General features: G+C 45.9%; 5 protein-coding genes across 5 annotated transcripts; 2 read left to right on the top strand and 3 right to left on the bottom strand.

Annotated features, from left to right (window-relative positions):
* Positions 1-15,672: 15,672 nt before the first annotated feature.
* HRH3 (histamine receptor H3) lies at positions 15,673-18,080 on the top strand (the record flags this gene model as incomplete). The annotated part of the gene is made up of 3 exons (XM_079543616.1): positions 15,673-16,001; positions 16,250-16,416; positions 17,214-18,080. The coding sequence occupies exons 1-3, from the start codon at positions 15,788-15,790 to the stop codon at positions 18,078-18,080; spliced, it is 1,248 nt and encodes a 415-aa protein (XP_079399742.1). The 5' UTR covers positions 15,673-15,787.
* Positions 18,081-29,413: 11,333 nt separating this feature from the next.
* On the bottom strand, positions 29,414-33,722 carry MTG2 (mitochondrial ribosome associated GTPase 2; the record flags this gene model as incomplete). Its single annotated transcript, XM_079543572.1, is given in 8 exon segments — positions 29,414-29,808; positions 30,184-30,322; positions 30,943-31,161; positions 31,457-31,572; positions 32,174-32,321; positions 33,420-33,485; positions 33,488-33,563; positions 33,565-33,722. Coding segments are annotated over 8 exon segments (1,317 nt in total).
* A 2,319-nt stretch (positions 33,723-36,041) lies between these two features.
* Positions 36,042-48,581, bottom strand: SS18L1 (SS18L1 subunit of BAF chromatin remodeling complex; the record flags this gene model as incomplete). The annotated part of the gene is made up of 11 exons (XM_079543323.1): positions 48,416-48,581; positions 46,620-46,696; positions 45,486-45,570; positions 44,539-44,683; positions 40,676-40,873; positions 39,566-39,730; positions 38,576-38,677; positions 38,078-38,170; positions 37,179-37,298; positions 36,271-36,398; positions 36,042-36,068 (listed from the first exon to the last, which is right to left on the bottom strand). Exons 1-11 carry the CDS (start codon positions 48,482-48,484, stop codon positions 36,042-36,044), a joined length of 1,209 nt encoding a protein of 402 aa, XP_079399449.1. The 5' UTR covers positions 48,485-48,581.
* Positions 48,582-49,076: 495 nt separating this feature from the next.
* PSMA7 (proteasome 20S subunit alpha 7) lies at positions 49,077-54,320 on the top strand (the record flags this gene model as incomplete). The annotated part of the gene is made up of 7 exons (XM_079543405.1): positions 49,077-49,172; positions 50,142-50,268; positions 51,253-51,377; positions 52,552-52,674; positions 52,994-53,113; positions 53,687-53,749; positions 54,011-54,320. 7 exons carry the CDS (start codon positions 49,077-49,079, stop codon positions 54,101-54,103), a joined length of 747 nt encoding a protein of 248 aa, XP_079399531.1. The 3' UTR covers positions 54,104-54,320.
* Positions 54,321-57,515: 3,195 nt separating this feature from the next.
* On the bottom strand, positions 57,516-68,424 carry LSM14B (LSM family member 14B; the record flags this gene model as incomplete). The annotated part of the gene is made up of 8 exons (XM_079543270.1): positions 57,516-57,687; positions 59,245-59,398; positions 59,573-59,743; positions 60,769-60,849; positions 60,963-61,133; positions 63,509-63,644; positions 63,965-64,128; positions 68,304-68,424. The coding sequence occupies 8 exons, from the start codon at positions 68,422-68,424 to the stop codon at positions 57,516-57,518; spliced, it is 1,170 nt and encodes a 389-aa protein (XP_079399396.1).
* Positions 68,425-71,208: the final 2,784 nt, after the last annotated feature.

Raw genomic sequence — 71,208 nt, 5'->3', positions numbered from 1 at the left:
GCTGTACTCTCCGCACCAAATTTCTATTGATGGATGGCAGTGCTTGCATCAGAGATTAATTCAACAATATGATGCTTTCTTTCTGGAAATTTAAGTCAATGGAAGCTAATTATACCTATTGATGCAATACCAGAATTGACGTGTGAGTAATATCCAACCTGACTGAGTGCTGCTGTGGTAACTTCTCTCTGTCCCCAGGATCTCCTCCATCACAAGTGGCCGATGGAGAGGTTTGCACACAGCAGGGCAAAGGGATGCAGCCCACAGCTAAAGGGGTGCTTTCCTGGGGGCACCAGCAAACAGAAAAAAAAAAAGAAAATGTGGATATTGGAGAACTCAAGCTTTTCTATTGGCAAAGCCATAGGCCGTTCCAAATCAGTTCAGTGTGTAATTTTCTTTATTTTTGTAAGATTACCATTGCTGATCCAGCATATAACCTGGATATGTTCAGCCTGGGGAAGAGAAGACCGAGGGGGGATCTGATTCATGTTTATAAATATCTAAATGGAGGTGGGAGGCAAATGGATGAGGCCAGGCTCTTCTTGTTGGTGTGTAGCAGTAGGACAAGGAGTACTGGCCTGAACTTGAACATAGGAAGTCCCATACAAATGTGCAGAACTTCTTTACGGTAATGGTGATGGAGCACTGGAACAGGTTGTCCAGGGAGGGGGTGGAGTCTCCTTCTGTGGGGATATTCATGACCCACATGGACACCAACCTGTGCGACCTGTTGTAGGGCTCCTGCTTTAGCAGGGGGTTGGACTCGAGGACTTCTTAAGATCCTTCCAACGCCTGCAATTCTGACTGTGTGATTACTTGCTGGGACAGTTTTTGTACTGAATGGAATAAAGTCCTGCTCACTGGTCCCTAGGCAACTACTAGAACAAATCACTAACCACTAATTCACACACATCCATCAAAATAAGATCCACATTCATGTTATCCTTCAGTATCTTTTGTGCTTGAAGATCAGCACCTTCACTTTCCAGAAACAAATGATATGAATCTGCAGATTTGTTTAAAAAAGACAAGTGTTAAAAGGGTTTCGTTATAAAATTCCACAAAAGCAAGCAGTAAAATAGGTGGAATTTGAGCATGAGCAACAAAGAAAACAGCTGCTGTCCCCAGTGGAGTTGGAAAGCTGGGCTACAGATTAAGCTGTGCTGTAGCAGTGATCATGACAGGTCAGCACTGTGCCTCCCCCATCAGCTCCCATGTCAGCCACTGCTGGCTGCCTGCTTTTAGCCCAGAGCAGGAACTGGGAGCAGAAGGAAAAGAAAAACCTTCATTGATATTCACAATGATGTCTTACATGTTCAGCATTGTTTTTGTCTGAGGGAGCTCTTTTAGAAAATGTGAGAAAACAAGTTATTAGGTGGAAGAATGGTCATCAGAAGTGAAGAAAGGGTTCTGCTGGGAAGGAAGGGACTGTACTGCTCTGTGTATTGAAGTACCATGAATGCTTTTGATTATCATTTTGATTACTGTGTGCGTGTATTCGGTAAGACGGATTCAGATTGGGAACTGTAGAAAAAAACAAATTCATGACCTTAACTAAGCTAAACACCAGATTAGAAGCCTCTAATGATCAAGGCACATGAGTTGAATTTGCAGTTGACAAGTAATTGTTCCCTTGCACTGCTGGCATCAGAATGGTAGCATCCCTCCTTGTCCCCATTGCCTTGCAGCAGCATCCTGAATCCAGCGCCAGACCCAGCGCCGTCCCAGGGCTGTGCTGCCAGTGGGGACCTTCAGCTGGGGACCCGGCACCTGCTGGGCTCTGCAGGAGCACCACCAGAGTCCTGCCTGTTGGTTCCCAAGCACAGAGCACAAACCCCATTTTCCAGCCATCCGGCCCCAGTGCGGAGCAGGCAGGAAGGAGCCTTGCCAGCTGGCTGCTAGCTGAGGGCTCCAGCAGGGAGAAGCCTGGACAAGGAGTCCTGCACACTGCCAGCATCGCTGCCCAGGGCTCATTTCACTTTTGGAATGGTTCCTGGCCTCCAGCTCCACTCAGGGCAGGAGCCGGCTGCAGGCAGGAGGAGAAGCTGCCCACCTCTGCCAGCTCTCCTCAGCCCAGGCACTGTGTTTGCAGAGCACACTGACAGTTTTCAGTCCCTGCCATTTGGAATCAGATCTTGCAGGTACTGTCGCCTCACACGCACGAAGGAAAGGTTTTGGTTCAAAGCACAGCATTAATACTGGCATGAGTCAAACCCAAAAAGTTTCTCAGGAAACTTCTCATTGACCGAGATGTGATTTGCTACCAGGTTTGCACAGTGCATTAAAACAGCATTACAAAAAAAACCACCCAACCACTGAACCCGCAGGCAAGCAAATGCCCCAGTAACTCTGCCATGCTGGTGGGTGCTGAGTTGGGCTCTGCCCATGGTGCCTTCAAGCAGGTCTTCACACGGACCAGAAATAGCCCTGATCCAGGAGACCAGGAGCTGAAGTAATGCAGGGACAGAGGGAGAAGGAAGGAAATGGATCCAGTAGCCTCTCATTTCCTCAGTGTTTTGGTTGTCATGAACACAGACCATCCATTCCAGAAGTGCAGAGGAGAGATCAGGGAGGATTTCAAGCAACAAACAGATGGACCTTAAAGGAAACCCCAACTCCTGCTTGCAAACTAAAGGCTGAAGCAAGGCTTGCCATCACCGACTGCCATCTCTGCCTTCTCCAGCTGGTCAACTCAGCTGCAACATGCATTGCTTTCCCAAAGCAGGGGAGAGCACCAAGAGGACCAGAAGCATTAGAGAGCAAAGCTCTGTGCTCCCACCCCTGTCCTCCCCTGCACACATCTCCTGTGTAGAAGGAGCCTAGGTTGGCTCTGTGTGTCCTCTCTGCACAGCCCCATCCTTGTCCTGTATGTTGGAGCAGCATCCCAGCCCTTCCTGCTGGGCCCTGAGCTCAGCTCCAGCCTCATCCCACAGCCACTTTGGGTCTGGGGCTCTCCAGCAGCTGCAGCCCAACCCATGCCAGCACTGCTTCACTCATCAGCTCAGAGCAGCAGCCTTAGTGGAGAGAAGTCCCCATGGAGAAACCTTTGCTGCTTCACTCTAGATGGTTCCATAAGCAAGAAAACCATTCTGAAGAACAAGAGCAAGTGTTCAGCTGTGCCATACACGGGCCACCTGATGAAGCTGAACCCTCTGTCCAATCCCTTTGTAGAGGATCAGGGAAGGGACACTTCCAGGCAGAGGGATGCTGTGACATTGGGTTTCCTGGATTGGAAGACGCTGAGGTGACAAAATGCAATAGGTGGAAATGAGACAAATAGCAGCACCCTGTTTTCCAGTGAGAAATACAAATTGTGTGCTCACAACTGCAGCCTTGGACAGCACATGTTCTCACTGCTTCAGGTGAATAGGACTAGAAGAGCTTTTTCCTGCCTTTTGTATGCGCAGCTGCTATTTAATGTAAATGAACTTACCAGAAATTGAATAACTCCCACACAGGTAATTTTACACCCATCCAGCATTTAAATTCTGAATGCAATAATTTGCAGCAAGGCTAGAATTCCCAAAGCAAGTGGTCTATTTTTAAACCTTTCAAGCTCCCTTTTTTTTTTTTTTTTATGAGGTGTAGAAATTTACTTCCTTCTGTTGTTTCAGAGTTGATTTGCATTGAAAGTTTCAGGGATGTTTCAGTCTGTTGGGGGCCACCTGGTCAAACAGCAGCAGAACAAAGCTGCTCTCTGCTGCCCATCATGTACAAGGAGGAGCCTGCAGCCTGCCCACGATCCTGCTGCTGGTGCCTGGCTCACCTCTGCCTGATGGGGTTGCTCTGAGAGCATGAGGAAATGCAGAAACGCCTTGTTTCCCTGATGCCATCCTCCAGCTGGGATGCGATGCAGCTCCAAGCTGTGTGCCTGGCTCAATAAGGAGCTGTGCAAACTCTCGCTGAGTTGTTCCAGTGTCGGTCAGCATTACCAACAGCAGTTGTACAGTGCTGCAGAGAGATGCTCGTGGCTCTCCTTTGCAAACAGTGTTTAAATTCATGGCTTATTTTCTTCTCTGTGTTTTGATGGCTTGGACTCAATGTTTTACTTGCCAGTCTTTTTCTGTGTGTGATAAGAGACCCAAACACAGCACAAACCTCTGCTTGTGCGTTGCAGAAAATAAAGGAGAGAAAGAAAAGGGTCTGAGACACCACAAAACCCAGAAGACCTTTTTCTGGTCCCTGCAAGGTGTCTGTGTCATCCAGAGCATGGAACAGCTCTGGAACGGGCAGCTGGAGGGGGGATCACTTTGCTTTGCAGAAAGCCTGTTGTCTTGGAAGAGGCAGCAGCAGGGCTGGTGGTAATCGGCCACTGAGATGCAATGCCCTTCCCAAATGAGGACTGCCAAGAAATATCTCCTACACAAATCTTGGTTTGGAATTTCAGTGGAGTGAGAAATCTGAGCCTTGGCCCTATCACTGCATGAATCACTTTGTCACCACTTCTGAATCAAATGCTTCCAAAGCAGGAATGCTGGTATTGCAGTGCCCAGCGCTGTGCTGGCCAGCCCCAAACACAGCCGTGGCAAGAGCTGAGCATCATTCCTGAGCACCTGAATGTCACGCATGGAGCGTGCACAAAAACAGAAGTCAGGTCAGTGTGGGAGCCTGGGCTGCCCAGTACACCACAACAGGCTCTGGCAGAGGAGGCAGACCCAAACTTCTTTCCCTCTGCAGTGAGATGCACTGCTTCCCTCATGCTGTTGGGCTTTGCCTCCACTTGGGAAAGAAAGAAAGAAAAAAAAAACGTTTGTGGCAAATGGAGTTGCAATTATTTTAAAACGTTGCTTTTTCTGAGATGTAGCAGCAACAAAAATTACACACAGATCAAAGAGGAAGGAGGCTGTGTTCAGGGACAACTCAAAAATAATACGGGGCAGTTGCTGAGCAACTTTCCAGTGCAAAGTCTTGTTTTTTTCTGGGTTCCTCCCCCATCTGTACGAGAGGGATGGTGTCTCGTGTTAGTCAAAGGAAAGTCTGTGTGATTGCCTGAGTACAATTAGATCTAAGGTCTTTGCAAACAGCTCCCGTCAATCAACCCCGAGCCATTGATCTTACATCTCAAGCACTTGTTGAAAAATAAATTATGCTTTTTTGATCTAATCAACTAGTAAGGATCCTTTTCTTCCTTTTAGAGGCTGAGTAAATAAAATTCTTCCGTCAGAACTTGCTTAATAATTATTCTGGACACACGGTGGACAGAATCCTGAGTGCAAAGCGCAGCTATGACTCAGAAACCAAAGGCTGATTTCTTTTTCCTCCGGTCCTCTGTTTTGTTGGAGTATCTATTCTTCCAACAGGCGTTCACACAATTTGGTGCACAATGCTAAATGCAGTCCCATAATCAGGGCATTGTTTGTTATCTGCACGTGTGCTGTGGGGATCTGCGTGCTCCAAAATGGTGCCCAAGGATTTCACCTTCCTCTCCTGCTGCAGTTTGTCCCTCTCCTGCTTTTGTGCCACATCCGTCACAGATGCAAAAATGCTTTTGTGCTCTGAGGAGGGACAGTGAGCTTCCATCCATGGAGATCCTCCGGCATCAGGAGTGCAGTAACACTGGCTGCTGGCAGGGCTGTGGAGGCAGCTGCCATGATAAATACAGGGCTGGGATGAGCCAGTGTGAGCAGGACACTGGTCAGGTGGTTGCCATCCAGCTGGGGTCCCTGAGGAGGAGATGTTTAGATTCCTGATAGCCATAAAAATGGGATGCTTCCTTTCGTTTTGTCACGGAGGTGAATAAACTTGGCACTCCAAAAAGAGAATTTAGCAGGCCTGCCTTGGGGCTGGTGCAGGTGAGATGGGCAGGGAAGATGGTCTGTGTGTTCAGCTGTCTGCCAAAGCACATCTGAGCACAGCACAGTGACCCTGCAGCCCCTGTGTCATACCTGGAGGGACACGGGACACAGAGCCCACAGTTCCATTGCTCTGCCCCAGCCTGCAGACATGGGGAACCCTGTTTTGCAGTGGGATGGGATGGAGAAGCAGTGCTCGGGAAGGGTCCCTGTGAGCACACTCAGAGCAGTGTCACACACCGGATCAGAGACTGCTCAGCACCTCCAGTGGGCCAAACCTGAGGCAGAACTGATGCCTGACCCACACCGGCACTGACACAGCACGGCTTGCCCTGATATTTTCCAGCATTCCTCAAAAATGCCCCTTGAAAAGCAGCAGAGCTGGCACAGCTCTGCCTCTTGGATGCTGGCACGCTGCCATCCTTTAATTAAGTCTGCTGCTCTGTCTGATGTTGACGGCAGCGCTTCAGGTCGGCGGCAGGCAGGCTGTGGGAAGCACACAGTGATCAGGAGGCTGCAGGGCTCCTGTGGGATGGCTGAGGTGTTCAAGCTAACATGCCAGAGTAATCGCGTCAGTATTACCACACTCATTGATCAGATTAATGGAGAGCACAGACCCAGTCAGGGCACGGCTGCAGGGAAGAGGTTGGCTGGGAGCAGAGAGCAATCGTTTGAAACCCAAATCCTCACTTGATGGCACAAGCCATGGAGAAACTGCTGCCATGAGGCTCTCTGACATCCCCGGCTCCAAAGTGCAAGATGAACCATTTCTAGTACAGGTTTCCAGCAGCCACTGGCAGTACCTGTGGTCAGCTGCATCCTGCAGATAGCCTAAAACTTGAATTGGGTACTTTGGAAAATCAGTCTGTCATTGCAAAGTGCTTTGGGATCTTGACCAGGAAGTGAGACTGCCTCCATCAAGTGATGAGCAGAAAGAAGAGAATACCTGCTTGGGGCTGCCCTTCTGCCAGTGCAGACCATGGTGGGCAGCAGTGATTTGGATTCTGCCTCTCGATTTTCATCAGCTGTACCCTGCTGCCCCAGAGAAGCTAATCTCTGCCTCACCCCCACAGGGCAGCCTGATTTAGTCTTCTCTGCTTGCAGATAGTGCCATATACAGAACAGCATTGCAATTAAACATTTTCTCTGCTCTATGCTAATGAGAAACAGAAAGAGCTAACAGAACACACAATGGCAGATAATTACAGCCAAGCAATTACTGACACAATCCTCCCTCCTTGTCTTCATGTTGCTTTTTCCACTGCTCAGCGCTTGCCATGAGCCTGACATGGTGAGCAGAGCTGTGACCGTGGTGAGCAGGGCCATGGAGAGGCCATTGGAAGCACGACCCTAAAGGAGCACATAAACACATTTGTATACATGCAAGCTCAGACAGAATCACTTCAAAACAATGCCATCGTATTCTCATATGCAGAGTGTCACATGAAATGTTACCCACAGCGCCCTCCTCTCACTCCCAACCCACTCGCATACAAGCAGGGTCTGCAAAGCCCCTCTCTGGGCACTGCAAACAGCACTGGCTGTGTGTGATGCATTGTTAACTAGTGGAATTATGAACTCAATTTCAGAAAAATCTGCCTAGAACCGACCCCACGGCCTCTGCACACCATTATTAACAAAACAATGGCGATTGGAGTTGGACAGTTCATCTCTTACCTGAGCAAACACCATTTATTTATCGCTGTGCTCTGCATCACCTCCCTTTTTCCATCTCACACCACGCTGTTAGACCATGCAGAAATACAGCACACAACAAAGAATAGGAGAATACAGCATGTGATATTATGGGTGATACTTCCCTGCAAACTGCTGAACTCACAGAGCTGGTGCTCCTCCCCGAGCTGCAGGTCTGCAGCACTTAGAAAGTATGTTGTTCTTGTCTGTTTACCAAGCAAAGTGCCAAGGAATCCTTCACTTGCTGAGCAGTAAGACAGCCTGCATTAGCTAACAGTACCTGCTCAAATGGCACACCACAGACTTTGGTCTGTTTGACAGTAATTTTCAAGCTCTCCAGTGTCTCTTGTGTCCTGTGAAAGAAAGGACAGGAAAGCAAGAGAGCCAAGTAGGGAATTATCTCTCACTTCTCGCTTCCTGCTGGTAGGCAATATTCCACAGCCTCAGCTCACTGAGACGTGCGGAAGTGACAGAGCTAACAGGCTTTCTGTGGCTTGGGATAATCAAGTATGGGGTTCTCAGGCAGTCATAAAGGAGAGCTGACTTCAAGTATCCCTAAATTCTGTCTTGTATAGCATGCAGGAAAGTAACTGACTGATTGCCATCCGCTGGAGGCACAGGTATCAGCTCAGTGACCTGTGCTTTACTGGCCAGGCTGAGACAGAGAATGACAAGGACAGAAGTGCTCCTGATGGAAAACCTGGCTCCCACAGTGCAGCTTCTTACCTCTCGTGTGATTCACTTCCTTAGTTTACACTGGAGGTACCTAACTTTATTTCTCATCCTTGGCTTCTCCCAGTTCACGGCATCCTACTTGCAGAGCAGCTTCACCCTGCCTGGGGGGGTCAGCACTGCAGACCCGATTTCTTATTGAGGACAGGAAAATGTTCAGTCTTTCAGTTTTGCTTTTTTCCCCACGTTCCAGCATGTTCTGAACTCAGTGACATCTCAGTGACTATTGTGTTCAGCAGCAGCTTTGTCACACTGGAGTTCTCTGAGATGGCTGAGCTGAATGGTTTCACAAGAAGAGGAGCATCATAACTGCAAAGGAAAATGAGGATCCTGTTACGGACTGCAGCAGCAAACTCCCTGTTGTTGCAGAGGAACGGATGTAGCAAACAGGCCAGAAACCTTGGCATGCACCAGGCTGGCTGGTAGAGCAGCTCTTGTTGCTGAAATGCCATTCATTGCAAGCTAACCCCATAAATGGAACTGCTTCAGGTTACAGCTCCTCTCAGGACCCAGGGGAGCCCTAGTTTCTTTGTCCTCTACTATTTCTCTGTACCAGTCTGACTCCAGATTACCAGCTTGTCTGGAAGCCAAAGCAGCCCAGGAATGCGTATTTTTTCCTGTAAGAGGGAGGACAGGTAAAAACATCCTGGGCATTGTTGTTACTTCTCCTACAGAGAGCTGATGCTTCCTAAACGCTTTACTTTCCTCCCATCACTGAAACCCTTTTAATCCCCCCTCACCATGCGTTTATACTCCGATGCCTGACATATTCCCTATTAGTCTCTGCTGATTCGTAGCAGACATCAAAAGGAAGCCTGAAAAAATGAGGAATCAGAGACCAGTGAAGCATAGTTCAGAGTCTGGGAGGAAACAGGGAGGCAGATGAGGAGCTTCTGGCCATCTTCTGGCCTGTTCAAGACAGAAAGGGAGGGCAGAGGAGCCAAGGATGACCATGACTCACGAGGGTGGGCCAAGGAATCCAGCAGAGCTGATGAGGGCTAAAAGGACAGATGGCCGTATTCTCCTCTAGCCTGAAGGGCAATCTTCCTTTGAAAGAAAAGTGCTTTGATAACTGACTACAGTGCTGCTGGACTTTACAGTGCAATGCCTTTCACAGATTGCCCTTGAAAAGATGCTTAAAGTTCCTGCAGACCTGCTAGGAACAATATCAGCAGCATCTCCAGTGACTTCTGCCTGCTCCTCATCCTCAAGAGATGGGTGTGTGGGCTGAGCCCTTCTGATGAAGCTGTCAGTCACCACCCAGGACTGTATGTTGACATTTCAGACAGTGGGTGTGAAGGCAGCCTCAGTCCAGCCAAGCCAATTCTGTCTGCATCTTCACTTGCACCTTGCTGGCATCTCCTTCTGGTCCTCCTGGGCAGCAGAGTGGAAGTTTTGATGCGAAAGAATCACAGAATGGCTCAGACCTTAAAGCTCATACAATTCCAGACCCCCGCGATGGGCTGGCTGCACCCCCAGCTCACACTGCCCAGGGCCCCATCCCAAAAGGCCTTGAACACCTCATCCTGTCCTCTCCTCATAAGAGATCCACACACTTCAGATAAAGTCTTCATCCACCATGGAGGTCTCTGGTGACAAGCCAGCTTTGTGTTTCTGCTTGGAAAGCAGAAGAAAGGGAGCTACCCTTTCCTTGCTGTTGCACCCAATGAACCAATATGGTTATATCTTCATAAGAGAGAATTGGGCCTACATTGAGTGGCAGTAATGAATTAAACCGAATTAAACTTTGATACATATGAGAGATATGTTAGTTACTATATAAAGTATTATAATTAATTGGTCCAGGAAATCTCTTAAATATTACATAAGGTCACCAATGAGTTTCCTGCCTGTGGGCCCCCACAGACCAGCAGGGAGCTGACATTTGCAGATCTTCTCCCTCAAGAACCTCATGGCAGCTCTGAGGAAAACCATGGGCGCCATAAGTGGGCTTAAACTCCGCTCCTCTAATTGCTTAGAGCCATTAAGTTTTACAAAATTTGATTAAGCATTAAGCAGCTCACTGCTCTGCAGCTTGCACCAAAGCCCAGAGAAGCCCAGATAGTTTCTCTACAGCTGCTCCATTTTTATGCCCACCTGAGAAGAACATCAGCATCAACTAGGAACTGTTGGAACGTCCTGCTCAGCTCCACACCTGCACTACTTACTGCCATCAGAAGTGTTTGGAGTGAAGTCCAGCCCAGCTTTTTTAAAGCCATCTCCTAACAGAGCACCAAATTTAATTGATATTTTTTCCAACAGAACTGTAATGTTTGCTCTTCCACATGGCAAAACGCTTCCACCACTGATTACAGCTGCTTATGGATATCATGTCTCATTAATCAGACCCTGCTGTCTCTCTCTGAAAACATCTATGGGCTTTAACAGCTGCTGCCAATTGAGTCCAAGCTGACAGATGCAGGATGACTTTAGGTTTTATTCCCCTTGTGCTCTGAAATTTTCATTTCAAAACGCAATATTGAATTGGCCTTGACAAGAACCAGGTGCTAATTCTGATCAGTTACTGCATTACTCATTGTGCTGTACCTGTTTCCCTCCCCCACAGCAGCAAAACTCGGCATTTTGACGCTCACAGCAGTGCTGTTGGTTCCATAGAACTAGAAATGGGGCTCATATCCAACTCAAAGCTTGCTCTGTTCAGTCTCTTGCAGTGTGACACTGCCACCAGTAGAAATCATTTTGCCACCTGCCTTAGCAGCCCAGCTGCTCATTTCATGATGTTCCATCCAGGTTCAGCTTGCCATGCTGTTTTTCAGTCCTAACAGCTCCCCAGGTTTGACAGACAAGTTGTTGCTGGTCTCTACTGTGGGAAATGGCATTTTCTGTATCTCATCTTCTGACGCTACCTATACGAAACTCCTGTTAGAGTCTGGCTTCCCTGTTTGTGCATCAGCTGGGCTCTGGCAAAGCAGGAGCTCAAAGTCTCCTCTGGAAATTTCATCCTCAGCCACTCTGGGCTCTCTTCTCTGCACTGTGCCGTCCTTATCCTCACCAGGCACTGCTACCTCGTGAGGAGATCTCAGAAAAGGAAATTTTCCAAACTGAATAAACATTTCCTACGATGAAAGACAGAAGAAAAAGAAGTGAAACAAAGGGATGGGCTTCATAGCACAGATACTTGTGTGAATGCCAGAGCACTTTCAACCCTCATCAGTAAAGGCATGAATACAAAGCGGTTATTAAATCATCTCTTTAAAGTTTGTTCCACAGACAAGCTGGCTCCACGGGGCAGAAATAAGCAGAGGAAGAAAAGGCAATCATGCAGAGCAGTAACAGCATCTGGCAGAGGTTTGGGGCTTGCTGTGCCCCAGCCTGCACTTCTCCCTTCTCTGGGGAAGAGCAGAGCCCTCGCTGTGAAACTCTCACTTGTGAGAGCACAAAGCCAGGCATGCATCAAAGTGAAGGTGTCATGACAGCTCTCATTTCCCCTTCAAGCATTCCTGGTATTGTCTCTTCTGACGTCCTTATCTCTCCCGTTTCAGGACACAGCTGTCCTTTTACTTTGTAATTGCAATGATACCTATCTGAACCTGCACTGAAGTGCAATTCTTCTACGGGAGTCTGACCAGCATCCCGGGGACATCTATCCATGTGGATTAAGAATAACTCCTTCATCATTAGCACCTTATACACTGGCTTTTGTTGGGTCTGTTCCAGGAAAAATGGGAGCTTCCATCTCTCCCCTTCACGAAGCATCCAGCAGGAGCAGCACACAGACTGCACAGGCCTGTGCTCCTGCACAGCTGAGCTCATAAGATGGTGGGGTATTTTGCCCCACAACAGAGGCACTTGTACTGATGTAAAAGCACAGTGTGGCTCTGGAGCTGCAGCCAAGAAGGTCAGAGCAAGCACTGGAAGATAGCTGTGCCCGAAATAGAGAAGCAGTGAATTTGTGAACCTTTCCAGCACCAGCTGCTGCACGGAGGTGGTGGTTATTTGTATGTAGAATGGGGCTGTCACCACCTCTACTGGTTTTGACTGGGAAACGTGTGGAAGATTTCAGGTCATGTATACTCCATGGCAAATCGAGAGACAGCGCATTTTTGTTTTAGTGATTTGGTCCTGATTATCACTTTGTCATTTGTAAAAGGTCACAGTCCCTAAAGGTGGGAGATGTTATCAATTACATGATTAAGCAGCCAGCTGCAAAGGAATATCCTCCCAGCTCCAGGTTTATTACACTGGGAAGTTATCTATGGGCCAAGATGGTTAACAAACACTTCAGTATACACCTCAGAGCTACAAAGGCACTTCAGAGAATCAAACCTAAGTGATAAAAGGTAACAATGCCAAAGTAAGCCAACAGAGTTGGCTTCACAGACATATTGACAGGCATCCCAGAGAAGGGAACAATCCAATCCTCACATCTGGATTTCGTGGTTCATTAGATGCCAAGCATCCAAGAAGATCTAAGACAAGAACAAGCATCTAACAAAATAGCACCATCTCTACAACTCTTCTAAAGCAACTGAGAACAGATTTTGTAGCATGGATGATCTTGAAGGTCATTTCCAACCTTGGAAGTTCTCTGATTCTGAGTCTAACTGTGCATTCAACAAAACCACAATAGTTTTATATGAAAGGGATTACAGGAATTTAATAAAACTAGAGAAGTAGAAACAAGAATTATGCCTGGCCTGCAGAGGAAGGCGCTGCACTGAGAAGAACAGATCCCAGCTCTGCGTCTTTAGCACTCAGCACAGCCTCACATGGAAGCTCCAGTTGTTTGCACACAAGTTCTTGGGAAGGCAGAACTTCTCCGTATCTCTCTGTGTGGCTCATAAATCTCTGTGCAATTCTGCAAGTCACGAGAGACAAGGTAAATGAGATGCTGAACAGGGGAAATAGAACTGAACAAAAGCAACTCCAAATTGGTCCCTGTAGGACGGCCAAACTAAAATAATAAGCAAGGGAAAGAGAAGCCAATGTCACCAAGCCAGATGCATACAAAGCACATCCACAACAGTCCCCGAGTGCTTCCCATTGTAAGCAGCAGTGAGCAGAGCAAGCTGGGCCAGCCAGGCTCAGCCAAAGATCCTGGGGCACCACTCTGAGATGTGGCAGCGCTCAACTCTGCAGTGCCAAAGTTCAGATAGACCCCACTCTAGAATTACACCCGAAGATTTCTGAACACCAGAAAGCTGCAGAAGTTATTTGTCTCTTAGTCTGAAGGTTTCATGTTGCAGAGAAACTGCCTAGAACAGCCATCTTTACAAGATCATTCACTTCTTATTCACTCAGTGCTTGAATCTGAAAGAATGCTCAAGTGCAGGCATTGCTTTCAGTATAAAGTTGCTACAAGATAGACACATATTGCCCTTGTTTGTTTTAAAAGGCATAGAACACCTGTGGAACTCATGTCCAGGCTCAACGCTTTTTAAAAATGAAATGGGGAAGGAAGGAAGCAGAGGAGACTTGAGCTCCCAGGACTGGAACTGCTTACCAACAGCAGCAGCAGGGCTGCCCCCACGCTCCTCACTTCTGCCCTTACCTGAAAGCATCCAGCACAGCTGCACCACAAGCTCATAAAGCATTATTTGAGCACACTGGCTGCTCTCTGAGGCTCCTCAGTTGCCTCATCACACTCAGCTGAGACATCCCAGAAGCCTTTAGGAATTGGGTTGAATAGGGAGCTCTGGGCTGGGATCTCTGCACTGGCTATCCACTTTTGTATCTGCCTGAGGACTAAGTGGTGCAGAGCTCTGAGGCCAAGAAGAGAACCCTGGCAGGTGACAACAGACTAACTGATAACCCCAGTGAACACATATAAGCACTTATGAGCACATGACATCTACATATGTACTGCATAAGCCAGGTCAAAACATTAGCCATCGTACCGTCTGACCACATATCCACGTGTAATCTGCTAATCAGCCCTTCTAGGCTGGGTGATTTCCTTTGTTTCATTAACAACACGATTCCAGAAATACATTAGATAGATAGATGTCCTCCTGAAGCAAAAAAGAAACATTCAGGGCAGGAAAACTCTATTCTGATCAGCTCTGCTGTCCCTTATTGGCTCAAGGTGCCAGGCAAATCACTCTGGTTAAATACTGATTGAGAGCTGTGCACGTAACATGTTGAAATCCCTTTGTAAATTATCTTCAGTCCAAAGCGTGATTTCTGCTTTCTGTTCTGATGGAGCAAACTGAATAATGACTGACAGCTAACGAACAGCTCGCAGTGATAGTGCCGCCGTATGCACGCAGTCATTCGGAATTCATAGACGTCTTAATGAATACTAACGACTGGCTGAATAGCTTAAGATTACAAACCACACGAGATCGCAAACAGCCGCGGGATGAAAGTGTTGGCTGTTAGAAATCGCCCCACCAACAACTCGACGCAAAGCCCCGCTCTCTGTCCCCGGCAGCGCTGCCGTGTGCGGCTCCGCGGGCGCACAGTGACCTCCTCTGTTGGGACGCGGCGGCGGTGCGGACAGAGCCGCGGTTCCGTGCGGGCGCAGCGATTCCTGCCAGCCCGGACCGAAAGCGGAGAGATGGAACGAGGCGCCACCGAATGCCATCCCTGCACGGAAATGCTGCCTGCTGCTGCTGGCTGCCGCGATGCTGGAGCTTCTGCAGCCTCTGCTCGAGCCTCTGATAGCTCCTGGTGTGAAGATGGCTTCTGAAGTAATGAGGAAGAGGCACAGCTCCCCGGGCTTCGGCTTCATGGTGTTTCTGGGCTTGCAAAATTTCATTGCTTAGTTTTTTGTTCGCTGTTCTTCAAAGACGGACAAAACGCATCAGACTTCTCCAGATTAAAAAAAAAAAAGGCTCTGGGGCAGATTCTGCAGCCCTGGTTTCCGGTGCTGCCCTGCACACCCCACACCTTCCTCCCTCACTCCCAGGTGAGCTGATGGGACCCGGAAGGCATTTTCACTGCTGCATGCAGAGCATGCACTGCATACCGTGGTGGGTTTTACCGTGGCCTGAGCTTCGTCCTGGAGTACTGCCGGCAGAAAAGTACGTTCAGGCAAAAGTTATTCCCTTCACTATGAAAAGCCAAGTAAGAGGAGGGAGGAGAAGGCATGAATCGATTCCCTGCAGCTAGAAGTGGAGGGCAGTGAGTCGCCGGTTTGCAGGTCGTGGGTTGGACAGGGTGAGATCTGCAGCAGGGCAGCTCCCGGGCAGCTGTTCCTTTCCCCTGCTGCCCGTGAGGGGCGTGGGCATCGCTGCCTTCCTCCACCAGCCCGGGGGCTCTCGGGGCTGACTTCTAGTTGGGCGTTTACCTCCACGTCTTGACACTGGGGCAGAGACCGTCAGCGCTCCCCACGGCCTCTGTCTCTGGGGAGATGCTTTGGGGGAGATGCAGAGACGTTCCTAGCGGGACACGTGGGGATACTCCGGAGGAATCGAGGGACTGAGGGGAAAAGGGAACGAGTGGATGGCAGCATCCTGTGCGAGCGGTGCGGGACGCACCGAGGCTCGGAGCGGCGGCGGCGGGGAGCGCGGGGCTGCAGAGCAGCGGGGCGGGAGGCGGGGCCGGACCGGGAGGGGAGGGGAGGGAAGGACCGGCAGCCCCGCGGCTGCGGAGAGGCGCGGGCCATGGAGAGCGGCGGGGCGCTGAACGGCTCCGCCGCCGCCTCCGGGCGCTTCGCAGCCGTCGGCACCGCGGCGCTGGGCGCCCTCATGGCTTTGCTGATCGCCGTCACCGTGGCCGGCAACGCGCTGGTGATGCTGGCTTTCGTGGCGGACTCCAGCTTGCGCACCCAGAACAACTTCTTCCTCCTCAACCTGGCCATCTCGGATTTCCTAGTAGGTAAAGTGCCGCCCGTCGCGGAGCAACGCGCCCGAAACTTCGTGGCGAGGGCAGCGTCGTGCCGCTCTCCCGGCCGCAGCCCCGGGGTTCCGTCCCGCAGCGCGCCGCCTCTCCCCGACCCCACAGCCCCGCAGCGCCCGCCCGCATCCCGCGCCCGGCGCAGCAGAGCCCTGCGGAGCGCAAGGGCGGCGGCGCTGCTGCAGGTCACGGCCTCGCGTGTCCGAACAAACGGAGCCCTCTGGTTGCAGGTGCCTTCTGCATTCCTTTGTACGTGCCCTACGTGCTGACAGGGAGATGGATCTTCGGGAGAAGCCTCTGCAAACTCTGGCTGGTAGTTGATTACCTGCTCTGCACCTCTTCGGTCTTCAACATCGTGCTGATTAGCTATGACAGATTTCTCTCGGTGACAAGAGCGGTGAGTCCTGGCACGGCAGCTGAATGGGGAATAACTCCTGCTTTGTTTTTTGTTAATTAAAAGCTTTCTGAATCGTCCACAAAATTGTTAATCGTTCAGCCCGGTGATTGGAAAGAAATAATTATCCACAAATACCTAATTCAGTTGTGGCTTCCGATGAGTGTTTCTGGCGTACTTAACCAGACCCCACTGTGCAGATGTTCCTTTGCAGATGACAGGAAGGCAGACCCGCAATGAATTGCAGAGATCTGTCATCTCCGGGGCAGACAAGCAGATTGCAGACCCAAAGCTAGGGAGATTTCAGTGCCACTCAGGTCTGTGGGCACTGTGAGGTGTGGTGAAAACAGCCTTGCCCAGGCTGATCAGAGCCACAGCTGCCTGATTTCTCCTTGACTCCAACTACAAACATGGGTCAGCTGCACGGCACCCGGGTTCAGAGCAAGGCAGTGCTGAATGCCTGGTGTGTGATGCATGCCTGTCCCCAGGAGGTACAGCATAGCCAGGGGCAGCTCGGGCATGTGGCTGGGAGCAGCAAACTGCTGGGCTTGAACCAAGGCTGTTCATTTCCACTGAGCAGAACTCACGTCTCTTTCTGGTGAGGTACAAGATGAGGGTTCTGTCTTCTTGGCAGGTGTGTGATATATCCAGCAATTGCTCGTGCTGCCTGCGACATGTGAATTTGTTACTGCTGTGATATTGCCTCGCAGCTTTACCAGAAATGCCGACAGTGTGTTTGTGAAGTGCCTCAACCAGCTGGTGTGTGTGGCCGTGCTTACGGGAAGGTTTCCTCACTGCAGGTCTCCTACAGAGCCCAGCAAGGCAACACCAGGCGAGCAGTGCTGAAGATGGTGATGGTGTGGGTATTAGCATTCCTGCTTTATGGACCTGCCATTATCAGCTGGGAGTACATCTCGGGGGAGAGTATCATACCCACTGGGGAATGCTATGCTGAGTTTTTCTACAACTGGTACTTTCTCATGACAGCTTCCACGCTGGAGTTTTTCACCCCTTTTATCAGCGTAATGTTTTTCAACCTGAGCATTTACCTGAACATACAAAAGCGTACCAAATTACGCCTGGATGTTTTCCACGAAGTGCACAACCAGCCCTTTGCTGAAGAGATGGAAATGAGCCCAGAAACAAAGTTTGCTTCGAAATGCTGCAAGTGGGAGCAGAAGGAGCCAGCTGAAACCCTCGGCCTCTCTAAGAGTGAAGCACAAGCAGCAGCTTCCACCGGTGCAAAAGACCTGCTGACAGCCAGCTCGGGGAGATCCCAGTGCTGCAACAAAAAGGGCTGTAAGAATTCAGCATCCGCGCTGTCCTTAGAGAAAAGGATGAAGATAGTCTCCCAGGGCATGACCCAACGCTTCAGGCTCTCCCGGGACAAGAAAGTAGCCAAATCGCTGGCAATCATTGTGGGCGTTTTTGGCATTTGCTGGGCGCCGTACACCCTCCTTATGATTATCCGTGCTGGCTGCCACGGCCACTGCATCTCTGACTACTGGTACGAGACTTCCTTTTGGCTGCTGTGGATCAACTCAGCTGTCAACCCCGTCCTATATCCTCTCTGTCACTACAGCTTCAGAAGAGCTTTTATTAAACTCCTCTGTCCGAAGAAGCTGAAGATTCAACCTCAAGATCCCCTGCAGAACTGCTGGAAATGAAGCAATCCTTGGGTGTGGGAAAGCCTTTGTAACAGGCGTAGCATTACTTCTCCAGAAGCTGGGATCACTGCTCTGCAGCACACGAGAAAGGCAGCTGGGAGACCACTGTTCACTTATGCCAGTTCATCACCGACAAACCCAAGCAGAACAGAGGAGGGAGGAGGTTGGGTTTTTTCCATTTTAACGTTACCCATAGGCAGTGATGTGTCCTCCACCTGCACAGCAGAGCTTTGCTGCCACCTAGTCAGCCTGAGCAGCACCAACATTTTGTTGAAATAAGAAACCCAGAAAATAAATGCCTACCCCAAACCCACCGGACTAAACTCATGTTTAAATCATTAAACTAAAGGTTACGTGATTGCAAACCTGATTTTTACTGAGAATGGGTTTTGTTTTGTTCTCTTTGCACTTAAGTTATTACGAGATGATACAGCAAGAATGAACCACAGAAAGAAGGAATGCCTCATTTATCATTACTTTTACAGCAGCTACAGCCATAATGTAGATCCTCATTGCATATGGTGCAAGGTATGTCCTTCCCACTCTCCAAGAAGGGGCACATCTCTGCCCCAAGCAGTCTACAGCCAGACTGAGCTTACAGCCAGGCTTCCTTTTAAAGCAGGAGACCTTGGTCAAGCTGATCTAAGCAACACAATTATCATTTTTTAATTGTCTTTTTTAAGCAATCAGACAGCTTCTTCCACAGACAGAACATCAGATTCAAGAGACCAGGGCTCTAACCTAGCATGAGATATTGGGCATTTTATTTCTGCTTCCCATCTCATTCTTTGTCATACTTGCCCACGTAGACTCAATAAGCTCTTTGGGAACAGGCAGCATGGCCACAAAGAAAAGACCAACTCCCATCTCTGCTGGCACTGCTCACTGCTGTAGTAATACAAATACATCATCAGTTGCCATGGCAAGCACTCGTGTTTAACAGTATTGCAAAGGAAGCTTGAGATCATAAGTCTGAAGACTACATTTATAAATGGAAACCCAGTTGCTGTGAAGTTGTACCCACAAGCTTGTGATGCTGTGATTGCCAATTACACTTAGCTGTCGTAAACAGTTTCTTGGCTGTTGCTAGGAATAAACAAAAATGCCATCCTACTTTATTCCAGTGATGTTTGTTGAGTAGACCAATATTGTCATCTGAAGTCAGGTTTAAATGATGTCTTGTTCTGTGTATATGATATTGCAGTCTTGTGACAAGTTCCATCAGGCCATAAAATATGAACTCAGATACATGTTTTGAAGTGTACTGAGAAGTGCCAGTATGCACTGCTGAGCCTCGTGTACTTTCCTGTGTCCACTACCTTCTGAGAACGCCAGTAAAGTACTTTTATACAAATAATTCATGGTAAGCAGGACGTTGTTAGAAATTATGAAATCCAACATGTATGAATTATGAAAGCAAAACCTGTATCTATTTGTCTGAGGAGACAATGGAAGCCAATAAAGAAAAGGCTCCTGAAAAAGCTGCATTTCTTTTACTGCTGATTAAATGGGGTCTGGATGTCACACAAAGTTGGTGAGAGCGGGGCACTTAATTCTTTCTGGCTGTAGTTCTTTTCCAGAGCATGCTACGTGCAGCCTGCATCTGAAAAGCTTACCTTAAACCTTTGTGACTCATGAAATCCACTCAACTGCCTAAAAAAAGATAAAATCATAATCACAGAATCATAGGGGCTGGAAAGAACCTCTGGAGACCAGCTAGTCCAACCCTGTGCTAAAGCAAGTTCCCTGCAGTGGGTGATGTGAATGAGGGCCCAATTCCCAGCTGTATTTCTTCTCATTTGCTCATAAAGACAGAGAGGGCTACAAGATCCAGCCTGATAAAAGAAAAGTTATGTTACACCTACAGAAAAGGGTGGAGGAGTTGTTGGTTCTGTCATACCTGGTATTAAAACGAGGCTTTCATGTTTTCATCCTCTTATCTATCTTTTACCAGGTAACTTACCTATCATTTTACCAGAAAGGAAATTTAACAGAAAATATTAATCTGAAAGAACTCTTTCTATTCTGTGGCTAACAGGTAGATCTCTGACAAATTAGATGTGAGAATCCTTTCCTCACGATGGTTTGTTTCTTACTGACCAAATGAATTCACAGATGAAGAATGTACCAGTCTTTCCTATATGAGACATTTGCCTGAGTAAGGATGGACTGGTAATTGAGCTTCATAATAGAATAAAGCAGGGAGATGTCACAGGTGCTGTTTTTCCTTCTTCCTCCACATTGCAATACACATAAAACAGATTATTATATGACCAGACCAGACAGTACCCACAGACCAGAGCTAAGAAACAGGGAGCATATGGTGAGTTACCAGGTTCTTTTTCCTCTTTCTGTAAAATTGTTCCTTTCTAGAGTATAAATTCACTGTATCACACTGAAAAAGAAAGAAGAGTTGCCACTTCTAGCTGGTTTTCCTGCAGGTGATGAGCTGAGCAAGAAGGCATTTAAAAAGGAAGTTGCAACTGTTTGTCTGAATTCTGGAAACTGTTGTTTCCATTCTCAAATTCTTAGCTTATAATTAAATATTTGCACCCTGCAGACGAGCAGATTTTCTCCTACGTCCATGGTAGTAATTCTATTCAAAAGCAATGAGACCTATTTTAATTTTGGAGTTGACTTTGCAGAGACATGGGCTGGGATTTCTTTTTCTCTGCATATTTGCTCAGTCAAACAGCTAAAGCTGTAAGCAACACAGCGTTAAGAGGCCGATAAAACGCACAGTACTTGTAGAGCTGATGGAGATTGCTCTTGCTCCCTGTCATCCATAAGGCCACACTGTACCTACACTGAAGTCCATGTGCCATCTCTGCAAGTGCCACGAATCCCCGAGTCCCACTAGTGACATCAGTGTATTTCTGTATCATTTAGAACCCCAGTGCCACTTTCCTCTGGGCTGTCAGAATGGACCAAGTATTTTGGTCTTAAAGTCCCTTCCTACAGAGTAAAGAAATGGACAGGTTTCATCGTAAAGCTTTTGCACGGTATTTCCATGCTCTCTGACTGCTGTATGTGCAGGAGATGCTCAACACATTTTCAGATAACAACTGGGGGAACTGCAGCCATACATCCATCCTAAAAGAACACTGGCTTCTCCCGTTTCCCTTTCCATATCTCTCTGGATTTCAGTAACGTTTCCATCACACCAATAATGTTTTAATTGCAATAAAGTGATATCAAGATGAGCAAAAAACAGCCCCCAAGTCAACAGAAGTTATTTAATGAGATAGGAGCAGTGCATCATTTTGCTAAAGTAGTTCCTGGGAAAATATGATTTGGGAATCTTGTAGAATTCTTCATGGTCATTATCTCTTCTTATAGGAGAGACTGCACGCGCCTGTGCTTGTACCAACATGTGCACAGATGATTGGAAATAAACCTGTGCCTCAGTGATTAAACACATTCATGCTTCTTTAATTCCTGTGAAGGAGGACAACGTGGGTTTGTGGGTTTGCAAAGAGCAGGGCTTGGATTTTCAACATTATGAAGAATTTGAAGTGTAAAGGAATGGTTCGAGATATGCTGCAGCCGTTAGCAAAGAGAAAGAGAAGTGCTGTGAAGGTCGGCTGTGCACGTGTAGCTTCAGCTCACACAACACATCACATTTGTCTTTGCAGCCCTGAAAGGCCAGGCTCCCACACAACCCTACTCAGTACACAGGCACTGTATGGACCAAAAGGTTGAGATAAGGACTGAAATGTCAACTGTTCAGCAAATGAAGTTTTCCTTGACTGTTATGGAGAGGTTATACCTTCAGCCATCATTTTCACAACCCCTCTCCGTATCCTGTGGTTCTAAGAAATGAATTCTGAGAATCAGCTTAACTTAGCTGAAGTTATTTTAGCTCCTGACAGATTTTTCTGACAAGATACTTGCATTCCTTTCTGGAACTAACGCTCCTGCCTTGCCAAATACAAAGGAAAACCAAGGACTTATGCCCATATATGAACTCACACCCAAGCCTGGTGTTCCAACTGAAGCCTTCTAAGCTGGTTTGAACTTTCAGCGCAGCTGATGACTAATTCAAACACTGCTAAAGGAACATGTGAATTCCACCGATGATCAGTGCTCAGATTATAAGCGTCCATGTGCACTTGGCCTAAGGAGCCTCCAGGCATTATCAAAAATGAACTGTGAAAACAACAGAGCCATAGACAATGCAGGGCTTCTCATCAACTATCCTAGCAAAGCACTTGGATACTTTTGCTACCAAGCCTGTAAAACAGTTGCCCTATTGCTACTGTCTGACAGAAACCAAGCAGATTGGATCTGTTTTCAATAAAAAACAGGAAGGATGACCAACTGTAATTATAATATGCGTCAAGTGTATGTGGAAGTACATAGGCATAGAGGAAAAAGAAATACAGCTATTTCCAGAGAGAAATACCCAATTTATGCCTGCAGTGTTAGTAAATACTATTCACGCAGTTGTAAATTGTCCCCAGTTGTGTTCTTTTTTTTAAGAAGCAGGCTAGGTGACCTGCTGTAAGACCTGCTGGGAGGTGATGCCAATGCTCTTAATACAAACCTACACTCCATTAACCACAGGATGTAAAGGCAAAAAGAAAACAAGGCCTGAGCTCCCTTCCCAGAGCACTGTTTGCATATCAATAAGCTATCAAAGAATATTTTTCAGCACAGCTACTTTCTGTGTAGCTCCGTACTGCTTCTACCCCAATCACCAACAGTGAAATATTTCTTAACGCAGACAGAAGACCCTGCTCCCACAGCCTCTCTTCAGAGCCCCTCCTTAGTTACAGTTTCTTATTCGTTCTCCCCAACCTGTAGTTCCATAAATGGCTTCATTGTTCCAGAGACACGGCTGAAGCTTCATTAGCCAGCATGGGAGGCTACAGGAGAAGAGAGAACGCAAGAAGGAGCTTTTGATGAAAAGCACCTACCTGGGATAATTAATGAGATTTGCCAAGAGGGAAACTGGGAAGATGTAATCAGTACTTGTTCAAATCGGAATATAATGGTTTCCTTCCGTGTTCATAAGTGAAAGGGCATTCTTATGGCAAAACTAGGATGGAAAGACACTCAATTAGCAGCCTTGCAAGAGAGAAGTTTAGCAACGCGGCTTCTGAGAGTGGGGATTCGTTTTTCACAGCCCCAGCCCTGGTGCAGTGATACCACCACAACTTTAAGCACAGACCCAGTCTTGAAAGAGGCCATCTCCACTCTAAATGACATACTCTACAAATAGATGGAGCCAAATGAGGAGTAGTATTACTTTTATTTCCAATGTAGGAATTGCAGGCAAGAATAAAAACAGTTTGCTAGCCAGCCTGGATGAGTGCCAAAAAGGGAAAGCTTTTATTTGTAGTCCAGGACGCGTGGCTCTTGCTTATTACTGGGTATTTGCAAACCACAGTTTTACTCCCTAATTTACAAGCCACTCACACAGACTGAGTATAAAAGACAACCAATATTTAATCCAATTACCAAACATTATAGGCAGTGCTAAGCGTGCACATTTGTGAGGGAAGAACAGGACTATTATTTTTCCATTTGTAAAATTCTACAGCCCTGTACAATGTAAAATGTGACTCAGATGCACCAAGCAGGACTTCTTGGTGTGTTCTACAAGCTTTTCTTATACAATAGAAACCTGTCAATAATTCCAAGGCCCCCCACCATAACATGCAATGATTGTGTATCAGGGATGGCAAGGACAGAGCATGAGAGGAGGAGCGATGGTGCATAGGGTCACAACCACCACAAGTTGTGCACATCCTGTGCACCTCAATGTAAAGCTCATGACAACAGTGGAATTTTTACAGGCAGGCTGGGCCCACAACATGCCATCGGTCCTTTTAGGCATAAAAAAGCAGCTGTGATGTAGTATGGACTCTTGAATTCTTTTATCACCATGTGCTATGGTTTAACAGCACAATTAACACTAAGGAAACCTGCCTGCCCTGCAGCTGATCATCTCATTCAGGACTCCTCAGCACTCACAAACAACAAGCTCTCTTCTAGAAGGGCAACAACAGTTCTGGCAAACACTTTAGCTGTTAAGTAACAGCTCACACACAGCTTCTGTCATTAGAAGCTGTTTATTGAATAACAAACAATGATAGGAGTTGCACAGAGAATTCCTTGAATGTTAAGCTGCACACAGACCCTGCAGTGTTCCTGAGCTGATGATAGATTGACAAAGCAGAGTTATTACCCTCTATTGTGAAAATAATTTACTCCCTAAAAAGCACAAATTCAATGCACCATTGCAGCTAAAACACTGCTTAATATCTGATACAGCTTGCATTCAAAATATATGTGGATACAATGATACGTAAAATACTGGCACGCAGCCTAAGTTAAGCACTCTCATGACTTGGAATTAAGCTGTTATTCCAGAGCTTTCATGAAAGTAACAAGTGGGAAAATTCTTTGTTGATGCTGCTAATACTTTTAATCTATACCAGGGTTGCAAACTATTCTATAGAACCATACGCACAGAAGAATGCTGATGCTTATTCCAGAGTAAGGTAAAGACTGAGGTTGAACATACAAGGACAGAGCAGAAAGGCAGATCAGAACTCAGCAGAGGATCGAAATGCCCACCATACCCTTTCTGAGGTTCTCATTGGGAAGAAGTCATGCAGACAGAAGCGTGCAGAACAATTCATTAAGAGCTGAAATCTCTCAGAAATTCCCACTGGAAATCCCACATGTTCCCAAGCTGTTTCAAAATGACCATCTCAAAAATGCTTTCTGGTAACAGTTCACTCAGTAATTTGCCTGGAACAAACAAGAAAAACAATCCTCTTTCATTCATCCATTGAGAGCTAGCCCCAGTTCAGTGATCGAAAGACTAAGAACAGGAAAATCAACTATTTAAGGTCTTCATATCAAGTCACTTGAATAACTGTTCTCATCTCAGCAATTAATTCACCTAGCACTCACTTAATAGAGGGCCATTCAATGGCAATTTCTGATCAATATTGATCACTCACAAATGTGGCATGAGGAGACATCAAGACAGCAAGTAATGCAACAGAACTGCCTCCCCCACACCAAAGCGGGCTGAAGCACGGGCATCATGAGCCTAAATGCAAGCTACACGATGGCCAAGGAGGTATTTGTTCTGACAGGATCCACCAAATTGCACCAGAAAAATGGATACATTAATCATCAGGAAGAAGAGCAAGCACAGAACACGGAACGAGTTTATTCTTCGTTCCATTACATCTGTGACGCTCGTCAATTATTTTTTCCATTAATACATAAATACTGGGGCTGTATTAAGGTAAAAGCAGGCAGAGCTCCATTTTTAGCTTGAATACTCACTAAAAGCAAATTTCAACTTTTGTTGGTGAAGTAACCTAGCAGTTACGTGTAATATTGGTTTTGTTCCAGACTAAACACATTAAGAAATTAACTCCTGTAGCTCTAACTCCATTTAGTCTTAATACAGAATTGTAGAACTGTTCTACGCTAACGAGTTTCACGAGCCATTTGAATGTATTTAGTGAGCATTAAAACAAGTCGCTACCTTTGGAACACTTAATGATAATGACATGAATGAAGAGTACCAGTTAATAAACTGGACGTGCTGATGTGGCAACTCCTGTTTTGTATAATGTGGGAAAAAACCTGAAAGCCCGCAGATGTGAAGCAGGGCACAGACAAATATTTTCTAAAACAATCCAGTAAAAACGCCAATTTCAGGCAGTGACCTTCTAGAGGTTATTTTTCACAGGTGATAAATGTGTGTCCTGTCTGGACAAAGCAAACTAGCTGCCCAAACTCATCTCCCTCATTCCTAACAGCAGAAAACAGCAGGAAATGAATAGCCACCCAACAGTATGATTGCATGAATAAGATAATCAAAATATGGCTAGCCCATCTGTACCATCACAGATATCATCTTGACAATCAGCACATAAGCAATTACACTGCCTCATACAAATATTTTTCTTCATAAGCATTTTCCATTTGTAGTGGAAGATTAATTTATCTAGATGTGGACAGTGAATAGCCAACTCCTATCACTGGTTGATGAGCGTGCACACAAAGGACGCACTGGGTGGGAATTCACACATCCTTGGGAGAACAGCCACGCTCCTTCCTCAATGGAAATTAAGCAGTGAGGAAGCGAGCGTCAAGATTCAAATAAAAAGAGACACACTGTTGTGAGTTTTTCCATGTGGTGGTAAAATCCAGAGAAACCCTTGCCGTTTCCTAAGATATCGACTGTTAGCACCCATCTGTGCAGCGTGCACTCCTCTGCTTACAGAGAGAAAGAGGATTTGAACAACAGAAGATAATTTGTTCTGCGATTGGTGTTTAGTCTCACTTTGTAACCAGCATTAATATGTCTGGATCTAAGTGCATTACTCATTTTAAAAGGTGATTCAGGCCTTATAGAACATTTTAAGCATATATGAATAAGTACAAAGCTTCTCATGTTTTGTGTGTCTTATTTTACCCAGTATCCAAGACATAAAATCTGAATGTGCTGCAATGCTCCATTTCAGTTAAAAAAAACCCAACAGTCTGGACCAAGGTCACCAATGCATTATGCCAGAGTGACTCCAATTAAAATTAATGGCATGTTACCAGAAAAAAATGGATTGTAACAAAGTTACCCATTTCCTCTTACTGAAAATGAGCATGCAGAGATGAGCAAGTTTTTAAACAGTAATTATATGGTCCAGTAATATGACTGGCCTGGTGTCTTGGCCACATGAACACTTCTATCTTGGTGATGTAACAGCATAGCAAAAACCAGCCCAGCCAAGGAATGCTCACTCCAAGGATTCAAAGCAGTACTTCATATCAACAAGGACAGAGGAAGAACAACCAACCAAACAACAACAAAAAAACCTACCAGAAATCAAACACTGCTAAGGCTGCCTTGGACAATTCTATTACAGCAAAGAAAGAGGAGATGAAAAACTACTCTCAGTGGGAAAACAAAGGACAAACACAAGCTCAGCATTAAAAGCTTGATAAAAATCTCTGCCTTTTTTCTACCAGCTGTATGTCAGAAAAAAATGGGCACATCCCACATAATAACCCTCAGAACTGCCTAGAAAAAAATCAGGAGTGCAGCCTGAAGGTGAATTTGTTCTATTGTCAAGGTTGCCAAATCATCCCTTATCATTACTGGCACACATATATAACCTGCCCCACAAACATGAATAACTTCAGTCCTTCCAAACCTTTATAGCACAAGAACAACCAACCCCTGTTTAAAAAGCTGGGGAAACTTAATGGAAGAAAGTTGGAAACTGCACTATGGAAGACAAAAGACAACAAAGCTGTGCTTTAAAGGCCAGGCACACTGCAATACTGGGAACAAGTCAAGCAGAATCAGGAGCAGTTTTAATTTATACCACGTGCACAAAGATATCACACTTCCTTAGCAACGGAAGGGATCTAAATCACCATTCAGGGAAATGACAGGGCTGTGGGTGGATGGAAGTGCCAAGCAGAACACTCACCTACTCTCCCTACATGCATCACACAGTGGGTCCAGTAAAAGATACTATGAGGGCTGCTTCAAAAGTAATGCCTCCTATTTCACTGGGTTGTCCCACAGCCTCAGAGGTGGATGTTGGTGGTAGGGCAGTAGAGACTGAACCTTCCTGGCAATATTCTTTTTATCATAGAATGGCCTGGGTTGAAAAGAACCACAATGCTCATCCAGTTCCAACCCCTGCTGTGTGCAGGTCGCCAACCAGCAGCCCAGGCTGCCCAGAGCCACATCCAGCCTGGCCTTGAATGCCTGCAGGGATGGAGCATCCACAGCCTCCTTGGGCAACCTGTGCCAGTGCCTCACCACCCTGTGAGTGAAAAACTTCCTCCTAATATCCAACCTAAACCTCCCCTGTCTCAGTTTAAAACCATTCCCCCTTGTCCTATCACTATCTACTTCTATCCACTATCCATTTCTCATCTGTTCCCACCAGTGGAGTTTCCTTTGTAAATACCTTATTTTCAGAAGAATCAGAGGTTACTCCTCATTTCTACACCTTGTAAGAAGTAGCTTGTACAGGAGACCATCATAATAGAGACCTTAATACTTTAGGAGCACTACTGAAAAAGGTGACCCGAACTATCAGCTCTGCATTGGGCACAGTCACACCCGTCCAGCATTACCTTGGAGACCTTTCACAGGAGGTTACTTCATCCAATATAGATTTATATAGACTAAGTCTAAGAACAAAGAAACCAATTACACGATCCACAGGACGTGCTGTTGAGCTGCCCAGCAACCTGCTGTGCTGTTTGCACATCAGTACACAAGATGTTCTCCAGTGAAAGCACTGAGATGGTGTGAGCACTAGAAGTCAGCGCGAGATCTCTGAGTGAAGGGTGTTCAAAATGGTCTTTGTCATTCTCAAAATTCTCAAGTACATTCAGGCAGAACACTGAGAATCTGTAAGTACCAAACAGCTGCAAAGTTAAATGTTGCTGAAGAGCACAAAGGCCTAATAGTGCTGCACAAAACCAATCAAAACAACAGGACTGAATATTAACTTCTGCCTCATTCAGTCTGGTAAATCCTAGGGGATGAAGCAAGCATGAAACAAAACATGAGAGCCCCTATGGGATCTAATACTTATGGTTTTATTTTTCCTTGATCATACCTGGAACAGTATCATTGTTTATTACACATAGATTGCTTCCCACACCCAATGAGATGCAATTACTCAGAAGTGAATTTAAAAGAGGTAATTACCCATTTTTACATTTGCACTTTTTCAGAACAAAAACCTGCTGCTCTTAAAAAAGGGCACACCCTCACTTTCTCACATAGGTGAAATTGGTTCTAATTCGTAATCATAATCACAGATCTCAACCCAACTGCAAAAGGTATGAGGGTACAAAGACTGAACAAGACTGCTCCTCTGCAGTCACAGGCAGCCAGAGGGGGAAAAAAAAAGGTAAGAAAGCATCTCTGCTAAGGATGCACCACCCAGAAGGACTGAAGTATTTGAGATGAAACCAAACAAAAAGTTCCAAGTGACAGAAGCAGAATTACCAGCTTTTCTGTAAAAAAAAACACTGTTCTAAACGAAAATTTCCCAATTCCTCAAGAAAAAAACTTAACATTTTTGTATACAGTGAGTTAAATAAAAAACTGTTTCCACCATAAAAGCAAAGCATTGCATTTATTTTATGACATCTAAGACACCTCAAAGGTGAATTGAAATTTTCCACCGGAAGCAGCCCAGACCAAACTCACAGGCTGTGTGCAATACATTCAAAATAAAGAAACAACAAAAAAACAACACATGCAAATGTTATCTAATCAAATTATGATTCTTCTTCCTTCCAACAGTTTGTAGTAGCTCTGTTTCCTACCACTTGACTGGTCTCTGCCCCTGTGCTTGTTCCATCTTCACGTAAGTGTCATACAGCTCTTTCAAACGCACTAACAGTTCCTCTAGGTTGTCTCCTGTCAATGCTGACAGTGCAATGACTCTGTCATTTATCTGTTCTTTAAGGAGTGGTAGATTAATCCTGGACTCAGCAAGGTCAATTTTATTCCCAATGACAACACAAGGCCTTGTAGACAATCCTTTTTTGTATTGTTCAAGTTCATATTTTAAGTCTTGCAGCTGAATCCATGGCTGAGACACAGAGAGATCCACCACGTATAAAAGAAAGCAGCATCGTTCGATATGCCTTAGGAAGGCCATCCCGAGGCCCCTGTTCTGATGAGCACCTCTTATTAGGCCAGGAATGTCAGCAACTACAGTGAGAGAAATGTCACAGTGAATCCAACACGCTTAACAACAAGGACAAAGTCTTTCCCAATCCACTGCAAGTGTTACATAATTACACCACAGCATATAAATACTAAGGATAACTAATGTTAAACCTGGCTGCTATTATCTTACACCCCTCAGATTTAAGTTATTCCAATGAAGACAGAATTCAGATGGCTAGTTTGATATTAACGCAACATATAAGTGAATGTGAAATGGGCTTTCAGCATTTTTGTTACAACAAGTTTGAAGTTCCATAGAAATAATTCAACAGAATTGTTAACTTCTACAGCATTCAAAGATGAAGCTGTGTGACACAAACAGCTATCAGGACGTGCTCAGTGCACTGCAACTTTTACCTGCTACTTGTTCATAGTCTTCATAGCGGACGATGCCGACGTGGGGGTTCAGAGTTGTGAACGGGTAGGCAGCCACTGCCGGCTTCGCGTTGGACAGCGCTCTCAAGAGCGACGACTTCCCAGCGTTGGGAAAGCCCACCTGGAAGACAAGCACCCATTAAAGCCACAGCTCAAGGTTCATTCCAGTAATACTTAAATAAAAAACAAACAAACTTTTACAGATGCAGAAACGTTCTCCCAGTAGGGACAGAACATCAATTTTGCCCCTTGGTCTCCCCCTTTTATTTATGGGTGACATATCTCACAAAATAGATCAAACGTAGAAAGATCTCCATAATTTATTTTTCAGTGCAGTACTGAAGCACTTATTTTAATCTGAAAAAACATTACGTCTCTTTGTTCTGCTCTTCTCATTTCATTTGTGCTCTAATTTTATCTCCACACTGTACTGTTCATCTGTAGGCTCTGCAGACAATACCTGCTGTACACATCAGTGAGCATTACTCATTCATGAATTTTGGATACTGCTTTTCTATAGATACAGTTAATTTTAGCGAAAGCAGGATGAAGCAGCAAGAGCCTGACAGCTCTGCAAATCACTTTGGACATCCTCCTACCGAACAACAGCAAGAAAGCATCAAATTGCATCTCAAAACAAGCAAGCCAAAAGGCCAATAAAAATGTTATCAGACATTATTTCTTCAGTCAGTCAAACGTCATCCTGCAACACGGAAGGTGAAGAACCATAGCAACACTCACCAATCCTGCATGAGCCGTTGTCTTGAGTTCCAAATGGAGGACCCTCTCCTGACCTGGCTCTCCCGGAGTAAAAAATGTTGGAGCTCGTTTTTCGTTGGAAAGAAAAAAGCGATTACCTTTCCCTCCAGCTCCTCCATAAGCTGCAACATACTCTTCACCATGTTGAGTGAGGTCAGCCACAACTACTCCGTCCTCCTTTACCAACGTACCTACAGGCACCTTAAGACAAAGAGAGATTAACTTCAGTGTAGCATCTCCAACAAAACCTTCTCTAGGCATATTATCCCACAAAGCGAAAGGAAGTCAGGACTGTATTTTGGTGAGATGTACCTTCCAAATAAGTCTAATTTTGATGAATAATGAAAAGAATTTTGATCTGCCTGTGTGCCAACCAGTTCCTGCAGGGCAAAGCTCACTGTAAAAGTGTATGAGATATGTTCTCTTCATGAGTTCATCAACCTTGAAAATGAGCAATGTAAATAAAGCTAACATAGCAACCAGAACCTTAACTTACTTTAACATAAATGCACGCTCCATTGGCTCCGTAACAGTTTTTGCTTCCTCCTCTCTCTCCATGAATACCCTGATAGAAAGGGAGGACTGAAGAAAGTGATTTCGTTTGCTGGTCAGCTGTAAAGCAAAACATGTGCATTTTAAAGACACTGTTTTAGCAGAACATGCAAAGTAGAACTCTGTTTTGACTCTTCTTTCTGTTTCTGACTACATTGATACGTATCTGATTCACTGTCTCAACATAATGAATCAGGGAATATTAATATCAGTTTAAGTTGTGAAGTTTAACTGCCTTTACTTATCTGCTTAGGTTTGTTAATCATACATTTCATTAAGTGGTTCATTCCAAAATGTACACAACCACTACAAAATCGTCAGGAAAATGCTGTTAGCAGATTAGCAGATTTTGCAGCAGAGTGGTACCAGAAGCAGCCTTACCTAGCTTAAGGGTAACATTTGTTGGGTTGTCTTTATGTAGCCTGGTAGAAGCCACTAAAACATTTACAAAATACCACGATTTTTAACACACTTCCTAGGAGACTCTTCTAAGGCTGTCAGTGTCACTTATACCCTTCTTACCAGAGCTCAGAACAAAACACAGAAGCAAAGACAGCTTAGAGAGAAACAACCTCTTCCTTGTGGAAACAAAAAACCAAACCAAGCAACAGATGTAAGTTGATAAGACAACAGGAAGCAAAGCAGATTTGTCGAGTTTTACCTTTTAAAATGACATGCCCTCCATCACCTCCATTTCCACCATCAGGGCCTCCAAATATTTTTCTAGGTTCGCTATAAAAAGATTGACCTCCTCCTCCTCCTTGTCCCCCAACCACACGCACTCTCCGGTGATCCACAAAATAGCGGGTCTGCAAAGATGATGAGATTTGTTGCCTTTAAGTACAGTTTATCACAGACACCATTCAACAAGCTAACTGCCCTACAGAACTTAATAACGTGCAGATGTGCTTCTTTTGTCATTATGAGTTCCTCTGAACTGCTGTAATTCACAGAAAAATTAAATATTAAATACAAAGTGCATCTTTTAAGAAAAAAAGAATCTAATTATCAGTATTTTTAAGAGTTTCTTTAAAACACAGAAAGTATGCTGATACAACCTAATGAAGCAGATGTGCAAGCTAAGAGCACACAACAGAGAAAATATCTTTCCAATATGATTATGTACTGCTGACACAGGTGGCATAAGAGAGCTACTGCACTGCCAACCAGAATCAGTCAGTCATCGTGCCCTTATTCATGTGAATAAAATGGCAAGAAGACAAACAGGTAAGCTTCTAAAAATTGAACTAAAATCTATAGAGGACATAGTGTCTGTGTGGAGGGATGTTCGCACACTGACTCATTGCTTTCTCTACCTGGTGATGAAAGCAATACAAATTGCAACCTATTAACAATTAAGAAAATTAAGGAGAGTGATAAAAAGTAGAATAAGTGAAGTTACTTTTAATACCTGTCACAAGCAGTTGCTCAAGGGGTAAAGGTGCAGAGAATTCCAGATTTTGGCCCCATTTCTGACACGACTTTATCATCTGGCTTCTGGCTGTGCTGTGCTTTGGCTTTCCTGCCAGCAACAGCAAGCTGAAGGCAGCTATCTGTGGGAAGTGCCATAAGCCCGCACTGTAAATGTGGGAGAAACGAGAGCTGCGCCCGTGCAGGTGGACGGAACTGTTCAGTCAGCGTGAATGCAGCGTGCAACTCGGCTGCACTAACGCATGAATTCTGTCAGTTACCACAGGGCTTTATACTAGGAATCATTTACATTAAACTGCCCACGTAGTAGTGGGATAAGATAAGCGTTACGATCTGAAGACAAGCGAGCGCACAAATGGAACTCGTGCACAACGAGAGCTCCGTTCGGAGCAGCGCTGCGACAAACTGTCACTACAGATCTGGCACCACCACACGGCGACACGGGGAACTCGTTTTAAACTGAACCGTATCGGTACTAGCAGAGAAGAAATTCCATCCTGACACGAAGAGAAGCTCCTGCGCGGCTTCTCCAACACGAAAGACAGGCTGTAACGCGCCGTGACAGACAGCGACGGCCGTGCGGAGGGCAGGGCAAGGAGCGGAGCAGCGCGGTGCGCAACGCAAGCACTCACCAATTTCTTTTCCGAAATGACTCTTTTTTGCCTCAGCCGCCTGTTCTTTGAGCACACCGCGCAACTCGTGGAGAAAGCCGGCTCTCGGCCGGGCGCGGATCTCCATACCGACAGCACCCGCAGCGCCAACGCGCAGCGGAGCAGCATGGCACCGCCGCGCCGGCTCCGCCCCGCGGCACCCACAGCGCAGCCGCCCGCCCCGCCCCGCGCTGTGCGCATGCGTAGCGCAGCGCCGCCGGCCGTTGGGAAAGCGCGGGAAGAGCAGGGCGCGCGTCCCGTCAGTGCGCTGTGAGGGGGATCCCCTCAGTCTGCGCCGTAAGAAAAGCACCACCAACTTCGCTTTCAGATAACGTTTAACCTAAACAATTTCCAAGCATTCTGTATTACAAAACAGAAAATGGTTACAGTTAATGAAAGAAGTCAAAATGCTGGCATCACGTCGTTTCCACATCGATACATAAAAATGGACAACACATTAAATAAACATTTTTGTTATTAACAGTTAGAAATATTAACACCAAAATCATGTATAAATTAGGAAATAAATGTACAAACTATTTCCAAAGTGCTCTTTCAAATACATTATATACACAACATTCAAGAAGTTCTTAATGTAAGACATTTCAGGGTGGTGGGATGTTGCTGCTTCGTTCCAAGTGTTGTTCGTATTCTCTCCAAAGGATTTCAGCACTTTCAAAAGCCATGGGGAAGGCTGGCCGAGAGCAATGTTGCACTCTGCCTACCTGTGATATTAACACAGCGTAAAGAAAACAAACCTACTTCCTTTCCTTTCCTTGATATTTGAGAGTACTTACTTGTATGAAAACACCAGCAGGAAAGATGAATGAAATGAGGACGGGCTGAAAACGCCTTGTTTTATCAGTAATGAAAGCAGTAATGTTGCAAGGGCAGTGCTTGGGCAACATCCCATAGCAAACTGTCCACTTACAGACTTTTCTCTACAGGAATAGACGTACTGAAGGGAGAGATCTTCTGTTTTACTGTGGTCTTGGTTTTTCAAAACACAAAGTGCTAGAACTCAAAATCCTGCAAGTATACCAGTTTCAACAAACAGAAATCCTACAGCAAAAGGTAAATTTACAGCATAAACGTCCAGTTAATCTCCTATTAAAAACTGCTCATTGATTACAACCACCCTACTCTCACCACAGAGAAATTTGAACGTGTAATTTCATTTGTCAGTTAAAGAAGCACTTCATAAGGGCTTCATTCAACACTCTACAGGGACATGGAAGTAACTCCAGATGGTCTTACTGGCTTTTACACACCTCTAGTTCGTATTTCTAGATTCTCCCTCTATCAGTATTCTGTACTCAGAATATTGTTCCACAATCAAAGCTGAATTTGGTTGCTTTTCTGCCACCAAAAAAATAAAATAAATTAAAATTCTGAACTATTTCTGTTAAGCTAAAGAGAAAAAATGCTGTCAAGAAGCATAAATACAGTCAACAACAACAATAATAAATAAAAAAAAAAGACAATATTTATGCTTATAATTCTTGCTGGAAAATTTCAGTAAGGGCTATGGGAGAATCAGAAATAAAGAAGGATGCCAGCCACCTGCCTGTGAAATTTGGCATGAAAATGTATGTGCAAGTTACAACGTTTGGAGTAGCATATTCAAGACTGAAAGGTTGCCAGATGTTTTCTCAGCACCACATGTAGCAATACTGACATCCAGGAGGATGACACTGCAGATCTCTGAACTTTCTTCTGTTTTTCTTTCCATGACAGAAATACCTTCGTTTATGTGGATATATAAAAGGTGCCACTAGTGATTAACATTTCCTTGAATATAGGTTTTGATCATCTTTCTGTTCCTTTTACAACAGAAATAATAGACCTACGCAGATCATTCAATGATAAGACCTGGGTAGTTTGCCCAGTAGGTACTGCAGAGATTACAGTTAATTTTATTTTTATAGCATGGAGCTGTCTTCACATAAGGAATGAAACCTTTCCCTTATGCTTAAGAAGTGAAGAGCCATGGATTTCAGAGGCTGGCAGGTAACCTGCAATACATTTAGTTTAAAAAAAGTTGATAACTTACCATAGGACACTTTCCTGGACTGAGATATGACTGAATGGCTTTGTATTTAGTTAGAGTGCAGAATAACCTGGCATTTTGTCAGAACGGGGCACAACTGTGATCAAATGATCCTAAAGCTATTTAGAAACATCAAGAATGGGGGGAAAATTAAAAACTTCTGCGTTGTATCAACATACAGTACTATACACAGCACCAAATATCAAACCATTAAAGCATTGTCTTGTTACCAGTAGTGCACTGCTTCATATCCAGCATGAAATGAACACTGTTCACATACAGACGCTGCTTTGTGCTAAGGGGTAACCAACATATTACAATGAATCAAAACTGCCGGCACATCCAGTTCAAAAGATGGAAATACTATTGAAATGAATCTGACACAGGATCATATTCTTTTATTGCTGGTAATTTCCATATTGTCCCTGGGGGGGAAAAAAAAAAAAAGAGAGAAATATAAATGTTGGAGAATAATATATCAGGGATTCATAAACAGAGTTAATTTTCTGCTGGTTTATAAATTCTGCAAGATCCACTCAATATGTCTGCACCAAAATACCAGATAGATTTATGTGCAGAGCTAGCAGCTAAATCTGCTTTTTTATAGCAGAAATTAAGACAATTTACCTGCTCGTAGCCATAAGGCCTCTGCTGCTGAGCGGATGGTCCTGTCTGAGAAGCTCTGTAACTCCCATATTGCTGCCCCTGTCCCTGTTGGTAGCTGGAATACTGTGAAGATGCTCCTTGTGCAGGACCTGAGGAGACAGAGACAGTTATTAATGGGAGTCCATTTGCTACAGGGAGTTCTTATGGTTAGCAAAATGTAAAGCGTGAGGGTAATAAAGCTTAGCGAGTACATACTGCAAGGCAGTCCCTTGCCTTGAAACCAGTATTTAGAATAGCCTTGTTTTCTCCAGCCCCTGTTTTTTGTACTGATTAACCTGAAATGGTTTCTTTCTTCCAGAGACCACAGGTGCCTGCAACTGACCAGTGAACAGTTCAAACCTGGTTTGATGACAGTGAGGAGCCTTGCTCCAGCAACCAGAAAGATTCCACAGCCCTGTGACAGCGTTAGCTGTATCTCCAAATCACTTCCACTTTTTTTCTTTTCACCTTATTTCCTCACCGAGGATTAAAACCTTTGCACAATGTTGCAAAGCAGTTCTCTGGATTGTTGATGTCAGTTTGGATTGTCTGAATTGTTTTTATGTCAGTTGCAAAACTATTGGATGTGTAGGAGGCATGAGAATCCATGCAGTGACCTTCTACCAACACCTCCCCGTCAACATGAGGCACGACTACTTTATAACTTTCTCAAGTTATCAAGAAAGCAAGCAATGGGATGCTAACATAGCAGTTTGGAGTTGCTATATTAATGGATGTTACTGCCCAATCTCTTTTCATGCTATGCTGTTTGGCTAGTTATAGTATGCGCGTGGCCAAGGTTAATCAATAAAATAGTTTAGCATAGTTTAGGTGAGGAATGGAGGCATCAAGATTAAGTACTGCAAATACTTGACCAGTGGCAGCTTTACCATATCCTTGCTGTTGTCCTGGGTAACTTTGTTGATTCGGGTATTGCTGCTGGGAATATGTTTGCTGTTGTGCAGCTCCCTGTTGGTATCCTGCCTGCTGCTGGCTGTACTGAGAGTTTCCTAAAGTGGAAAAAAATGACATAGTGTGGTTATGCTTGTAGCAGACCTTCCTCCGTTCCATCTCTAGTAAGGAGCCTTGGGCTGGAGCTCACAGACAGGCACTCTTTCAGAAACAGACGTTTGCATTTCGCCAGTCACGATGAATTTATTTGTCTAGTGACTTTTAGTTCTTTTGAATGGGAGGGAGTTGTTTATTTATACACATCATTAAACCAGTGAATAAGCAACCTGCTCCCCAAAGGGTTTTTTTCTGCTAAAGTGTTTCAGAAGAAAAAGGCAGAACCATAAAGATAAAGGTGCCAGGGTACACAGCTGGTTTCTCAAAAAGCCCTCCCAGTGTATTTTGATCCAGATAACGATGTTTATTCGTACATCCCAGAAAGACAACACATCTAGTTGTTACTGATTTTTAAAAACAACTACAATGCAGTATCCTAACAGTGAAATTCTATCTGGCTCAGCTACACCTGAGGAGAATTTTTTTTTAATGAACATGAGACTATGCACAAGCTAGCAACAATCCCACAAGGCTGCACAGCGTGTACCTCACACACAGGTACTGACATGCTGCGTACACAGTCTGATAACGGTGTTGGTATAACTGTGCTGTAATACCTACATTTTGTCTTCTGGACACTTAAATAATAGCTAAGTAGCAGTTCAGTAACGTGTGCAGTGCAAGTTATGTTTTACATTTCCATAAGCATGCTGTCTCCTTAGTATTTTAGGGGGCTTTAGGGAGCTTTAGAGGGTTACAAAGATTCCTGATATTTTCCTACCTCCTTCATAATAGTGTTGTGTAGAGTCATCAAATGACCTGTCATAGCTCTGCTCAGTGTAGGATGACTGCTGATAGGCATAGTCACCATGTCCTGTAAGAAATTGCAAAGATTTATCAGATACATTCTTAATATAACTATATATATATGCTGTTGAATACATGCATTACGAAGTTGCTTAGGCATAAATATGGGGGCTAAGAGAAAATAACCCAACCTAAGACAGGAGGTTGAGTATGCAGCAAGGAAGTTACACCTACAGATAAATCGCTAGCATCTACTCATCCAAACTCGGCTTTATGCCCTTTATGAAGCAGTTTGATAGCAGTGTGCACTAACATGTATGTGTCTGTTTGCTGCTTCCAGGCAGAGGGATTAGAATGTTCTAACACTCGAAGTGGAAACAAATCCCAATGTGTTTGCCATGTCTTCGGATGAGGCGGTCATGCTGGCCTACACTATATCAGCACTACAGCGACAACAGTACAGAGGAATTACCATCTGGATAATATTGCTGATTCATAGGTTCTGATGAGCCTTGTCCATGACTGTACTGCTCACTGTAGTATTCCTCCTGACCCATGTACTGCTGTGAGGAACCTGCAAGCAAAGATGAGAGCACACTGAGCCCATGGATGACTGAGTGATGTTTGTTCTTATCTTCTTTCTTTCTTTTTTTAAGAGAACAGCATTGACATCTTGATAAGTAAACAGGCTATGTATGTTGAGAGCAGTTTCAAAGATGTTTTGCTCACTGGAAAAAGGAAACAACTTTGTATTTTTAGAAAACAAAGCTAGTTGAAATTGAAATTATGCAACCGTCAGTAATAGAAGTCCTAAAACTCTTGTATGGCAATACCAAAAGTAACGGCAACGTTTCATCTACTAATCTGAGATATTAGGAAGCACAGAAATGTATTCCATGCTCATGAACATAGAGAGTTAAATATATTTCAATTAGCGTATTAATTTGTTCCTTAGCAAAATTCAGTTTATATTAGAATCAGTCTAGCAGCTTTGTTACCTCTTAGAACTTTTTCCAGAGAGGTGTTAGAGCATGGTGGTATTCTTCTGGTGTTTTCCTTGCTTTGGCCTAATTTTTCCTATTAATTGCTGGCACATTCTATCTTGTTTGCAGAAATGAGTTCCTTGTTAATTGTGCCATTTTACGGCTGATCCAATACCATTCAAAAGAAATGAAAAGGTTTCCAGTTACTTCAGTGAGCTGTATATCAAATTGTTCATCTTTTCTTTTCACGGTTTCTTTTAGACAGAATTATTTCTAAACACCTGAAATAGTTAAATAAACTTGAAAAGAGATTAAAGTTCTTCTGATTGTCACGGTACTTCCAGCATTTCAGATTTCCTTTCTTTCCAGATGGGATTCCTAATGCATAAAAGTGACTTGGAAATCTTGTTCTGCCTACCCCGCAGGTGATCTCATGGAGCTGCTGCTGCCACCAGCAGTGAGCTAGTCATACATCTCACCTTGCTGGGAAGCTCTGTAGGGGCCCATCGGTCGCTGACCCATCATGCTGTTGCCCTGGTTGCTCTGGCTCATCATGGCAATGGAGGACTGCCCCTGGTAATGCTGGCTCCCTCCTTGTGCCGAGTTGTAATGTGACGTTGCTGCTTGCTGGTGCATCATGGAGACTACAACGTACATGGAAAATCTGTTTTGTAAAGGGATGTGATGGTTCTCTCCCTAGTCTCTTTGGAAGCAAGTTAAAACGTTCAACTACATTACATCCTGATCATTCTATGAATTTTCCACAGGGGGAGATGTTTTCCTACTCTGTGCACTGAGCTCTTTTCAGTGAATCCAACAAGGATGCTGTTACATGTCAGTTCTTGCCATTTGTTTCAGTCACAAATTTGACAGCACATCTAACTTTGAGTACTGCTAGTTGATTTGAAAAGAATGCATCGTTACTGGAGTAGGATTAAAGAAATAAGAACTGATATTTGTTCCCAGTTCTTTCTGACTCATTCATTGCTGTATTTGTTCTCTAATCAATTATTTTTTTCTAACCCGTCTCATTATATATCCAATGATTACACATATTAATAAACTGACACTGTAGGATTGATTTGCCCCCTATATTTCTGAGAGAACTAACATTGGACAACCCATTCAGTACTCAGCAGCACTTGTTTTAACTGGTCAAGAGACAAATTCGGAGCTGTCTGCTAGTCTCTATGCCCTCCAAGCAGTGTTAAGTATCACTATAAAATCATAACAACGTGGCAGTAATGTATAAATGATAAACGTGCAGTACTGTGCTGGCAGGCTCCTTCAGATAGGATAAAGGTGCCTTTCCCATCCCTCCCACAGCTGTGAGATTTGCTGCCAGGCCCTAGCAGGGAGTGCTGCCACTCTTTGAACTGTTTTCCACCACTTGTTGTTAACTGTGGCAGGCCAACGTCAGTTAAAACAGGTCTGAAACTGTTCTGTCTCATTCAGAGACATCCTAAAGCTTTTCTTCTTGCATGTTTGTCCCTGTGTACGTAGAATATTTACAGAACACATTCACATTGGTAAACCTCTGAGGTCACTGAAATGTCGAGCTGGCCCAGAAGGAGGAAGAGGGAGTTTACCTGGATTAGACTGCATGTTGATGTTTGTTCGAGAGACATAATTGCCTATCGAGCCCTGGCCTTGCATTGGCACATTCTGAGATGCAGGCACTGTATGGCTATAACCAGGCCCAGTTCCGTGACTGCTGACACTCATACTCAGAGAGGTTGTGGGCATTGTGTTCTGGCCTGACTGCTGCATAGGCACGTGGTTTGGACCTAAAAGAATTAAAGAGAGCAACAAGAAAATCTGTGCTATTATCAGCAATGTACAGAGAGCATTAAAGCCCTCACAGCCTTTCTGAAATACGGTAAGGCAAAACAAAACAGAACAATCCTCGTTATTAAAATCCTCTGTTACTGACAGACAGAACTGCTTCCTACAAAGTTACAGCAGTGTTCCTCTTCCTGCCTGCCAAATCTAGCTGTACAGAATTGCAGGGGAAAATCAGCAGCTGTGGCCTATAATCAGTTCCTCACGGGCTTCCACAGATCTTGCAGGCAGTGAAATTCACAAATGCCAGCAGTGTCAGATACGTTAGAAAATACACAGACTCTGGAAACATCCCTGTCTTCTGAAATTCTTTCCTTCCTCCTGCCTGCTGTTAACCCCATTCACACAGACGGTGACAATAGGAAGGCACAATGGTGGCTGATAAACTCTGCACACTGCTGCATTCATTCATTCATTCATTTCCCCTCCGACCAACTGCACTTTGTGACCAGGCTTAAGAAGCACCAGGGGGCCTCCCCTCAGAGGACCAAGAGGACAAGCTTGTCTTTCCCTTTCTGGAAGTTTGATTGAAACAACCTCAGACTTTCTGAAGACATATTTAGCAAGTGGCCATCGTAACACTGCTTACAGTACCTGCCCAGTATCACTGTCCATAGCTACTGGGCTGCTCCAACTGCACCCTAGCACTGTGAGATGTGAGTAGCATTCTGCTTACCTAGCAGCATGCTGCTTTGTTTTGTTTTGTTTTAATTCTGTTGTTGTCGGATAACAAAAATTAGGGAAAATCTGGTCCTGATTTTTGTTATTAGTTGTTGCAAATAGTTTTATGAGTGAGTTTTGGAAAGTTGTTTTCACTGTGCATTGATACTGTAGAAATTATGATAGCATGTATTGTTGCCTATCTAAATTCAGCTGTGTATTGCTGTCTATCAAATTAATTTAGGTACAATGGAAGACAAGCAGGATCCCTAGAAGAGACAAAATTATATTGCAATGTTTAGATAATGATATTTCAATCTGGTTATTAAGCGTATCTACAGCCTCTGAAAAAATGTTTAATTCTCGTACTGCAAACCTCATTAACGACTCCTAATGATATTTCTAGTCATCAAAAACACAAGATTTGCTGTTGATCATTATATTTTCCTCTCATGGAGAGAAGCAAGCAGCATTTCTAATAGCAAACAAACAGAGCTATTTCTGCTGAAATCTGCAGAATCAGAGACACACAAACTGCTACAGAGGTCCAGCTCTGTGCTTTGTGAGAGTTCTGTGTATCTTCTAAAGCTGATACCCGTTTTTGTGCAACACAAAACATGTGGTGTTTGAATGGCATCTGCAGGCACTGAATGAGAGAGACTGGGCTCAGTAAGGCTCACAGTAAATCTTGCCCTGTTAGCATGGGAAAACATGAGACTCTGGGCTTTCTTTAAAGTCCCCCCCCCCAAAAAAAAAGTTTGGCTAATTCATGGTTGTAAAGGAAAATACGACAGCATGACCCAATGTGTTTAAATAAAAATACTAGAACAATAAGGCAAATACAAAGCACTGAATCTCTTTCATACTTTTGTGAATCTAAGGGAGCTGAGTTTTGTTTGAAAGGCCTCATTCATGATTTCTGAACAGCGAGGATTCCCAGTTGGACCCCATTCTGTCAGGAGGCAGCTGAGCTTCCCTTGGCTGATGTCTGAATCTACAAGTTCTGCCTGCAGGGCCACGGCATGAAGAATCACCAACTTGTGGCTGTTGGATTATTTGAAATTTCAGTGGGTTGGTTTTTAACCTGTCCCTACAGGCGGAATTATCATCAGTTACCATTAGTTATTGACCCAGCAGCCACTGCTGGTAATTATCGTATATTTAGGTACTACCTAGTGACTGTCCTGCAGAGATGATTCCTGTAAAGACCAGTGTGAGGACAATGAAGGATAAAATGTACTAGTTTGAGGTCTCCTTCCCTGTCCTTCCCTCTTTAACAATGCTGTACCTGTTCAGTGCAGATTTTCATCTCCTTCAGATGAAAAATTTTCACAAGAACTGGAGCCCATACATTCATAACTGCTTGTGCATCCTTATGCCTAACTTGCAAAAAAACGCTGTCCAATAATCACTGGCTGATGCTAAATAATTTCTCAGTCTCACAGCCTATCTGTACATGAGGGTCGGGTGCCGGATAGCTTAAGGTGCCAACTCGATTCTGGCTGGCAGAGACAGCAGCAGGAGGCGCTGGCACCCAGGTGGGTGCCCCCAGGCCTGGGGTGGGAGGCTTCCATTCTCGCAGAGCAGCAGCACATGCCATCACTGCTGCTGTTACCTAGGCTACTCACAGCACACCAGGAGAGGCAGCCTAGTGCATTCTCACACCTTCCTTTTGAAGAGCAGCTCTGTCTTGAGACCAGCCCCCAGTGGAGCGATACTTTAACAGCCTGGCACCACGCAGGTGCAGAGCACTGGACAAAGAGTAAGCTGCCCCCAGAGCCCCAGCTCAGGCTGTCAGCACTGGGTTGGGGGCACACGAGGTGAGTGTGCATCAGCACTGCCTGCCCACCTCTGTTCTGCAAGTGATGGCACCCAGCAGGACTGCCTCTTAATGAGCATTACATTGCTGTAAAGAACTGGGGAGCAAAGGAAAATACAAAAAAAACCAGCAGCAGTAACAGTGAAAATGCAGATTGTGAGTAAAAAAAGCAAACAATGTTCAGACTGATTCAGTGTAACACTTACACTAGTTAATAAATCTTTCAGAAAGGTGGCACGGATAGATTTCTCTCTACAGCTGGAAGTGTACAAAAGTGGGTACCTCCTCATTTGATCAAGAGGTCCTACCAGCCTGACCACTAACAGATTTCCAAAAACTCAGAAGTAATTTCACTGCCTGCATCTGCTCCTGAGTTCCCCTGCCAAGGTCTGTGATTTTACAGTCAGATCCTTCTATTTATAGACATTGTTTTTCTCTCTCTCTCACTTTGGGAAAGACCCACATAAACAGAGCTGACTAAATAACCGTGAGGAACAAAATGAATACATGGATTATTAATGCTATAGAGTATTAATACAAAGAAAACAACAGCAGCAAAAATCTCAGTTAGCTTCTTTTTAGTTACAAGAACCAAAGAAACAAATAAATGTGTATATTTGTCTTATCCGTATAAAATGTCTGTGCAGACTCTTTGGCTGCATGCTACAATCCCTGAAAGCTTCTGTGGAGGACAAAGGCTGATGTAACGCATTTTGTTCCCCCAAAGAAATCTATCTAGAGGAGCTTTGCAATCTAAAGGCTTGGCTGTGCAGTTAGTCATGCAAGCAATCCCATTTCACCCTGGCCAGCCCCACCATCTTCAAGAGAAAAACACTGCAATATATCATTTTTCTGACTAGAGACTTGGAGGCATCTTGGTGATTCTCATTAGCCATTTTAAAAACTGTTTTCAATTTCTCCTATAGAATTACTAAGCAGACCGGAGGCCTCGCAGAACCCAACATCATTACAGACTGTAGCCATTTTGTGATGATTTCAACAGTCCCAGAAATCCCCATCTGCCTGAAAGGTGAGTGAGGAGAGGTCTTTTACAGCTCTGTAAGTATTTTCTGCATTAATGATTTTGTTGCCAAGCAACAGCAAAGCAGCACAAAGGGGACCAAGGCTCACCATTGCTAATCTGACTCTGCATGAGGGAGGAAGGAGGAAGGCCCGTCCCGATTGCATCACTGAGATTGCTCTGTGAATGAAGAGACTGGTTGGATGCACTCTGAGTCATTCCTCCTGGGCCCAAGTTTATGTTTTGCGTTGGTGGCTGCAAACAACAAGGAGGAGAAGCAAATTTTTTGTTAGGTTTTATTAGGTTTTATTTAGAAAAATAATCACCCTCAAATTAGACCAAGCATAACTAAAAACTGCCTCAAGTAAGTAAGTGCTTCCCTTACTTTCTGAGCAAACCTTTTTCATTTGACTAGGATGTGTGAATGACATTCAGCACGACACGGGGGAGCCAGCAGGCAGCACAGCAAAGGTCTCCAAGCTGTGCTTCGAACAGAGGCTGCCTTCTGTGCCCATTCCTTTGTACTTAGATAAATTTCATTTGGACTGGACTGAAAGTAACTGCTGTGGGGAAATGCCTTCACAAACACTACACAGCAGAGTGTTGACAAACTGACCTTCGCCAAGCATAAAGCTATTGTGTGCTTTGTGTTATGCTGGATACTTCTCAAATCAATCAGTTCAGCAATAACCCCATTTTTAAAAGCAAACCAATGCCCAAATACTGAGATAAAATAGTGGCTTTTTTTTTCTTTTTCCCGAGTAAAGAATACAGTAAGAATAAGCCAAGAATAATGAATCTGGAACAAATGGGTCCTGTTCACATATGTAACACTGCATCATTCCCAGTATTTAGAAATTAGGCCACTGAGACAGATATTAACACAAATATCCAAAAGAATGTATCTTAAGTGCAGTAAAAGTAGCTTTGCACTTGGTTGGTGGTCTGCACAACCACTTAGGGATAAAAAAGGTTTACTGACATCTATCAGTATCTGTATCAAAGCACATTTCCCTCTGGCATAGGAAATAAATGTGGTGGTAGCACTGGTACTTACAGCAGGAAGCAAGGACTGCATATTCTGGTTAGAATCTGCTATTGTTGCCAAGTAAACAAGGTTTCTGTGCAAGATTTGTTGGTATCTACAGAATAAGGAGCAAAGCTTATTTGGAAAGGGTTAACAACACAGAAAATTCCAGTTTATTAAATGACATCAGCCCACTTTACATCTGTCAAAGCAAACAGTTATCATGCTGACCCACATCTGCGCTGCTGTGCTTTTTCACAGTGTGTTCAACACCCATTGTATCAGTGGGTAAACGCGGGGGAAGCAGGAGGCAAAGCACACGCTTCTCTGCAAGCACTTGGAGTGCGCTGTGCAGCTGGGAGCTCAGGCTTTCTTTGAGAACTGACACTGGGTCAGCAGCTTTACCACAGATTCTTCCTCTGTCTAAGCAGTGTCCTATTCGTAGTGAAATTCCAAAACCCAAAACCTGTTTGCCCTGCCAACAAGCTGAGAAGAACAAGATTTTTTCACGAGTGCTTTAACTGGAGTGTTTACTCAAGTCAGCACCACCTGAACCCTTTCTGCTTCTTCACAGCCCTCGATGAACTGGAAAAGTTCATAAGGAAGAACAGGAGGGCATCCAAAAGCAAACTACGGATGTACCACTGTGCAAAGAGTCAAACCTGGAGAGTTTGAGAAGAACGCAAGAGACATTATTTTTTAGCATGATTTTTTCTTCTGATAAGGGGAAAATGTGTGGGAAGTAGTAAAACTGGCAAATATGGAGCCAAGGTTGTGAAAGGAATACAAAAAGCGTGGAACTTGGTCATCTCCTCCCAAATGCACGCAAGTCCCACAGTGTTGCCTTCTTTGCAGAAATGTTAGGTGACCCTTATTGCTCAAAATCTTCAACAGCTTAATTTGCAAGCAGGAGGTGAATACATTTGCATGGTTCTCCAGAATTAATAAATAATCTGTTAAAAATGTTCTAAATATTAAATTCTCAAATACTTTGGGGAAAAAAATAACACCCTCCATCCCAAGAACAATAAATAGTTTGTAATACAAGCAAATCTAACAGATCAGTCCAAGCATTTTCTCCCTGCTCAGTGGACAGCACTGCTCATGGTACAGCCCTAGAGAAAAAGTACTCCAAAAGCACAGCCCGAAACTCATCATACTCACTGAGTACATTCTGCAGTTTTCCCCTTGCTCTGATAATCCATAATACACTGTATTAGGTGGTGATTTTCATCTAACATCTGCATAAAAGAAACACGATCAGAACATGTGAGAATCGTATGAAAGACCCGAGCTTCTGCGACACTCCGCATTTGCTCTCCGTAGCCACAGATGGCGTTGTGGGCGCTTTGCTTTGGGATGCGAGCAGTGCTACACGTGACGGCACGGTCCTTGACCCGCTGAGATGCCGAGGGCCCCGAGTTCTGATCACCACCCACAAGAAGATGCAGCTCACTGTCCTAAAATTGCTGTTTCTGAACATTTTAAAGCAGCGCCATCACTGCTGCGTGCCAAAAGCTCTGACTTCCAGCACACCAGTCATCTTCTGGTGGTCTGCGGTACTGGAACGACTAAAGCTTTGAAAGACCGTTAATAAATAAAAACAAGCTGCTTTTATATTACAAATACGAATAACAACACTTTTGTTTTTCAGTGCCATTAGAATATTCAAAAAATCTTGTTGTAGTGGGAATTTGTGAGGAGCCCAGCACGTGCCCCCTCTGACTGCTCCGTTTCCTACACTGAACTGGAACGTCCATTCAGTCACTGTGCCTGCAAGTCCCCTGGTCAGCACCGTGCTTTGCAAACAGCAAATCACTGCCAGCAGCCCACCAACACTGACAAACAGTCCTGAAGTCACACGGCAGTTAGAGAAAAAAAAAAAAAGCCACTGGGATATTTCACTGCTTAAAATTAATTGCTCACAACACTGTGTGCTGCGAGAGCGCGGGCTTCGTTTCCAAATAGCGCCCTGAGGTTTCAGTCACACTCCTCAGGCTCATAGCAGGTCGTTCTGCCCAATCTCTTTTCTGTAACGTTCTGCCCATTTTTCCCTAGAAGTCACAAATTGGCACCAGAAAATGGTTTGGCTGCAAAACCTACTGACGATCCGTTCGTTGCTGGGTTAGCAACAACGCTGCCTCACTGCCCATCGTCCACGGACCGACCACGAACAACACCTACAGCTCCCTGCCGCCGCACTGCACGAGCTGCAGGAACAAAATGCCTTCGTGGTGGGGAACGCAGGCACAGCAGCACAAGTACAAATGACAAATAGCGGTCAAAGTGAAACATGCGTCTTTATTGAGTCTCCAGCCTCTTCCTTATACAGTTACCTTTTGTGGGAGGGACGGAGGGTCGGCAGGTGCACGCACTGCACTCCCTGCTGCCAGCCCTCCGGGATGGGAAACAATAACTTCCCAACTGGGAGCCCTTCTGTACCGTGTGGAGAGCTCAATTGCAGAGAACATCTTCAAAACCTTTGTCATTACACACCAATAAACACATCACAAATAACAGGAACAGCAGACGAAAACCACCACTGATCGCTGCTCCCTCTGGCTTCTAAGATTCCGCATCCAAACGCGAAACCCTCTCCAATGCAGCATTTTATTTCATTTTTTTGCTGATATGCCATCAGAAATTAAACATATATTTGCAAACGCTATTGCATTTTTCCACTGCATTATTGTCAGTCTTTTTCCCTCCAGCAGCAGCCAACGTGCCAGCGGATTTCATTCCGTACCCCTTCTCTGGCTCTCTCTGCAGCGATCTGCACACCTTTGCTTTGTTCCACCTCCTCCTCCTCCTCCTTCCCCCACCTCTCTCCAGCTGTCCATCTCTGCAGCCCTGGCCATGCACGAGTTTCCCTGCTCGCCCGCAATCTGCCTCCTTCCACGGCTGCGGGAGCACGGACGGAATCACGTCCACCCCATCGGTACAAAGCATGCTGTTTTTACCTTCTGGATAGTTTGCTGGGTCACCTCCCCTTTGCCTCTCGGGCGAGCAGAAGCAAAGGCAACCGACATGGTGGGCTTTTTTTATGTGTCTATAATATATGGGTCCCAGGCTCTAATAATATTGTTATTATCTGCCTGCTATTGCCGTGCGAGGATTCTCCGCAGTGCGCGGGCAGGGGAGGCGCCGCACATGGTACGCTCTGAGCCCGGCGCCCAGCGGCGGCCAGCGCGCCCCGGAGCGGCACACGCCGCCCCGCGCCCGGGGCCGGTGCCGGCAGCTCGGGGCGGGGGGGCTGCGGGGCGGATTTGCGGGAGGGGAGGAGAGCGGCCGCCCGCCGCCCCGCGCCTCTCCCCGCCGCCGCACATGGTGCGTCCCTGCCGCCGGGTTTCCTGTCGCAGCCGAGCGGCATCTCCCTGCCTCCGCCGGCCGCCGCCAGGTGCGCCAACTGCGTAAGGGCGGCCGCCATCTACGCCGAGTGCGTCGAGCGCCGCGGCCGCCTTCGCCTACGCTCGTTGCGCAACGCCGGCTCCTCGCGCAAGGAGCGCGGAGCTTCGCGGCTGCAGCGTACGGAGTTGGCGCAGGGGGCGCCGTCGGCGTACTCCGGAAGCGGGCGGGGGATGAGTGTGCTGTTTTGAGGGAGGCGGCGCGCGGCCGGCAGCCATGAGCTACGACCGGGCCATCACCGTCTTCTCTCCGGACGGGCACCTCTTCCAGGTGGAGTACGCCCAGGAGGCGGTGAAGAAGGGCTCTACGGCGGTGAGTGAGGGGAGAAAGGCGGCTCCGGGTTCGCCGCGGGGCCGAGGCGGGCGCGGCAGGGAGGGAAGGCAGGCCCTGCGCACGTCGCGCCGCGGGGAGCCGCGCCGCCGCTTCGCCGGTGGCCCCGCGCGCACGGAGCGCCAGGAGCCGGGCGGCGCCACGGGAGAGTCACGAAATCGGCGCTGCTGTCGGCGGAACCGCGCGGCCGGGCGGCGCTGCTGGGCGCTGTGCTGCGCTGTGCTGCGCTGTGCGGGTGTCCGGCGGACGGGAAGGAGGAGAGGCGAGTGGGAATGGCTTTGTGGCCGCCGCCTTCAGTGTTCGCGTTGCCCCGAGGTTCTGATGAACGAGGAGTTTTCCCACGTGGGGAATAACGGGTCGCTTTCCAGGTGCATCGGGAAGGAAACCGCCGGCCTTCGGCTGGGCGCGCGGCTGGCACTGCCCGCATCGGCTGCTGAGCGCCGGTGGACGCAGCCGTCCGCGCCGCTGGTAGCGCGGAGCTCCTCGCAGCACAGCTGCCCCGGCCCTGCAGCAGCGGGGCGGCCCTCGTAACGAGGCGCGGTGCCAGGTAGCGTTGGGTTTTTTTACGGTACGGCGAGGGAGCGACCTACGGCAGGCTGCCCCTGTGTTTGATGTGGAGCTTTAGTGCTGCTCCTGCCGCAGTGGCTGCAGGAAAGTGCTGGTATTGGAGAACGCGGTGGTAGGAGGGTGGGGATATCTGCTAGGAGTCACACGGGTTTAAATTGGTGAAAGCAGCTGATGAAGCTGCGCTCAGGAATTGAATGCAATTTTTGTTACATCCGTCCTCTCCCGGGCCGTGGCAATAGGAAACAAAGTACTTCAAGTTGAAGTTTATAATGTTTGCTTTCTGTTTTTTTCCTCCCCACCAGGTCCTCATTCCAGTATTCTGCAACCTGTTTAGGGGACCTAAGTTAACTCTTTTTTTTCCTCTTTTCTTTGAACGCATTGAAGGTTGGAGTCAGAGGGAAGGACATCGTTGTTCTCGGCGTGGAGAAGAAGTCTGTGGCAAAACTTCAGGATGAAAGAACTGTACGGAAGATCTGCGCCCTGGATGACAATGTCTGCATGGCTTTTGCAGGTATGTGATCCCTGCAGAGTGTGGGGTTTGGTGCAGCGGTTGTTAGGCTGCCTTTGGGTAAGGTTATGGATTCATAGGGCATGTATAACTGAGTGAGGGCTGTGGGGAAGGAGCATGTTTCCAGTTACTTCTACTTTTACAAATAGGTGTAGATAGGTCCATAGGGCATATGGGAGAACCAGTGACTAAATGAGGATGAAATATTGGTTAGAATTCACAAGGTCCACTGAGTTTAACGTGAGGATGAAGACTGAGAAGTAACATTATCAACACAGATATAGAAATACAGTGTTCAACAATATGTGAGCTCATGTGAACATGTGTACATTTCAGCAGATATCTCCTGTCTGTAAGTAATTCTTTGTATCAGTATTCATAATGCTTTAAGAGGAGATCTGATTTGAGCAGGCAAAAATACTGATTTTTGAGATGTAGTGTGCCTTGCTTCCTCAGCTGGGGATTGTGATATGTGCAGGTGGGTTCACAAGCTTAAAGAAGAGCTCTATAATGGAAACAAGGCTCCCAGCTGAAAATGGCATTGCTGGCCATTTTTTGTCAGCTAACGTCATGCTGCTGTAGTTCCATCAACTAGACAAGATTTATCGTGCAGATAAGCTGATTTATAGAGAGGGCTGTTGTCAAAAGAAATGCAGCCACCGTACGTGAGAATGGAAGCTCTGCCATTAGATTGAATGCTTCCAGTCTCTCAGGGGGATTCTGATTACCTGGTTCCAAATTGCATGTTATTTAACATACAATCATGAAATCTGTAAACAAAACGTATGTAATTTTGATTCATTAGCTTATTTCTGTTGCCTTTTAAATGATGTCCTCACTCAGCAAACCTGGGAAGGCGTGACCTCTTGTATGCTTTCCTTCCCTCACTGTTAGCACTGACCTTGTGAGCCTTTTGGAGCAAGACAAGCTGTCTGTGCTCGTGGTGTGAAGCATGAGTTGAGCACAGCGAATCCACTGTCATTGCAGGGCTCACAGCTGATGCCAGAATAGTTATAAACAGAGCTCGTGTGGAATGTCAGAGCCACAGACTCACCGTGGAGGATCCGGTCACCGTGGAATACATCACGCGTTACATCGCCAGCCTGAAGCAGGTGTGCTGTGTGGGGTCCTTCTGTCCATGCGTGCTGCTGTGCAGGAGCTGCGCGTGGTTCTGCTGCCAGAAAGCAACACAACGCTGCTGGCTGTTGGAAATGAAAATGTAGTAATGGAACATGAGGATTGATCGCCAGCTTTCCTCAGAAGATGAAATCAGTCAGTGCCTGTAACAGCTGCGTGAGCACATTGGTGATGTTACCAGGGACGCTGCCCATCTGTGGCTTTAATTCATTCTCGTCGTGGCTGTGATGCATTTCCTGTTCCGGTTTCCCTTCTAAGACTTTGCAGGGAGAGATGAGAGGGCAGCAAATTAAGGCAGCACTTGATATACTTAGTTTGATATTCATGAATTTAAGATTAACGACAGGGTCAAAATATGCCCAACTGCCTTCTGTGGTAAGATTGTTCATTTGCTGCTGGTGTATTGAACTAATTTTCAGCAACTAGTGGGGATTAGCAAAAGTCTGATTTATTTATGACGTGCTAGCACAGTGATGATGACAGTAGTGTGATGCTGGTGTTCATTACTAGCCTGTCAGAGCAGAATCTTGCTTTGTTCCTTTACAGTAATCTCACATCTGTGTATTTCATTCTGGCACACTTGCAATCTCTCTAAAAGTAGCAGCAGTAAATCTTGCAGCTCTGCTGTTGGGCTCCGTGCTTTTAGGGTCACTTGTGGTGTGTGATGTGCTGCAGCAGCGAGCAGAAGGGCTGTGGCACTGCCTTTCCTACAGCCGGCTGCCATCGCAGATGAAGCCTGCTTTGTCATTCATGGAATTGTTGCACATCGTTGCTGAAAGCTGGCTTTGTGCTCAGATAATATCCTCCTGCCCAGCCTCCTGCGTGCTTGTGAAAGCACAGCGCCGCACCCGGGCATGCAGTCAGTGTCAGCAGCTCCTGGCAGCCAGGAGAGTCTCTTCCTGATAGTTACAGTGGTGCAGAAAACTTCAGTGGATGGTAGGAAAAGTGGCTGAGAAGTGAAGTAACCGCGTCAGCTGCTTGGCTTACAGCCTTTGGTAGGGCATGGAATCCTGCCTTCAATAGGTAGCTGGGTGAGAAAGCCTCCTGAAAATATTTCTGACGCCTTTCCTGGTTGTAACATACAAATGTCTGCTTTCTGCTCTAACGGCGGAGCTGCTTGTGAAATGCATGTCTGTTCCTTCTGAGCAGAGGTACACTCAAAGCAACGGTCGCAGGCCTTTTGGAATCTCTGCTCTGATCGTGGGATTTGACTTCGATGGAACCCCCCGGCTGTACCAGACCGACCCCTCTGGCACGTACCATGCTTGGAAGGTGAGCTGGTTCTGTGTCTTCTGGAGGTGTAATGAAATATTGAAGAGTTACCATCTCCTTTAAGAGGGATTGATGTAGAAGGAGGTGAACAAATCCATCTGCATGGAGTGGCAGTGTGCAGTTAAGCTCTACTTGGGGAATTTTACCATGTTCTCTTGTTTCCCAAGTACACAGGGGTGCCTGACTGCTGACTGCTTGTGCGGTGGGGGAAGTAATGCATTCCATCTCCTGAAAAACACACAGTGGGTTTCAGATCATCTAACTGTACAGATCCCATTCCTTGCTAATTCCAAGCTTCTTCCCACCCCATCCACTCCAGGCTAATGCCATTGGCAGAGGAGCTAAATCTGTACGTGAATTCCTGGAGAAAAACTACACTGACGAAGCCATTGAAACAGATGATCTGACTATTAAGCTTGTCATCAAGGCTCTTCTTGAGGTGAGTCTCCCTCAGGAGCTTTGTGTCACTCTTCACCTCGTGTTTGGATCAACTTCCTAATTGTGAGTACGCTGAAATCTTCACCCACGTGGCAGCAGAGCATTACAAAAGGATCTCTGGAAAGTGCATTTGTTGTTTGCCATAGGTGTGGGGTTACATTTAAGGTTCGGAGTACTTCAGAGAACTGTGCCTGTAACTTACATGGAGGAAGTTAAACTGCAGTCCTCAGGGAGGGAAAAAGACTTCAGTTCTTGCAATGAATATAAATGAACCAAAATGCACTAAACTCCACGTGCGGTATGCTTTGACTTTGTGCTGAAATTTGAGGTGAGGAAAGCTTAAATCAAAATTCAGGTGGTGGAAATGTGATGGTTTTAAGTTAAGCATCAACAGGCTGCGTTGATGCCAAAAGGAATGCCTCCTTTTTGGGGATGGGTTTTCCTACTGCTGGGATAGAGGGCTTGGAGCTAAAGAAGCACTCCTTTTCCACAGCTGTTTTTCCTAAAAGGTCTGAAAGAGAGGTGTTCAAATTGTTTACTGGACCCACTCCTAATGGTGTTAATTTCTGTTCAGGTTGTGCAGTCTGGGGGGAAGAACATCGAGCTGGCTGTTATGAGAAGAGATCAGCCCCTGAAGGTAAAGGCTGCTTTGGCTTTTCTCCCTTTGCAGCCAGTTTCTCTGATAGCACTGTTGTACATCAGCCCTAACTTCCGCTCCTCATCTCACATTCTGCACTGGCAAATATTTGTTTAACAGTAGCAGCCAAGGCACGTTGTGTGTGCACAGTGTACCTGTGTCTCTGGAAATAGCTGTTCACTTTCCTGCTGTGTCAGAGCTACTCAAGACTTTTATCTTCTTTAAGTGGCATCTCAGAGGTTGCTGTTTTCCTTTCTTTAGATTCTAAGCCCTGAAGAAATTGAGAAGTATGTTGCTGAAATTGAAAAAGAAAAGGAAGAAAATGAAAAGAAAAAACAGAAGAAGACATCATGATGAACCAAATTCGGCGCCTGCTTAGCTGCTTCTTTTTAACTGAAGCAAAGGGTTGTTCTGTATAGACAAGATGTAGGCATTCCGTTTATTCATACTGTGCCCCTCTGGAGACCTACAATAAACCTACTGATTTTTTTTAAGCTCTTATTTTAGAAAGATCCGTGTGTTCCTGATATTTTAATCACTAAAATCAGCTCCACCATGCAGTAGTGACCCATTAAAGGATGAAGACTGGTTGCATTTTTCTTCCTGGCAGCTTTCTTAGTGAACAGTCTCCGTTGTCGCTTACTTTCTTGCTGTTGAAGTGGATGTCTCAGCAAAAAACAGCTGCTTTCAAGGAGTTACATTTTCTCTGTCCCTCATCACTATTTTCAAATGTAAATGGCCAGGGCCCAGCTGTAAAACAAAACACTTTTCATCCCCAGTTGTGGTGAGTTTTGTAGCAGATTTGGGGCTGCAGTGGTTTGGGAAATGAGCATGAGAACTGTTTTGAAGGCACATCATAAGCGACTGAGGAGGTGCTTGAATTGCTACCTGCAGGTCATTGCATGATTGTTGGTTGAGAATAAAGCGGTGCTGTGATGGCCCACTAGGGGCTTTAGAGACCAGTGACTGCCTCATATGAACTGCAGGCATGCTAAAACAAGGATAGAGGTCTACTCCAGCTTATCCTTTTGTATTTAACCTCCTGCATCTCCCTTCCTTCACCCTGCCCCAGGTTTGGTGCCTAGCTCAGGTTCTCCTACTCTCACAGCTGTCTCTTTGCCCAGCTCTCTTGGCAGAGGTAGATCACATTCTGTAAGTGATGGAGGTCTACCTCTGCACACCAAAGTCATTGCTGTGTGCATTCTATTCACCGAACAGTAACTTGTATAAAATGAAAGCCCTGTGGGCAGGTGGCTGTGTACCCAGACAGCAAGTTTTACTTTCAATAGCCAGCTGCAGCCTGAGGCAGCTCCAAGTAGCCTGGCCTCACTTAAGCATGGGGGTAAAGCTTTTGGGGAAGGGAGGGAGTTGCGCCTTCCTGCTGTTGTTTCCTGTTGACAGCTCTTCCCTCTGAGGGCAGTGATCCAGGTACAGTACTGCACATGGAGGCTGTGGTGTATTTGCCCAACATGCCTGACACTGAATCTAAAAGAAAGAGAACTGGTGCCTCAATAATAAAGAGGAGTGGTATTGAGCTTGGTGTTGATTTCTCACTTCACCACAGCCACACAGAAGAAGCTGTAGAGGCACTCACTGCTCCAGCAGCTGACAGGCAATGCAATTCCACCTTCATGCTGTAGTGTCATAGAAGCTGTTTTGCCATTGGAGAAAGGAGTCACCTAGGGCTGCTGCAAGCCCTGCTGTCAGCACACACTACTTGCTGGTAAAAGACCAGCTCCTAAAAGCATCTGTGGCTACCAAACAGACGTACTGCCACCCGAAACAAACTGGTAAAGCTGTACCAGTGCTGGCTGTGAGCTCTGGGTGCTGTGAACAGCAACACTCCTTCAGTTGGATACTCAGACTTCCCCTGAGGGAGCACAGGGTGAGAGGAACGATGCAGCAGCTGTAGCAGAGCCTTCAGCAGCCTTCTTAAACACTGTGTGCCTCTTCCCAGGCCAGCTCAGTTTCCTCTTAGATTTCAGCCTTGCTTGGGGCTCCAACAAGTTGTATGGACAGATGCTGCCAAGCTGCACGCAGAACAAAATAGCAGGAAAACGTCAAACATTTACATGTTTATTATAATTACAATTTACATTACTCCAAAGAGCAGCCCCACTGCTATGCTCTAATTCTTAGCAATAAAGTCCTACAAAAATAAATCCAAGCTTTTACAGTAACCTAAGTCAATGCATAACTAAAAAATTCTAGCTATGTACGGGGTTCAGTCATCAAGGTGCTTTTTCAACAAAATTCCCTACCAACAGAAAAGGGACACATGCTTATAGCAATTTAACCCACTTATTCATGCAAACAAATGTAACCCCTTCCCTCCCAGCCCCTCTCCCCACATACAGATTTTAAAAACAAAAGAAAAACTAAACTATTTACAGTATGGGGGTACAGAGGAAAAATTAAACATGCCCATCTGTTAAGCTTCATTATATGGACTCCCCATTCCTAGTTTAATGAAAACATTCCATAGTGTTCCACCACAGTCTACTAGTGTACAGAGAACTGTTTGCATTTAGCACTATACGAACAAGGTACAAAGCAAGGCAAGAAGCCGGCGCTCCGGGCTCCTTGCCAGGCAGCCAATTGCTGCCAGGGGCTCTTCGCTCCGAGCACACAAGCAGCAGCGCCTGCTGCCCGTCCTGCTGGGGCACAGCACTCTGCATCCATCCCCCCAGACCCCGCAGAATTCCGAGCCGTGGAGGAGTGCCCAGCACCCTTCAACTCGAGGGAGGCACAGCTCCGCAGAGCCTGCAGGACCTCCACGTCAGTACTGGCTAACAAACAGTCGTACAGTCATTTCACACTACTACATGAGCAACAATCCAGTATTCCCAAGTGACAATACACGTAACTCCTCGGCACCAGGAGTCCATTCTTTCAGATACCAAGTGCTACTCCACACACGCTGCTGAGTACAGCAAGACCAGCAGCACCAAAGAATCCATTTGGTTACTCAGAACAAACAAGTTAGCTGGTTTATTTCAAGTGAGCTTTGGTTCCATGTTAAAATACCATGATTTAACTTCTTCAGGGTTCAGAAAAGGAGTCTGACTTTATGCTTAGACTACAGCAGCCTTTGAGAGACCCGAAAGAAGAACCATGTAAGTTAATCTGCACTTAAAAAAACAAAAACAAACGAAAAGACACCCTGAAGAAGGTACCCCTGAACACATTCCCTCTTCCAAAGAATATTCCAGCTGACTGTTGCTGGTCCAAAGTAAGTCCAGAATATAAGCAGTAGTACATGAAGTTCTGTCATTGGAGCTGAGACGGTAAACAATATGAACCATTTTCCCACATTAGTGCAGCAGTCAGTTGTTTTCTATGTACATTTTCATCCTCTCAGGAGAGATGTTAGAACCTACGCAGGAAAAAGGTAGAATTAGATTTGATATCCGGAGGATTGCCCCAAGAAAAAGCAAAAGTTCATGCCTACATATCACTTAAAAAGTTCAGCTAGAAAGTCTCAGCTGAAACAAACAGCTCTTGGTTTTTGCAGAGGTGAGCCCCAGGAGCCAATAGATCAATCAACATGCTAGAACTGCTTGTATTTCCTTCCATCACTTAGAAAGATGGATGAACAGTTAAGAGATGATAAAGAACTACTTTTCATTTACCTGCAGGACCGGAGAGCAAGAGGAGGTTGCAGACAGCTCAGGTAAGGGATAAGAAGGGATAAGATAAGGGATGCTCTGGTTAGGGAGAGCAGCTATTAACAGCTAAAGAAAGAAAACGCCGTTTACCTGTGAAGTTACACTCTGCCAGTACCAGCTCTGTGAGTGGTTTGGCTCCTCCTTGCTGCTCCGCTGCCCCTTCCACCTCGAAACCCACCACGAAAGCTGCGGCCACGAAGGAACCGTCCCGACACTCCAAACGTCTCAGTATTGAGCTTCCTTTCTTCAGCCCACGTGGTGCGTCTAGAACTGAATGGGACTGCATTCAGATTTAATACAGACATTCAATAACCCCAACTCACTCAGCCAGGAAGCCTCAAGAACCCTGTTTTCCTGACTGCCACTACAACAAGAACTGCTGCAGCACGAAAACACGAATTCAGCCCACATTTAGCAGAGGAACTTTTTGGAAGTGACAGCTGTTGGCTTTTACATGCTACTTCCAGACCAGAGAACTGTGGAAAGACTTAAAATATGATTGCACGAGGACTCGGTAGCATCTCACACCCAGTCTTGTTTTCTTGGCAAACACAAACTTGAATCCCATGAAGCCTCTCTGAACTCCTAGGAAGGCAGCCCTGTCACAGCTGAGGTTCAGTTACTGGAACAGCTCCAGAGCACCAGTCTTAATTCCTACCCAGAACCTGCCTACCCAAATACTGCCTTATGGTAAACACTTGGAAGAAAGCTTTGCTAAAAGGAAGCAGAAACACCAGGGGAATTTTACACGCTGACATTAAAGGGAAGTTTAACTTCATCAGGCTGCTCATGCCACCAAAAGACAGCAGCAGCAGATGAAGCCTCTCATTAATATTTGCAGTACTTAATTTGATGTTTCTACAGACAGACCTGCCCAAACTCCAGGCTTAGCTTGCTCCTGTCTGCAAGTTGCACCATCTTCAGCACAGCATGATTCTGTTGCCTCCTCCCACAAATGTGATTTTAAAGACTTTATTCTATGGGTTCAAAGTCAGGACTAGGAAACAGAATGGGATGCATTAAATACAGCACAGCCAGCCGAGGTGATTCCCCCACTGCATTTAGCATTGGTACGGCCTCACTTTGAATATTATTGGCAACTATGGGCTCCACAATATAAAAACATTGAGATACTTGAATGCACCCAAGGCACAAAGCTGGTAAAAGGGCCAAAGCACACATCCCATGAGGAACAGCTGAGGCCCTGCTTGTCTAGTTTGCAGACAAGGAGACCAAGTAACCACATTGCTCTCCATAACTTCCTGGGGAGGGAAAATAAGAGAGCACAGAGACTCTCTTCCTCATAATCAATGACAGGACATATGGGAACAGCATACACGCATGCCAGGCAAGACTTCTATAGATACTGTCTTCTCTAGAAAGGTGGTCAAGCACTGAAACAGGCTTCCTAGTGAGCTGGTTGATCTCCATGTCAGTCAGGGTTCAGGAGCCATTTGAACAGTGCCCTTACCAACTTGTTTCATCTCCTTGGTAGCCCTGAAGTTTAGGCAGTTGCACACTTATCTTTGTGGTTCCTTCCACATCAACTGTGCTATCTGATAACTAGTGATCCGTGTATCCTAGGTGGGGGAAATGTATGAGTGCAACTGAACTTACTGCTATTTGTTTGGTCGCACTGCACGAAGCTTGGTAACATCATCAGTGATGCATCAAGTATGTGACAACACTCCCTTCTAAAACCTGTTTTGATTTCATCACATTTTCTTCTTGCATTTTGAGACTTCTAGAAAGTTGCACCATGTTACACATCTAGGATTATGGCTAAGGCAGAAAAAAAAAAAAAAGCAAGCTTAAAGAAATACTCACCTAGACTTCAGTTCTGAGGAGATGTTGTCAAAGAAAGACTTGGATTTATCGTAGTAGCAGTTGGGTCCCAGAAGGTCCTCCTCTGCACTGCCATCATTGTTTTGAGTTGCCACTCCAGGGTCCCCTTTCTCTTCCTCTGTCTCTGCTTTGTCATCTGAAGATAATACAATGCATTACACTTCTTTGAGGCATACTGAAGACCCATCCGTTCCCTTGGTCCTTCAAACAAAATCTGAGATGCTGCCACACGTAATGATGCAGTTTCTCAGAATGAGTTTTCTATGCAAGGCTTACTACTCAGCACCTCGTATTTAAAGAAGCTACAAACCTTTAAAGTTTAGTTTCTTCTTGAATTCTTTATCAAGCTCCTCTCTGTTGAATTGCGCATTTGCACTTTCGAAGTCGAAGTCACCTTCAAACTTTATTGTATTTTCCTTCACAGCAGTTGGTCTGTTTTGTCCTCTAGAACGATTTCTGGTTCTCCTGTTTCCCCTGTTTCCTGAAAGCAGGAGAATTGAAACACTTGGTAATGTTAAATTAAGGGAAGTTAAATGACTTCCTCAAGACCAGAGAAAACCAGGACTAGAACTCAGAATCTTGGCTCCCAGTCCCATGGTTAGGTCACACCTCTTTGAAAGTAACTTCTATAGGAGTGCTATAGGAGACACATTACAGCAACATTTTAACTGTCTGGAAAGCATTCCTGCTGTCAGCCTTACCACTAAAACACATCCAACTTTTCTTCCAGTTGGAAAAAACAAAATAAGAGCAGCACCTCAAGTAAAGTTGAGGGAAAGGTATGGGGGCTAGGAACTCTATTTGCTACTCATCTGCTAACATGTTACTATAACTGGTCCACAAACCTGTCCTGATTGAGATGAACAGATCATTGGTTTTGGAAAACCTACCTAAGACTCACCTGCCCACAAAGGGATGCATACTTAATTGTAAAGAGGAAACCACATAAAGAAACTATCAGCTTCTTTTTGGAAAGAAAAACACCAAACTTGCAGCCTCCCTTCCACAGCGCTGCCTTCAAACTAGTTTGAAAACTGATCTCAACTTCTGCTTCCTGCCTTTCCTCACTTTGTTTGGGCAAGGATCTCTAGTTGAATTTGGCTTCACTTTGCTTTGTCCTATGCTAACTAGTCATCTCAAGATAAAAGCTTCATTCTAGAGAAGCAATGACGCCATAGTTCTTTTCATTTGAAAGAGCACTAGATATCTTAAGCAGGCTGCCCTTCCCAATAAGACGACATAACAGGTTTCAGAGCAATCCAGTTATTGCTGTCAGCTTTTAAACAAAAAAAACCAATTTATCTCCAGTGCTCAGAGGGCACCAGGATTTTGGTGGTTCTGTATTTCTGTGGCTCCAGAGCTTACTTTGTTGGGGAACCATCCCTACCCGGCCAAAGACTCACGAAGCCTTTCTTTGGTCTTAGCCTTCTGTCCAACAACGCTTCACTGACGCAGCAGTATTTGCCTTTATAAACCAGAACAAGTGTCTGTGTCAGAATAGCCTACCTGATCTTCTCCTCTGAGGCCTTCTGTTCTCATCATTCACCTGCCCTTGGGTCTGTACAGGCGTTGCCGGAACTGCATCTACTGAACAAGAAAGAAACTTCAAGGCACACAAGAACAAGAGCAAAGCAGTCTGGCCTTGCTATGAACCTTTGAACGACACTTGAGAACAGCACTGCAAAGCAGTCCATACACACCAGCTGTCTTGGTGCTGCTCTGTGGAACCTGCCGGCCGTTGCGTTGCACCCCGGGAGTTACTTTCACTGGCAGCGGCTTCTGTGAATGGATGCTGTCCACGGGGCCGGTCTGGACAGCCTGCTCTACCATGGGGCTTTTGCGGACAGGGTGAACGGAAGGGAAGCCAGCACCTGGAAAGAATCGCAATGACTGAGCACTCCTCAGAAAGCACCCAGCGTTATTCAAGCCCTGCCCACTTCTACGGAGCAAACATCGACCACAGTTACTCAAAACCTTGGTTGTTTATCGTTACGAGCTACGTTTAAGTGGCACGTAGGGAAAGCACTACTGCCAGAGTTCTCAGCTCACAAATCCAGAGCCTTACATCAGAAAAACTACCCGTTTATTTCTTAAATCAAATTAGACACTTCAGACAAACAAGCCAGGTCACTCTCCTATAGAGAGCTGATAAGAAAATCAAATTTCTAGCTGCCTCTCTGGTTATGGATTGTACTTTACATTAATCTGAAGCAAAACATGACCATTCTGAAGTTGCTCCAGAAGGCTTCCCCACTTTGTCTAAAAAAAAGTTTGCTGCTAAAGCCTCGTCACCTCAGCTACGTATCCCATTTTGTAAGCCATTTTTAGAAGCCCTTTGATTACTTGAAGTACTGTCATTGCTTATTGTTAGCTTTCAGACAAAGAAAACCTGAAACCAGACCAGATCTCAAAGTTACCCTTTTAAATTCCTTCTTGGTCAAGGCCAAAGTGTTACCCAAGACTTCTGTTGCTCTTCCATCCAGGCTTATTTATTCACACTACAAAACACGTAAATACTTTTCATGGTTTGGTATACCTTACACCATTTATTTTAGAAAGTGACAGTCTTCAGTACTCAGAAGAAATACTGCATTCTAGATTTAATTAGAAGTTTTGGAGCTACAGGCTTTTGTAGTTATGCATAAGAACTGCTTGGAAGCAAACTTTAACTGAATACACTTAAAGAGCAAGAAAAGTGAAAAAGCTGAAGAGTACACACAAACCAAGCCACTGACACTTCTGGGTCACCCAAGTCCACCTGAGATAAACCCAGTAGGTAACATCATGCAGGTTCCCAGTTATGCACACCTGGAAAACTTGCAAGGAGGACAGACACAGCCTAAGGATTATTCAGTAGCACAAAGCCGCTGCGCAAGTTCAACAACAGTTTCAAAGCTCAGTACGAAAATTGAGAAAGCACATACAGACAGATGGCCAAACAGAAAGCGGGAAGTTTCATGCCAACACAACCATACATGCTAATTTAAAAACAGATTTAACTAATTACCATGTTTAAACGCAGGCTGCACCTGGTCTCTCTGCTCTGAAGATGGGTCAGTCTAGTTATCTCTACTCAAACTCCTTCAAAAGTTCTTAAGCACAGAAGCAAGCACCCAGAACTGTTACCTCTGCTTACCACAACTAAAATTGCTCACTGTTAGTTATGCCTCACTAGCTGGCAATCTTTATAAGGTACATTGCCCCATCATGCACGAAACACATCCTGAAGTTTCCTAAATTACAGGAATACTCCTGAATTTTCTACCTGCCTGTTTATTTTTGAGTAGTAAGGCCACCCATGATTTAAGCAGTGTGCTTGGCTTTCTAGGAAAGGCCCATTAATTCCCTGCCTAATGCCTAAGCTAACACATACTCCTAGGGAGGATGCAGCACGACATCCCTAAACCTCACCCCTCTCCTGATACTTTACACAGGAGGATCCACATTCTTTCAGGATTCTTTACTTTTTCCATTCTCCTGTCTCTCTAACTGATACTTCTAGAGCAGGAGGAAGTAATGCTTCATGTGATGAAAAGCAACAACAGCCAAGAACAAACTCATTTCACTAGCATTACCCATGTAAGTACTATCACTCTAGGAGGGGGTTAACAAGAACATATTTTCAAGTGCCATGCAGTTCTTCCAAATATTTGGAGTCCTCAAACTGCTGTTACCCTTGGAAGAGAGCTGATGGGGCTCTGAAGACATGTCAGGCTCTGAAACAGGTTGTGGAGACGGAGAAGAACTAGGACTGGAAGCAGCTGCTGATGCTGGAGGGCTTACCAATTTCTCTAAAGAGATAGAGGGAAGAAGAGAAAGCAAAAAGATATATGGATAAGATACAAGGTCGTGTAACATCTGGAGGACTTGGAAAGAGATACAAGAATCTCTAGAACAGCTTTAGAGCAGCTTATTTAGTTCTCTTTTAGAACACAAGCTCTTTTCACACATGGGTTGTGCATGTGAGCTATGTCAGACCAGAAATGAACTGACCTCAACTGTTTGTTATTCGTATTACTTTCAGAGAGAAGCTTCAGCTCTTTAGTTTCTTTCTTGGGTACATGTGCATAAGTGAAAGATGGGCCTCCTTGCTATAAGAACATTGCAAAGTTTTTAACTACTTATTCACTGCTTCTTGCAGCCTGACATTCAGTATGGAACTCATTATCAGTTACTGCTATGTGGCTCCAGTGTAGCTGCATACAAAGACTGTACCTTTATTCTAGCAAAGAAAGCTTTTACTTACCTAAACCTAATGAAGCTGCGTACTGCTGGCTAAGTAAAGAGCTGGCAGCAAGTTGGCTGTAAGGTGGCATACCTCTAAACGGGCTGTAAGGCACATGTGGCTGAAAGGATGACGTAGAGGCAGAGCCCAGTGAAGACTGTAACAAGACAAAGCACATTTCCATTTACAGCATCCAGAAGTCACCTTGCTTCGGCAGCGATTCTCTACTTCAAGTACAGCACTGTTACCACTCAAGCAAACACTGCAGCCCTTACCTGCATTCTCAGCTGCTACACTAGCTGCAGTTCTGTTGACTGAAGCCTTACTACCATTATTTTAAACACAGAAATGCAATTCAGAACGCTCCCAAAAATCTGAAGATTCCTGGAGACAATGACTCCGTTTTTATCATTTGATACCAAACGCAGCCTTTTATCAGTGTTCCACCACATCTACCTACACTGCAGGCTAACTTACCTGAACAATGGCAGGATCCTGTGGCAGGGTATGCTGAGCTTTTGGAGGTTCACAGACAGTGATGTCTTTGATGTCACTTCCTCGAAAAATAATGTACTCATAGATCTCTTCCCTTGGAGGAGCAGGTCTGTCTGTGGGCCGGTCCTCGGTACCAAAGGATCGCACTTCAGCATTGGAGAGATTGCTGTTAGTTCAGCATTATCTTTGCAACATTATACAAGTTAAGACTTACAAAGTTAGGAAGTACTCCTACAATGCCTGCCAAAAGTAACAAAAAAGTAGGTTACCTTTCAAGTCCCAGCCCCCCATATCCCACACATCTGTTCCCAAAGACCAAATCTTCTAGCAGCCTGCATAAATGGAAGGCCAGGATGATAAACCAGTTGGAATGAAGTAGTCTACTGCAAAACTGAGGACTTCCCCACACTGCTATACTTCCTTAGTCAGCGCTTCTGCCCAGATCCTGTCCCACATATACATCCAACTTGAGACAACTGCCACCACAACAGACCACGAGGGAGGCCTCTGAAGCAGCAGGGAAAAGTTCCTCAGTGGCTTTAGAGCTCAAATCCATACCTTTGTTTTCATATTTATTAATAGCAAATTGTCTATCTGCATAAGAGCTTCCCATTTAAATTCTCTCTATGCCAATGGTTTCATATTTAGAAAGCTTTAAGTGATTACTCTAAACCTTAGTGCCTACTGAAGCTTCACCGAGTCTCAGCTATTAGAGCACTTGTGCAGGTACTAACCAGAATGATGTTCTACTTGGCAGTGGGAAAGAAGGCTGTAATTGACTGCGTGCCTACCAGGGAGGAGCATAAATTAACTCAATCCATTAAACAGGAGGAGGTCAGATTCAGACTTTCTACTTTGTTAGTGCAGGAAAACAAGTGGCAGTCACACCAAAAACCAGAGTATGAAACAGACTAGAGAACGTGCACGATCTACATGTATAGAGACTTCCTTCTACACTTTACAGAAGTCTATCAAGTCTGCTAGCACAGTTCTCTGCCTTTATGAAGCTTTGCCAGTTCAGATAAGCACCAGCACATATTAGCTTGATATATGCTTTTTGGCAGTGGAAGAGCTTCAGACCGGAGTTGCATCAGCCAGTTCCAACAGGTTACCAGAGAAGCATTCAAACTTTGAGCCAGGACACACTGAGTTTGACAGTACCTTTACAAACTCCATCCTGAACAGCCCCTTTGCAAAGACCTGCTGTACCACAGCCTGCAGTCCTGTGCCAGCCAGCAGCAGCTCCCACTTCAGAGCAGGAAAGATAAGTGCAAACGGCCTTGTCAGGTGGATGATAAAGGACAGGGAGGCACTGCAGCTCCCCCAGATAAAGGGTAGCAAGAATTGGATCAACTCAACCCCACTGCTTAGCATTCCCAGCATCCTGCAGGCATACTGACTTATCATGGGTGCTGATGCTTTGTAGGTGGAATACTCATCAGAAGCAGTCCTCAGATGAGGAGCTGCCTTCAGGTGGTTTCCCTAAAAGCAGCAGCTAATGCTGCAAGCAATCTTCAGGTTCCATCTGTTCCACATGGAGATGAGCTTACAAGGAGCATTAGCTCAGTGTACAGCAGGTCGATGCCAAACTGTCCCATTTTACCGTTGCTCTTTGGCACCTCAGCTCATACCTAACTGGTGCAAGTACAAACTGTCAGTTGCTTCCCTCAAACACAGCCTTCCATTAGTAACTATGGTATAAAAACCTCTAAGTTATTTTAGCTCTCCAGCTGCTGTTTGATCGTATTACAGCTGCAACCCAGTCAACTAGAAGCAGATTATCAACTGAAAGCGATACTCACAGACTTTTAGACACGAACCATACCACTGATATTCCTGTTCAAGATTAGCTTATTACAGCATACAGCTCATGGCAGCATATGCTACAGCCAACCAGGAGCTACTGCAGAATCCCACAGCTAGCTCAAAACACGACTTCTCTCAGCACCAGGATCAGCCTGCTGGTTTCCAGTTAGAGAAACACATGAGCTGTAAAGTCCAGAGCTGTTCAGGCAGCCTTTCAGTTGCCTGGTCCCAAGGTCTGTAACTAGAAGGGTAGAAAAATGATGTCCTTATTGTAGACAAAACAGCAGCGATGGCATTTGCGAGGCCTCCAGGAGTGAAGCACACCCACTCCCTGTATCTGAAGTGTTTAATGATTTCTGGCACAGCACAAAGCACAGCCTGGAGTTTCTGTGGAGGTCTGAAGGGCTGTCTCCCATGAAGACTTACAGTGACTATTGTTTACAGACGAACAGGAAATCAATCCCACGCTGTGCCACAGCTAGTGTTTTACAACAGCCTGCATTCACACGCAGGACTCTGTGGAGCTCAACCACTGAAGGGTCAGGAGGCATAAGAGGAGAGAGTGGATGTCTGGAAAGCAACTCTTACACAGATATTTCCTGCCTAAAATCTAGGGTTCCTTCAGACTTGTGCAGAACAGGGAGTAAGGGAGTGGTGCTCGCTAAGAACAGGAGGGTAATTGTGTATTGCATTATGGCCATTGCTCATAAGTGAAGCTTAGCATCTAACAAAACAGACAGCTGTCCTGCAGCACTTAGGCACGTGGAATGATATCCAAGGAGCTGAGTTGCTGCACGTGTCAAGATTTCACAGGAATAGCATACAAATCAATTGAAGTTTGCCTACTCTGAATAACAGTCTGAACCAGATTCCTTCCCCCAAAGTCCCTTTCAACCCAAGTTGCTCTTCATGCCATTAGGATGACAAAAAAAATAATCACAAGAGCGGTACATACAGTGTATCCTAAAGTCTTCTGAACCTTTAACACTGGCATTTGGGGCCTGGCAATTTACTTATCTAAACAGTGTTGACTACACATCAACAGTTCAGGGCTCCCAACCCCTTGGAGATGCCAGTTTCCAACTGCTGCTCACTGTGTTGAAAAGTCTGTCACAGCTAAGTTCATAATACTGACACTAATCTTGATACAAAGTCTCTGATTTTAAAAAGCCCTCTGAGCTACAACCAGCCTTCGCACTGTGAAGTTTAAAGCAGCACTTTTAAATGGGGGGGAAAAAAAAAAAAAAAAAAGCATTTTTCCATACACTGTAACTACTTCTTAAAACTCCAATTCTTCACAGGTGAACATTAAGAGACCAATAAATACAAGTGCTGCCAGAGATATTATACCAGGCACGTACTTCCCCACACCATCAAGCATTTTAATCACATATACCTTTAAAACACAGCACTTCAGCTCTGCAGCAGTGTTACAAGGAAGCCAGAGCCATGTGTGAAAACAGCTCTGCTTTCTGCTGAGCAAAGGCTGAAGGCCCTGCTGTGCACGCAGCGAAGGGATTGCATCCTTCCCACAGGCTGGTGCTTCATGTCTGGAGACAGCTGCTTTTAGAGCCTTGGACAGGTTAATTCGTGGAAATTTGAGATAACGCCCATTTTAAGCTTTAGAACCAACACCAATAGGTGTCAAATGTTCGCGTCCAGTATTATGCCAATATCATGACACTGAAATTTCAGGTCGTGGCATAGGCTGCCTAAAGTAAGCTGAGAAGAAGGCAATAATTCTAGCAGACAGACTCAAGAGACAAAAGATACTTGGCTTCTGAACGATCCTGATGGGCTGTCGAAGGCTACCATGAAGGTTTGAACTCACAGAGCAGAGAAAGACAAAGCTCGGGGAAACGAACAACCGACATTAGCTGGAACAGCCAATCTGTGCAGCAAAAGCAGTATAAAAACAAGACCTTGCCTGAGAGACTAAACAAGATAGAGCAGGCTTTCCCGATAGCAAACACAGGAGCTCCCAGCACAGGTGGCCATCGATTCCAAACCACACCAGCCAACCAGACGCACATCGCCGTTCCTGCCGGGGAGCGGAGCGGCGCCGGGTGCGAAGCTTCGCGCCCACGTGCGGGCATCGCGCCTCGCAGCGCGGATATCGATCCGGGCACGAACAAAGGCGGCCGCCGCGGCTCTGCCGTAACCCGCCGGGCCCCGCGCTGGGAAAGGCAGCCCGTGCAACGATACACCGCGTTCATTTTCCGACGTGAGCGCCGAGAGCCGGAACGGCCACGGCACGGCTGCTTTCCTAGCGAAGAAGGGAACCTCAGGCGGACGGCGGATCTCCTCGCGGGGAACCCCCGCCCGCCCGCGCGGCCTCCAGTGCTGACTCACCGGCAGCTCGCGCCGCTGGAGGCGAGCCGCTCCCGCTCCCGCCCCCGGCTCCGCGCAGCCCGCCCCGGCCGCGGCCCCCAGGAGAGCCCGGCCGCATTGTTCGGCCCCGCGCGCCCCCCCCCGCTCCGCCTCGCCGCTCCCCTCGGGCCCTGGCCGCGCTCACCCTTCGCCAAGGCCACGGTGGAGTTCTCGGTGTCGATGGTGTAAAGGATGCCCTCATAGCGGATCTGCGCCTTGGAGATGAGGCTGATCTTGCTGCCGATATACGGGGTCCCCGAGCTCATGGCGGCGCTCCGAGGGGCCGCGGCCGCGCGGGTGGCTGCAGCGCCCGCCCACGCACACTGCGGAGACGGGAGCCCCGCCGCGCGCGCCTTAAGCAGGGCGGAGGGAGACGGGCGGCGGGGGGCGCGGAGCGGGGGCGTGCTGCGGGAGCGCCGCGCATGCGCGATTACCGCTCGCTATTGACCAGACGGGAGACGGGGTCAGACGCGAAGGGTGCGGGGAGGAGAGGGGAGGGAGCGGGGGGAGGAGGGGGGAAACCCGGGGCCCGCGTCACGTGACGGGGGCTGCCACGTGCGCGCGGGCGGGGCGGTAGGGGTGGGGCGAGGCGAGGCGAGAGCTCGCGGCCTTCCCGCCGCGGCCGAGTGTGGTGGGGCGGAGCCGTGCGGTGACGGGGCCGAGCCGGGAGGGTTTGTTACGGAGCCTCAGCTTCCCCCGCAGCCCGGCTCCGTGTGAGGGCAGCTTTCCCGCGCTGGAAGCCCCTCCCGCTATACCGCGGCCGGCCCCGAGCCGTTCCGCCGCTGTTTGCGCACGGGGCGGCGGCGCTCCGCTCCGTCCCCGCCGTGCCGGCGTTGTGCCGTGCCGGTGCCGCAGGCGCAGCTCCGCGCTTTGTTCGGCGTGGGGTCCCGCAGGTAGGCGGGCCGGGAGCTCTCGGCGCTGCTCCCCGGGGACTCTCGCAGCCCCTCTCGGCCATCTGCGGTCAGCTCGGACATCTGGCAGGCAGCTGCAGGAGGTGAAGGCGGCGGGTCGCAGTGCGCGCATCTCTGCGATTTGAGCGAGGCAAACGGGGTTCAGAAGCGGCAGCTGCAGAGGGCACGGCGGGAGCCGCTGTGAAGCGCGGTTCGGTGGGGCTGCGCACGGCCGTCCCTCGGTTACACGGCTGCCGCCCCAAAGCCACTGCCTGCATTCCGCGGCTTCGGCTCCCCGACACAAAGCTCCGCTTCCCGCGCACCGCGGCTCTGCGGCTGCCCTCTGCCCTCCGCTGCGCGCGGAACGCGCCTTCCTCGCTTTCTCCCGCGAACAAACGGGCGGACTTTCTCTTGTTCGATTTTCGGCGTCTCTGCTTGGAGACGGTTGCTAAAATAGAAAAAAATATAAAGGATTCTGTCCGCCTGTATGTGGGTTGGGTGAGCTGCATTCTGGTACAAGGTTGGCCTTTGAGGTCAGCCTGCCTGTCCGTAGGTGTTTACCTCAGCACGAGGTACAACGGAGCCAAAGATCCCTTCTTAGTGCGTGCTGTAAATGGTGCCCTTCGCTGGGCGAAGTATTGATTGAAATCTTCCCTGATGAAAAGACTCGTGTGGCCTCCTTAGGTGAGGAGCGTCTGTTCTGAGAATGTGGAACTGTTCAGATTGAGAAAAGGTAGGGGGAAAAATAACAATAAAAACAATAACAACAATAATAATAAATGCTGAGTTCAGAGCAAACAAAAAATGGGTAGCAACAATGTTAGGACAGATAGTATAACCAAAGGTAGAACAGTAGGACTTTCTCTTCTGGTTTATATTCTCAAATTTATATATATATATGTGTGTGTATATATATATATATATTTTATGGCAGTACATCCCTTACCTAAACAACCATGGGGGTCATGAAAGGAGACAATATGATAACAATGCACAAATGTGGCATAAACTGCTGACAGGTAAGGAGAGATGTGTAACCGTATGGAATTTTGGTTGTAATCATCATGGCCATTAATTGGCCTGACTCTGGAATATACTCTTGTAATTAATTACCTCAGTAGCTGAGGTACTTCAGATGAGTATCTGAAAGAGGTGGTAACTTCTTTTATGCTTCTCTACACATTTTAGAAGTTGGCAGGGGGAGAAATAACCAGAGATGGCACATGGAAGGCTACAGTTTTAAAAGGGAGTGAAGAAGAAGAAAAATAGGTTAGTGTGGAAATTGGGGAAAATTAAAGTGGATATGGCAAACAGAGCAAATTATATAAAGGCAGACACGCATACACCCTAGGACAGGGGTATTCAACTTTTTGACTTGCCTGGGCCTCACTGAGTGAAGAGCAATTGTCTTGGGGATGCATATAAAATGTATGAAATAGTGAATGTATGTAAGTAACAAAACTTTTAAATATATTTTTAATTAAAATATAAAAAAGGACAACAAAAACATAAAACTAGGGGCTAGACGCATGTCTAACTGTAAGAAATACAAACATAAAAGGAGGACATTGGCTGAGTTTTGTAGATGCACACTCTTTGTAGGACAGTTTCATTATTTGAGATGAAATTTTCGCTGTATCTGTACTTTTGTATTGAAGTGTACATTATCTGAATAAAAAATGGCAAAGTAAAGTTATCCTGGCTAAGCAGATGGTGAATTGTACATGGATTCTGGGAGATGGAGGTAATTTTAAGAGATCCTTTCAGAAAGTTCAGTAAATGGACATGATAAGTGATGCAACAACAACAAAAAAAAAAGGTTGGTGAAGCTGAAGTTTGCAGTTTGTTCACAAAAACCGAAGGATGAAGTCTCATAAGCCAGACCTAGATTCTAAAAAAAGGTGTTTAGGCATCTATCTTCCATTCAGATGAGTGAGAGAATTCAGAACTAAGTTTAGAAATAATTAGGACAAAAAGAGAGATAACTATCTAGGACAGTGGGGAGCACTGAATGTAGCCTGAAATGCAGAGTTCCATTAGGAAAGGTCTCTGTTTTGCTGCAGAGGCTGCTTTGTAGTGGAATGGTGAAGCCACAGAATCACCGAATGACTGAGGTTGGAGGGAACTCTGGGGGTCATCTGGTCCAGCCTTCTGTGCAAG

This window comes from Tetrao urogallus (genome assembly GCF_951394365.1).
Source record: "Tetrao urogallus genome assembly, chromosome: 16".
Lineage (NCBI taxonomy): Eukaryota > Metazoa > Chordata > Aves > Galliformes > Phasianidae > Tetrao > Tetrao urogallus.
The sequence above is the reverse complement of the archived record's forward strand: the minus strand, read 5'-3'. Positions and strand labels throughout refer to the sequence as shown.